General features: G+C 42.6%; 3 protein-coding genes across 4 annotated transcripts; 2 read left to right on the top strand and 1 right to left on the bottom strand.

Moving 5' to 3' along the window:
* The first annotated feature begins 2,545 nt into the window (after positions 1–2,545).
* LOC110499003 (dopamine receptor D5-like) lies at positions 2,546–4,197 on the top strand. Its single transcript, XM_021575786.3, has one exon. The coding sequence runs from the start codon at positions 2,546–2,548 to the stop codon at positions 3,881–3,883; it is 1,338 nt and encodes a 445-aa protein (XP_021431461.3). The 3' UTR covers positions 3,884–4,197.
* Positions 4,198–15,333: 11,136 nt separating this feature from the next.
* Positions 15,334–31,287, bottom strand: LOC110499002 (poly [ADP-ribose] polymerase tankyrase-2). Of its 2 annotated transcripts, XM_021575783.3 has the most exons (26): positions 30,624–31,287; positions 29,815–30,039; positions 29,442–29,537; positions 29,198–29,234; positions 29,016–29,091; positions 28,730–28,824; positions 28,533–28,599; positions 28,182–28,368; positions 27,861–27,982; positions 27,597–27,688; positions 27,358–27,436; positions 26,465–26,636; positions 26,259–26,338; positions 25,976–26,121; positions 25,650–25,815; positions 25,178–25,397; positions 21,439–21,548; positions 20,089–20,277; positions 19,072–19,407; positions 18,766–18,886; positions 18,429–18,517; positions 18,247–18,321; positions 17,491–17,596; positions 17,112–17,298; positions 16,706–16,862; positions 15,334–16,484 (listed from the first exon to the last, which is right to left on the bottom strand). In XM_021575783.3, exons 1-26 carry the CDS (start codon positions 30,907–30,909, stop codon positions 16,422–16,424), a joined length of 3,579 nt encoding a protein of 1,192 aa, XP_021431458.3. In that variant the 5' UTR covers positions 30,910–31,287; the 3' UTR covers positions 15,334–16,421. The 2 variants fall into 2 exon arrangements, with proteins under 2 accessions (XP_021431458.3, XP_021431459.3); XM_021575784.3 differs by lacking the exon at positions 20,089–20,277.
* Positions 31,288–42,085: 10,798 nt separating this feature from the next.
* Positions 42,086–46,123, top strand: LOC110499001 (protein phosphatase 1 regulatory subunit 3C-B). The gene is made up of 2 exons (XM_021575782.3): positions 42,086–42,677; positions 43,533–46,123. Exons 1-2 carry the CDS (start codon positions 42,664–42,666, stop codon positions 44,479–44,481), a joined length of 963 nt encoding a protein of 320 aa, XP_021431457.2. The 5' UTR covers positions 42,086–42,663; the 3' UTR covers positions 44,482–46,123.
* Positions 46,124–56,641: the final 10,518 nt, after the last annotated feature.

Below are 56,641 nucleotides of genomic sequence, written 5' to 3'. Positions count from 1 at the left end.
GTGGGTGAATAATGCCTCCGCAGGCTGTAGGGCTGTAGGGAGACCGGGCAACGGGAGGAGACGGCAGGACTTAGAGAACCGATCCACAATCACCAAAACCGTAGTGTTCCCCTGAGACGGGGGGAGATCGGTCAGGAAATCTACGGATAGGTGAGACCATGGTCGTTGTGGAACGGGGAGGGGTTGTAACTTCCCTCTAGGAAGGTGCCTAGGAGCCTTACTCTGGGTGCACACCGAACAGGAAGAGACATAAACCCTTACGTCCCTAGCCAAGGTGGGCCACCAATACTTCTCCCGGAGGCCCCCCACTGTCCTTGCCACCCAGGGTGACCCGAGGAGGGTAGGATGTGAGCCCACCGAATCAGTTGGTCCCGGACACCAAGCGGCACGTACTTCCGCCCAGCTGGACACTGAGGAGGTGCGGGCTCCGCCCGTAACGCCCGCTCGATGTCCGAGTCCACCTCCCATACCACTGGTGCCATCAGCCTCGAGGCGGGAAGGATGGGAGTAGGCTCGGTGGACCGATCCTCCGTGTCGTAAAGGCGGGACGGTGCGTCAGCCTTTACGTTCTGGGAGCCCGGTCTATATGACAAAGTAAAACGGAATCGGGTGAAGAACATGGCCCATCTTGCCTGACGTAGGTTCAGTCTCCTAGCTGCCCGAATATACTCCAGATTCTGGTGGTCGGTCCAGATGAGAAAGTGGTGCTTAGCCCCCTCAAGTCAGTGTCTCCACACCTTCAGAGCCCTGACCACCTTTAACAACTCCCGGTCCCCCACATCATAGTTACAGTCCGCTGGACTGATCTTCCTCGAAAAAGAAAGCGCAGGGGCGGAGCTTTGGTGGCGTACCCGAGCGCTGTGATAGCACGGCACCCACCCCAGCCTCGGACGCGTCCACCTCCACTATGAATGCTAGAGAGTGGTCCGGGTGCGCCAACACGGGTGCATCCGTGAACAGCGCCTTCAACCTGTTGAAATCTCTGTCCGCCTCTGATGACCACCGCAAACGCACCGGGCCCTCTTCAGCAGTGAGGTAATGGGAGCCGCTACCTGGCCAAAACCCCGGGTAAATATCTTGTAGTAGTTGGCAAAACCCCAACACCGCTGCACCTCCTTTACCGTGGTCGGAGTCGGTCAATTACGCACGGCCCTAATGCGGTCACACTCCATCACCACCCCCGAGGTGGAAATGCGATAACCCAGGAAGGAGACGGCTCGTTTGGAGTACACACACTTCTCAGCCTTGACGTATAGGTCATGCTCCAGCAGTCTACCAAGCACCTTGCGTCCCAGAGACACATGCGCGGCTCGGGTGGCTGAGTAAAGCCCAACTAATAACCAAATTAACAACAGGTGTAACCAATAAACAGACAAGGAGGGGGAGGAAAAAATCAGTGGCAGCTAGTAGGCCGGTGACGACGACCGCCGAGCACCACCCGAACGGGAAGGGGAGCCACCTTAGGAGGAGTAGTGACAAGTGCAGATTATTTCCAAGTTCATACAATAGCTAACTGATTGATTCAAGATTTTCTTTAGATTTTCTACGATCTATAGATGTTTCTCTTATGTCTGATTTCTGAATTTCTCTGTGGCATTGTGTTGTGTGGCAAAACGGCCCTTTTAGAGTGGCCTATTACTGTCCCCAGCACAAGGTGCACTTGTGTAACTTCATGCTGTTTAATCAGCTTCTTTATATGCCCACCTGTCAGGTGGATGGATTATCTTGGCAAAGGAGAAATGCTCACTAACAGGGATGTAAACAAATTTGTGCCCAAAATTTTAGAGAAACACGATCATTGTGCATATGGAACATTTCTAGGATCTTTTATTTCAGCTCATGAAACATGGGATCAACACTTTACATGTTGCATTTATATTTTTCGTCAGTATAAGTACCTTACTGTGATTGTTTTAAATTAAAATGTTCAGAAAGAAAAACAAATATCTTCTTAGTTAGCAACGGGCAATTTCACTACAAGAATTTCGCAAGGACTGTCTGAGTATGGTGTGAGTGAGGAGGGGAAAACTGAAAACTAGCTGTTTTTGGCAGAGAGGTTTGGAGCTCTCTTTCATATTGGTAAATTAATTAATTTACCACCTGCTGATGTAAGCCCCATCCCTGAAATTTCACTAAAAGGACATTATCATCATTTGCACTGGGCCTTTAAGAGGAGGGGTCTTCATTGCCATTGTCAAGCATGAGTAGCTAGCTACCTACTCAACCATTAAGTGAGATCCATTCACTATATAAAAAAGGAGCGATTGTGCAGGATGGGTTATGTGCAGTGCACCTATTCACGACAATGGACAATGTTTTACTGCGCCAGAGTAAGAAAATAACTGAGGTTCTTACAACTGGCCCACGTCCTGTTTTAGTAGTTAATAGTAGTTAATAGGTAGTTATTAAGGTGCGTGAGTACGGAAATCCGCAAGTTGGGTCTCCAAAACGAAGTTGAATGCATAATGAATAAAGGGAGCACTGAACGCTAAGTGTGGAAGACGCTAAAGATTTGATATGCGCAGAAAAGAGGAGAAATTAGTCAATGGAGAAATCTGACAACGAAACCGCAGGTGCTGAAACGGACAGCTCCAAGCACAGCGTCCGTGCTCTCACCGGGTGCGTCTTGTTCATGCTGATCGTCTCCACGCTTTTTGGGAATACGCTTGTGTGCGCCGCTGTGATCAAATTTCGACACCTTAGATCTAAAGTGACTAACTTTTTTGTAATCTCCTTGGCGGTGTCGGATCTATTCGTGGCCATTCTTGTGATGCCGTGGAAGGCTATGTCTGACGTGGCCGGCTACTGGATCTTCGGCAGCTTCTGTGATACCTGGATAGCTTTTGACATCATGTGCTCCACCGCGTCTATTCTCAATCTTTGCATAATAAGTATGGACCGATACTGGGCAATTTCGAGCCCTTTTCGATATGAACGTAAAATGACTCAAAGGTTTGCTTTCGTTATGATCGGAGTGGCATGGACCCTCTCCATTCTTATCTCCTTCATTCCCGTCCAGCTCAATTGGCACAAGTCAGAGGAGGAAATGGAAAGAGTGGACGAGACTAATCAAATCAACCAAATAGAGGACTGCAACGCAAGCTTGAATAGCACGTATGCCATATCTTCCTCATTGATCAGTTTTTACATTCCCGTCGTTATTATGGTTGGCACTTACACCCGGATCTACCGGATTGCGCAAACCCAGATCCGGAGAATATCATCCTTGGAGACTGCCGTGGAACACGCACAGAACAATCAGCAAGCAGCCGAGAAAACAAATTCATTAAAAACAACCTTTAAAAAAGAAACGAAAGTTTTGAAGACACTCTCTATCATTATGGGAGTGTTTGTATTTTGCTGGCTGCCTTTTTTCGTGGTCAACTGCATAGTACCTTTTTGTGACATTAACAATCTTGGTGATCGCCTGTGCGTAAGTAACACCACGTTTAACATGTTTGTGTGGTTTGGATGGGCAAACTCTTCGTTAAACCCAGTCATATACGCTTTTAATGCTGATTTCAGAAAAGCATTCTCCACCATTCTGGGCTGCAAAAGATACTGTTCCAGTTCTGTAGAAGCTGTCCATTTAAGTAACGAGTTGATGTCTTACCGCCACGACACTACGTTCCAGAACGCAACTATCAATGCCTCTACGCATTGTGCGCAACGCCTGCCCATGGTCTCACACGGGGAAGATTTGGACCTACCATTTGACAAAGTCTCCGTTGTCTCTAATACCTCACGTAACCAAAGAAACATTATCCTGCCTGCAATACTGCAGCTTGAATGTGAAGCAGAAATATCATTAGATATGATGCCTTTCCCCTCAATTGGACCCAGTGAGTGTTATGTGATTCCAGGTCAAGTTGAGGATCTGTGAAACAAGTCTACATTTTGCTCACTTTGTGTCTTTTTTTATGTTTGATCTACAAAAGGGCAGTTATTATCCCTATATTCTGATTTGCCGATGGTTTTATAGTGTGCAATATTCGGGCATATCAGTGTACATAAAAGCATTGGTACAAACCCCAAGTAATTGAGTTGAAGATGAAAAAGAAAAAGATTACACTGACCAATAAATGTCTCTTTCTTAATTGTAATTTTTACAACTCATAAGGAAATGTAATTATGCTAATATAATACATTGTGTACTTTAATACCATTCCACTCAAAATAAATAAAAGATGCATCATGTGTGGGCGAGTAAGTCTTTGATATGGTAAGATGCAGGAACCAAGTAGTATAATTACAGATAATTGGCTGTTTAATTGCAGTGGCAATTATGTGGTAGTTATCTTGTGAATGTAGCAGCAGGTTTAACTATGAAAGCATACCCACTCCAGGAGAGGTAGAGAGTGAAGAGTACATGTTTGCAAAACATATAAGTGATATATAAAAGCAAACATACATTGGAGCCAAGGTAGACATTTATGGGCCAGTTTCCCGGACAACAGAGATTGTTTTATAGTCCAAGGCTAGGCTTAATCTGTGTCTGGGGGAGGACAATTTGGCCTGTACTCACAACCATCTCAGAGTAGGAAAATTGGACTAGAATCACTTCTGCCTTGTAAATCATAATGAATTAGAGGGGGTGGGATGTAATCCTAGATAAACACTCCTTCTCTGAAACATTTTGTGAATAAGGGCCCTGGGGCTTCATTTATAACGATGGTGTACATTGACATGTACAAACTTGGCTCACGTCATACATGTATGTTTCCCTTTATAAATCAGACTTGGCGTAAAACGTGTGGAGGACCATCAATGTTTTCTTTTCCAGTGACATTTGACCATTTCTGAAACACAAAAATAATTGCATATTGTTGTGGACCTGAGAACAGATAGTTTGAATTCAATAATGTTTTGCATTTGCTTTCAGAAGAAAATAAAAACTACAGTAGGCCATTTTACACGCTTCAATGCAAAAAAAAATCAACTGTCTGTTGACCTTTTAAATAGTTACTGTATGCTATGAATCATGCTCACTGGATACATAGAGCACAAAGTTGAAATAATACTGACCAAAAATGTAAACGCAACATGCAACAATTTTTTTTTTTTTACTGAGTTAGAGTTCATAAAAGGAAATCAGTCAATTGAAATTAATTCATTAGGCCCTAATCTATGGATTTCACATGACTGGGAATACAGAAATGAATCTGTTGGTCACAGATACCTTAAACGAAAGGTAGAGACTTGGATCAGAAAACCAGTCAGTATCTGGTGTGACCACCATTTGCCTCATGCAGCTAGAGTTGATCAGGCTGTTGATTGTAGCCTGTGGAATGTTGTCCCACTCTTTAATGGCTGTGCGAAGTGCATGGATATTGGCGGGAACTGAAACACGTTGTCATACATGTCAATCCAGAGCATCCCAAACATGCCCAATGGGTGACATATCTGTTGAGTATGCAGGCCATGGAAGAACTGGGACATTTTCACCTTCCAGGAATTGTGTACAGATTCTTGCGACATGGGGCTGTGTATTATCATGCTGAAATATGAGGTGATGGCAGCGGATGAATGGCACGACAATGGGCCTCAGGATCTCGTCACAGTATCTGTGCATTCAAATAGCCATTGATAAAATACAATTGTGTTTGTTGTTCATAGCTTATGCCTAACCATACCATAACCCCACCACCACCATGGGGTACTCTGTTCACAACGTCGACATTGGCAAACCGCTCGCCCACACAACGCCGTATACGTTGTCTGCCATCTGCCTGGTACAGTTGAAAGCGGGATTGATCTGTGAAGAGCACACTTCTCCAGTGTGCCAGTGGCCATCGAAGATGAGCATTTGCCTACTGAAGTCGGTTACGACGCAGAACTGCAGTCAGGTCAAGACCCTGATGAGGACAACGAGCACGCAGATGAGCTTCCCTCATCTGAGATGGTTTCTGACAGTTTGTGCAGAAATTCTTCAGTTGTGCAAACCCACAGTTTCATCAGCTGTCCCCGTGGCTGGTCTCAGATAATCCCGCAGGTGAAGAAGCCGGATGTGTAGGTCCTGGGCTGGCATGGTTACACATGGTCTGCGGTCATGAGGAATGTTGAATGTACTGCCAAATTCTTTAAAATGACATTGGAGGACGCTTATGGTAGAGAAATTAACATTTAATTTTCTGGCAACAGCTCTGGTGGACATTCCTGCAGTCAGCATGCCAATCGCAAGCTCCCTCAAATCTTGAGACATCTGTGGCATTGTGCTGTTGGACAAAACTGCACATTTTACAGTGGCCTTGTATCGCCGCCAGCGCAAGGTGCACCTGTGTAATGATCATGCTGTTTAATCAGCTTTTTGATATGCCACACCTGTCAGGTGGATGGATTATCTTGGCAAAGGAGAAATGCTCCATAACAGGGATGTAAACAAATTTGTGCACCAAATTTGTGAGAAATAAGCTTTTTGTTTGTATGGAACATTTCTGGGATCTTTTATTTCATCTCATGAAACATGGGACCAACACTTAACATGTTGCATTTAAATTTTTGTTCAGTGTAATTTGAGTGTCCCGGATTTACATGTGCTATGTTACATCTACTCTATGAGACTAGGCTGGAGAGTCAAGTCCATTTATATGTGAAAAAGAGCAACACTGTGTGGTGGTCTCTGGTAGAGGTGCTGGTTTAGATTTGTATTTGTATTTATTAAGGATTGCCATTAGCTGCTGCCTCAGGCCTCTACTCTCCTCTACCACATATCTACAGTACAAAATTGATGTGTGCAGAGTGCGTGTGTAGCATGTGTATGCCTGTGTCTGTGTGTGTGTGTCTTCACATACCTCGCTGTTCCATAAGGTGTGTTTATCAGTTTTCTAAATCTGATTCCACTGCTTGCATGAGTTACTTGATGTTGAATAGAGTTCCATGTAGTCATGGCTCTATGTAGCTAATGGGGATCCTTAATAAATACAAATAATGTGTTCTGGACTTGGTTATTGTGAAGAGACCTCTGGTGGCATGTCTTGTGGGGTATGCATGGGTGTCTGAGCTGTGTCCCCATATTAGCTACTGTTTTGACCATGACAGTTTACAATCCAGGGATACTCCAAGCAGTTTAGTCACCTCAACTTGATCAATTTCAATATTTAGTTGAGGTTTAGTGAGTGGTTTGTCCCAAATACAATGCTTTTGAAATATTTAGGACTAACTTATTTACCACCCATTCTGAAACTGACTGCAGCACTTTGTTAAGTGTTGGAGTAATTTCACTCGCTGTAGTAGCTGACGTGTATAGTGTTGAGTCATCTGCATATATAGACACACTGGCTTTACTCAAAGCATGTCATTAGTAAAGATTGAGAAAAGTAAGGGGCCTAGACAGCTGCCCTGGGGAATTCCTTATTCTACCTGGATTATGTTGGAGAGGCTTCCATTAAAGAACACCCTGTGTGTTGAATGTCCTTCCCTATAAGTGTGCTGAAAGTCTTTAGTCAATTTTTCCAGCAGCAGACTATGATAAATAATGTCAAGAGCCACACTGAAGTCTAGCAAAACAGCTCTCACTATCTACTGTTTACAGTAAAATAGCATTGTATCTGGTCAAACACTATTTTTTCCAAAAGTTTACTAAGAGTTGGTGTTACGAATCCCTTTTGGCCCGACAGTCTAGGGGGGATGGTAATGAGACCCGTAACATAACATGTAAATTATAGCTGTGACAAAGTGTGAACGAAATAACCACGACAACTGAAATAATACCGTCAAACTCAGGGTTTATTTATAAACACACGGTAATGGGGGGAGCAGGAAAAGGGGCTGAGCTGGACCCAAGGAAAGAAACAATAAGTACACAAAAACACCCCTAAGCTAGACTAGCCTACTTTAACAACAGCTAACTAACTAACCAAAAATACAGTGGGTGGTCCGCCCAGTTCTAACTAGTGTGTTTAACAAAGTTTACCTACGGGTAGTGTATGCCCATGGGCGACTTGTCTTGGGTTCCCGTTTTCCCACCAGCAAACACCATAAGCAAAAACAATACTCACAGGAGATGACAAAGTGATTTGGAAGTGCTCAAACAAAAGGAGAGGTAAATTAATACACAGAGAGCGAGTCAAACACAGAGGTCTACATACATGGCATTTACAGAGAGAGATTGAGCTACTGAAATCTATTAAGAACAGAGATCTACCAACATGGCATTTACAAAGAGATTGAGCTCCTGAGCAAACAAATGATGGGGTTTTTAAACCATGGGGAAGGACCTGTGATAGGGTAGGAAACAGGAGGAGGTGTGTCTTCTGATTGATGGGTTGATTGTTGACTGATTGGGGAGTGATGATTTTCACCTGTGAGGGAAGAAGGAGAGAAAAGAAACACACAGGATACACACACACACACACAGGATAATGGTATCCGTAACAGTTGGTAACAGGTTGATTGGTTGGCTATTTGAGACAGTAAAGCGGGCTTTACTATTCTTGGGTAGCGGAATGACTTTTGCTTCTATCCAGGCTTGAGATCACACACTTTCTTGTAGGCTTTGATTGAAGATATGGCAAATATGAGTGGCAATATCGTCCGCTATTATCCTCAGTAATTTTCCATCCTAGTTGTCGGACCCTGGTGGCTTGTCATTGTTGATAGACGGAACTCAATATTACAATGCTTGTCTTTCATAATTTGATCAGTGTAGTGTCAATGTTTGTTGCTGGCATGTCAAGCTTTCTAATCTTGCCAATGAAAAAAAGTATTATAGTATTTGGATATATCAGTGGCTTTTGTGATGAATGAGCCAACTGATTCAATGAATGATGGAGCTGAGTTTTCCTTTTTGGCCAACATTTCATTTAAGATGCTCCAAAGAGTTTTTACTATCATTTCATCTTTGTTTCATAGAATAGTTTCTTCTTCTTTTTATTCAGTTTAGTCAAGATTTCGAAATTTGCAGTACGTTTTCCAATCGGTTGTGCAAACAGACTTATTTTCTATTCCTTTGCCTCATCCCTCTCAACCATAAAATGTTCAATTCCTCATTAATCCATGGGGATTTAAGTTTTTACAGTAATTGTCACGCCCTGACCATAGAGAGCCTTTGGGGTTCTTTATGCTGCAATAGGTCAGAGCGTGACTAGGGGGTGTTCTAGTCTTGAATTTCTATGTTGGTGCGAGTATGATTCCCAATTGGAGGCAGCTGATGATCGTTGCCTCTAATTGGAGATCATACTTAGTGTGGTCCTTTTCCCACCTGCGTTTGTGAGATATTGTTTTGTTTTGGTTCAGTGCTACGAACTGCACGTTTGTTTATTCTTTTTTTTTTTTTAGAAGGTTCACTTTAATAAATACACTGCTCAAAAAAATAAAGGGAACACTAAAATAACACATCCTAGATCTGAATGAATGAAATATTTTTATTGAATACGTTTTTCTGTACATAGTTGAATGTGCTGACAACAAAATCACACAACAATTATCAATGGAAATCAAATTTATCAACCCATGGAGGTCTGGATTTGGAGTGACACTCCAAATTAAAGTGGAAAACCACACTACAGGCTGATCCAACTTTGATGTAATGTCCTTAAAACAAGTCAAAATGAGGCTCAGTAGTGTGTGTGGCCTCCACATGCCAGTATGACCTCCCTACAATGCCTGGGCATGCTCCTGATGAGGTGGCGGATGGTCTCCTGAGGGATCTCCTCTCAGACCTGGACTAAAGCATCCGCCAACTCCTGGACAGTCTGTGGTGCAACGTGGCGTTGGTGGATGGAGCGAGACATGATGTCCCAGATGTGCTCAATTGGATTCAGGTCTGGGGAACGGAAGGGCCAGTCCATAGCATCAATGCCTTCCTCTTGCAGGAACTGCTGACACACTCCAGCCACATGAGGTCTAGCATTGTCTTGCATTAGGAGGAACCCAGGGCCAACCGCACCAGCATATGGTCTCACAAGGGGTCTGAGGATCTCATCTCGGTACCTAATGGCAGTCAGGCTACCTCTGGCGAGCACATGGAGGGCTGTGCGGCCCACCAAAGAAATGCCACCCCACACCATGACTGACCCACCGCCAAACCGGTCATGCTGGAGGATGTTGCAGGCAGCAGAACGTTATCCACGGCATCTCCAGACTCTGTCATGTCTGTCACGTGCTCAGTGTGAACCTGCTTTCATCTGTGAAGAGCACAGGGCGCCAGTGGCGAATTTGCCAATCTTGGTGTTCTCTGGCAAATGCCAAACGTTCTGCACGGTGTTGTAAGCACAACTCCCACCTGTGGACGTCGGGCCCTCATACCACCCTCATGGAGTCTGTTTCTGACCGTTTGAGCAGACACATGCACATTTGTGGCCTGCTGGAGGTCATTTTGTGGGGTTCTGGCAGTGCTCCTCCTGCTCCTCCTTGCACAAAGGCGGAGATAGCGGTCCTGCTGCTGGGTTGTTGCCCTCCTACGGCCTCCTCCACATCTCCTGATGTACTGGCCTGTCTCCTGGTAGCACCTCCATGCTCTGGACACTACGCTGACAGACACAGCAAACCTTCTTGCCACAGCTCACATTGATGAGCCAACCTGGATGAGCTGCACTACATGAGCCACTTGTGTGGGTTGTAGACTCCGTCTCATGCTACCACTAGAGTGAAAGCATCGCCAGCATTCAAAAGTGACCAAAACATCAGCCAGGAAGCATAGGAACTGAGAAGTGGTCTGTGGTTACCACCTGCAGAACCACTCCTTTATTGGGGGTGTCTTGCTAATTGCCTATAATTTCCACCTGTTGTCTATTCCATTTGCACAACAGCATGTGAAATTTATTGTCAATCAGTGTTGCTTCCTAAGTGGACAGTTTGATTTCACAGAAGTGTGATTGACTTGGAGTTACATTGTGTTGTTTAAGTGTTCCCTTTATTTTTTTGAGCAGTGTATATGGAACTCTACTCACACTGCGCCTTGATCCGCTCATGTATATGACGAACGTGACAGAATATCCCACCACTACAGGACCAAGCAGCGTACCATGGAGGTAAAGGAGAGCTGGACATGGGAGGAAATAATGGGTGGATGCGAGACCTTTCCTTGGCGGGAGTCACCAAGGAGGACAGCGTGCCGGCTCCACGCACCAGGCCTTAAGCGCGCCTCCCCAGCCCGGTACGTCCTGTGCCGGCTCCCCGCACTCGCCCTGAAGAGCGTGTCATCAGTCCGGTGCCACCTGTGCCGGCTCCATGCACCAGGCCTTCGGTGCGCCTCCCCAGCCCGGTACATTCTGTGCCGGCTCCCCGCACTCGCCCTGAAGAGCGTGTCATCAGTCTGGTGCCACCTGTGCCGGCTCCATGCACCAGGCCTCCTGTGCGCCTCCCCAGCCCGGTACGTCCTGTGCCGGCTCCCCGCACTCGTCCACCAGTGGTGTGTACAGTCCGGAGTCTCCAGCGACGGTTCACAGTCCAGAGCTTCCAGCGACGGTTCACAGTCCAGAGCTTCCAGTGACGGATCAGTCCAAAGCCTCCAGCAACGGTCCACGGGCCGGAGTCTTCCTCTGCGCCGGTGTCCAGTCCGGGCACGGCGTCCAGTCCCAGCGGTCAGATCAGCGGTCTGAGCGGGGGCTATGTCCCACACCGGAGCCGCCACATCGCTAGTTGCCCACCCTAACCCTCCCCATCCAGGTTCAGGTTTTGCGGTCAGAATCCGCCCCTTTGGGGGGGGGGGGGGGGGGGGGGGGGTTCTGTTACGCCCTGACCATAGAGAGCCCTTGGGTTCTCTATGGTGCAATAGATCAGAGCGTGACTAGGGGGTGTTCTAGTCTTGAATTTCTATGTTGGTGTGAGTATGGTTCCCAATTGGAGGCAGCTGATCGTTGCCTCTAATTGGGGATCATACTTAGTGTGGTCCTTTTCTCACCTGCGTTTGTGGGATATTGTTTTGTTCTGCACATTTGTTTATTCTTTGACTCTCCTCACGCTGCGCCTTGGTCCGCTCATTATGTACTGTATACGACGAATGTGACAGTAATTTTCTTAATGGGTACATGCTTATTGGAAACTGGAATAAACAATTTCATAAGTGTCAAGTGCAGCTTCTGGTTGCTCCTCATTACACACCACAGGCTAGCAAATATTCTTTACATCATCAACACAGGAATCACTACAAAACTTATTGTATGACCTCTTATACACCATATTATGCCCAGCCTTCCTACATATGGCTACTATATTGTGATCACTACATCCGATGGATTTACTAATGCATGTTGATGATTTCATTCCTGTTTGCTATTTGTAAATACCCTGGTAGGTTGATTGAACCAGGTTGAAGGCACTGGTTACAGTTTGAAGCTTTTTGCTGAATGGCCAGCTGGATGAAAGACAGTCAATATTTAGTTCACCCAGAAAATATAGCTCTCTGTTAATACCACATACATTGTCAAGCATTTCACACATATTATACAGATACTGACTGTTAGCACATGGTGGTCTATAGCAGCTTCCCACCAGAATGGGCTTTAGGTGAGGCAGATTAACCTGTATCCATATTACTTCAACAGTATTTAACATGAGATCCTCTCTAAGCTTTACATGAATGTGGCCCTGAATATACACCACAACATCACCCCCATTGGCATTTCTGTCTTTTCTGTAGATGTTATAACCATGTATTGCTACCACTGTGTCATCAAAGGTATTATCTAAGTGCGTTTCAGAGAATATGAATGCTATCTCTTACTAGCAAGTTATTGATTTAATGGACCTTGTTTCTTCGGCTACAAATGTTAATGTGGGCTATTTTTAGCCCTTTTCTGCGATGCTTGATTGTTTTTATTGCATTACTTGGAGGCTTATCAGAAGTAGACATGACATTGTTATTTATATATGTAAGCTGATGTGTGCAGGGTGCAGGGTGAGTTGAACACAGTGGACTTACTACTAGGGCACACTGCCTCAGTGCAATGATTACTGTATACAAGGCACATGATTACTGTACACAATAGCTGTAGGATCAACAGAGGCATTCAGCGGAGTTAGAGGGACATACATTAGGTTACTTACATTGTGACTGCCAACACCACTGTGATAATGTAAACTCAGCAAAAAATGAAATGTCCTCTCACTGTCAACTGCGTTAATTTTCAGCAAACTTAACATGAGTAAATATGTGTATGAACATAAGATTCAACAACTGAGACATAAACTGAACAAGTTCCACAGACATGTGGCAAACAGAAATAGAATAATGTGGTGGGGGTCAAAAAAAAAGTAACAGTCAGTATCTGGTGTGGCCACCAGCTGCATTAAGTGCTGCAGTGCATCTAGATGTTTTAAAAGCGTGCATCAGAGGCTTGTATGCAGCTTGTATGCATGGAGACCTGGAGATGCTAAACTCATTTCTGTTAATTAATGGTAAATTACCGTGATACCAGCAGTCTTTTGTATGACAATAACCAGCTGACAAAACCAGCTGACATGACCTCCACAGCCGTAGTGGGGAGTATCAAACATAGAGGAGGAAAAGGGTGGAGCATCACCCTTGGCCAATAATGTGCCGGTGTTTTCAACCCTAGTAGTGTATCCACTGGGCTTGGAAACAACAACCTCTCCCTCAATGTGAGCAAGACAAAGGAGCTGATCGTAGACTACAGGAAAAGGTGGGCCGAACAGGCCCCCATTAACCTCAAAGGGCTGTAGTGGAGAAGAGGCGACTCCGGGATGCTGGACTTCTAGGCAAAGTTCCTTTGTCCAGTGTCTGTGTTCTTTTGCCCATCTTAATCTTTTCTTTTTATTGGCCAATCTGAGACATGGCTTTTTCTTTGCAACTGTCTAGAAGGCCAGAGTCGCCTCTTCACTGTTGACGTCGAGACTGGTGTTTTGCGGGTACTATTTAATGAAGCTGCCAGTTGAGAACTTGTGAGGTGTCTGTTTCTCAAACTAGACACTCTACTGTACTTGTCCTCTTGCTCAGTTGTGGACCGGGGCCTCCCATTCCTCTTTCTATTCTGGTTAGAGCCAGTTTGCGCCGTTCTGTGAAGAGAGTAGTACACAGTGTTGTATGAGATCTTCAGTTTCTTGGCAATTTCTCACATGGAATAGCCTTCATTTCTCAGAACAAGAATAGACTGACAAGTTCCAGAAGAAAGTTCTTTGTTTCTGGCCATTTTGAGCCTGTAATCGAACCCACAAATGCTGATGCTCCAGATACTCAACTAGTCTAAAGAAGGACAATTTCATTGCTTCTTTAATCAGGACAACAGTTTTCAGCTGTGCTACCATAATTGCAAAAGGTTTTTCTAATGATCAATTAGCCTTTTAAAATTATAAACTTGGATTAGCTAAATACAACGTGCCATTGGAACACAGGAGTGATGGTTGCTGATAATGGGCCTCTGTACGCCTATGTAGATATTCCATAAAACATCTGCCATTGCCAGCTACAATAGTCATTTACAACATTAACAATGTCTACACTGTATTTCTGGTCAATTTTCTGTTATTTTAATGGACGGAAAATGTACTTTTCTTTCAAAAACAAGGACATTTCTACGTGACCCCAAACTTTTGAACGGTAGTGCATATGCTGGTTGACCTCCACATTAGGAACGTGTTGACTTCACTAGTTTCTGTGTTATGAGAAGATGGGCGTGTTACTTTCGCCCCGGCTCTCCACTGCCTGGCTAAAAGGTGAGCCACCTTCTTGTCAATGGTTATCCCAAATTGAACTTAGAATTGATCAATAATTCCTCTATTCCACTTTGTAGTGTACATCTCAGTTAAGGTCGGACAAAAGGTTAAACTACATTAAACTGTAACAAGCCCACTCCTACGGCCCAAATGTCTTCTCTTGCATGTCAAAACATCTTGAACTGAAGAGTGCCATTGTCGGACACTCAACGTCTCATGAAAACAATGCGGCAGGAAAGCAGTAGCCTAGGTAGAGAGGAAGACTGTACGTATAATGTCCATACTAGCCTACTAAATAGTGTGCAAAAAACAAAAGTTTATAGTAGGCTGTGACATTTCGAAAATAGTAATTCGAATGCGTCATCTAATGCGTGATTGCTGTGACTCCTGCCATTCGTTCATTTTGGTACAGCGCGTCAATTTATCTGATTATCAGCGGTTGTCAAACTTGAGTCGTAAAAGACCAGTTAATTCTACTAGATCAAACGTCGAAATGAGTATGCAATTAAGTAGTTTAAGTATGTAGTATGCTCGTATGGCTAATCGTACACTACCTTGGGAGACATCATACTGACAAGTGAAACATGTGTAATTAACAATGATAGTTATTCCACTACCTACAAAAACAGACAACGCAACGTTTGGTCCATAAGTAATTACATGCAACTACAATTTGTTTTTTTTTTTTACAGTAGACTACAAACCATTTACAACCAAGGATTCACAAATAGTTCATTTATTTTGATGTGGCTGTTTTGTGTGGAGATTATTCCCACCCAGATCCAGCCATGATGCATCCAATTAGCACTAAGCAAACACTGTTCAAACATGACGTACAACTCTAACGAGAGTTAATCAGACAGGAATATCATGCAAAAGGAACAAAGTGCTGCGAGAACATCACGCAACCACAGCATATTAGTGTAAATTAACTTCACATTATTTCAAATGACAGACACGGTTCTCACAGCGCATCCAAACACTGACCGAGGGAAATTGACAAACTACATGTTTTGTTTTCTCTGCGTAGTCTCGTCACCCTTGTCTGGTGTGTAAAACAAACAGCTTTCAAAGCAAAACAGACTTCGTGGAGGGGCAATTTATGACAATTTAGGAGTCCTCAAATTTGAAGACTTTGCTGCGGCCACCATTACTGAATGAAAGGACACTGATCCTGATCTTTTAACTGTCACTGTAGACCAAACAATACACCTTCTAACAGGATAATGATCTGAAATTGTGTCCTGATTTACAATACTGGATAAATAAGCCATTAGGCAATAGGCACCAATGGAAGAAAACAGACTGAAACAGGGAGTGACCACCTAGGCTTGTCCAATAAACATTAATTTTCCATTCCACAACTTTTGAAACATTTTTTGCTACCATGTGCCCTAATAAATATGACCCAGACATCCCCACAAGGCAGACTTTGAAAACACTGATTTTGACTGCTGGTTGATGGAATACATATTCTATGGGTCATTCATTTACAATAACTTGGGCATAAAAATGTAAATAAATTAACACGCTAGTACCAAAAAATAAATACACAATGTCTCCAGAAAATAACTACTATAACACAGAAGTTTTTTTGAATTACAGTTAGACATTAGCCAGTTGTAGTTGTCCTGCACAGCATTTGTTAGAATGGCTACAGATGGAAATGCTTCAAATGGAGGAAAAAATAAATACATCTGTTTGTGCATGCATTTAGTAAAGCTGTTGCTGCCCTGAACATAACAGAAACAGGCTGAGATGTTCTTCTGTACAATTAACTTGTTGCTCTTCCTTCCTCCGTTCCACTTCTATCCATCCACAGAGGCATCGGGCTTTAATATCTGATAGGTGATCAAATACTCTGGATAGGCCTAGAGTAAATGACACAGGTGTCAGATCAAGTCAATTTGAACAGCTTGGTAGTCATAAGGGCATGCTACCATACAATTAACACATTAGATCCAAGAGGAGCAGTATTAAAAATGTAATGTAAGGCTGATAACAAAGAATGACAATCCTGTGACTTCAGTAGTTAGTGTCAAAATGAAAGTCACACACTAATGCAATATGCCAAAGCCACTAGTTACCGTACCTGCTCTCCTCTGTAGATGACATACTCTGCCAGTGACAGTCCGTTGACACTGGGCCTCCCTGTGACAGAGTGGTGTCCTGGAGGGGAGTGGGCCATCTTCATGGCACTGAACTGCAGGAAGGACTTGCCCAGGGTCACCCTGCAGAACAGCAGGTGCCTGAAGACCCATAGAACCCATCACAGACAATCAGACATCACGCCACATGTGATGCCAGGAAGGAACCTCCATTCAATCAATCCACTTGACACATTTGAGCCATTCTTTCTTAACGTTGTGAAACTCTCATTGGAGTGTTATTAGCGCCCAGCTATGGCTTGGTTCAGTTGTACTGTGGTGACTAAGACCTCAGCTTTGATATGGTTTACTGTGGTAGAGAAACATCAAAGGACTGGGTGGCTGGTTTACCGTTGGCACACGTAGCAGGACCGGTCTTTGTGCAGAGGGCAGCCTGTACCGCCTCCTATCCCGTAGACGTACTGGTTACTCTTAGACGAGTTCTCAGCAAAGTAGATGCCTGCGCCGAACATGCCGCCTTTGTAAGCATGCCTCTCATCAAAACCCTTGTGGAGGATGGCGTTGACAAACGGCGAACCTGTTGGATCAAGAGCGGCATGAATGCTGGACTGAGCACTTGTAAATAGGATTTCTGAGTGTCTAAAACACTTAAGCACGCAAAAAAAGATCAACCACGAACACAACATGACCCAAGTGGTTTCTGGAGTGTCACGGATGATGGGTTCTCATTGGAATGTGGGCGGTGCTATTCTGTATATTATTCTCTTACCGTGAAACAACATCCGTTCATTGGAGTGATTGTGATTCTCCTCTGAGACCTCCTTCCTTCGATGGGTGTACCTCTCCCAAAGCTTCTTGTTGCACACTTTCTGGATCTGCAGATCAAGAGGGGAAAATAGTGAATTAACAATACCTTTCTCTCAAAGCAGGGATAAGAGAATATGGTTAATGGTGGTTAATAAAGTTGTTATAACATCATCTGAATGTGCAGTTGAATAATGACTTCCATTAACTAGACTTCCATTAACTAGATTAAACTGGACGTGCTACCTGTCCCAGACCTGCTGTTTTCAACTCTCTAGAGACAGCAGGAGCGGTAGAGATACTCCTAATGATCGGCTATGAAAAGCCAACTGACATTTACTCCTGAGGTGCTGACTTGCTGCACCCTGTGGTTATTATTATTTGACCCTGCTGGTTATCTATGAACATTTGAACATCTTGGCCATGTTCTGTTACAATCTCCACCCGGCACCGCCAGAAGAGGACTGGCCACCCCTCATAGCCTGGTTCCTCTCTAGGTTTAGGTTTCTTCCTAGGTTTTGGCCTTTCTAGGGAGTTTTTCCTAGCCTCCGTGCTTCTACACCTGCATTGCTTGCTGATTGGGATTTTAGGCTGGGTTTCTGTACACCTCTTTGAGATATCAGCTGATGTAAGAAGGGCTAAATAAATACATTTGATTTGATTTGACAGAATAAAACAGAGCTTTGCCTTCCTAATGTGGATAGAAACCAGCCAACTGTACCTTAACAATGTTGTATCTGTTGAAAACCCCTCCAGCAAGCCCTCCATCTCTGTGCCCTCTGATCGTACTCTGCAACTGTTCAAAAACAAGACTCAAAATTTGAGTCAACATTATCTAATTTACAACAAGATATGATCAATAAGATGTAAGAGTTTGATAGCGAGTCATCTTGTTGGTTGTACCTCCTCCTCCACCAACTGAAACTCCTTGTCGTCCGACGCCAGATCTATTAGGATGGTCCCACTGTTCAACGCAAGGTACGGGTTCAAACCTGCATCACAGGAACGTGAACTTCTTTTTACTATTGCAGTAGTTCAAAACTTCACTCAGGATGTGAACTTCAATCGAAGCACACTGCCCTTTCATACACGAAGATCAAGTCAAAATCTAAATCTTTGATGGTTGCATTCACTAACAGCCCTTGGAAAACACGTCGTTAAATGCTAAACACACTAACATACATTTGAAGTGAACCTGTGTTATGGACAACAGCATGGGTCCTGTAGTGTGTAAACGTACTTTGAGGTCCGCTAGTGAGTCTCTCTACTCCTTTGATAATCTTGTGTCTGTGTCCGTAGGCATTGATACCGATCTCTCTCAGCTCCTTGTGTCCCATCTCTACCAGGACATCCGGTGTGATCTTCAAAAAGAGAAAAGGGTGAACTTTAAAATAATGCCAGATCTCACCTTCAGCATCTTAAGTAATGCTTCATAGGCCTATTGTGGAACATCCGATGCTGAAGACATCCTTGAAGCTTTTTATATAGAAAGAGGTTTATCTAAGTTATCAGACTTAAGCGAGCTGCGTTTTGGGGTTCAGCTTACCTGCTCTCTTTCAAAGATCTCTAGTAGGTGTTCCAGTCCAAGGTTGTTGAGGAACTGTCCGATACTCAGATCCACACCTGGACCCTCCTTCTTGTCCGTGCCCACAGCCCCAGAGGGCCCCAGGAGAGTGGGTAGCTCAGGGAAGGTGGAGGCAGTGGCCTGATTGTCCAGACTGTTGCTGGAGGCCAAGGTGGACAGGGGTGTGGAGCTGGCTGAGAGGCTGGGGGGGACCACCACCCCAACAGGGGCAGACATACGGATTACCTGGGGTTTATAGCAACCGGGCAGGGCTGAAGGTGGCATGGCCGCTGTCAACAAGGCACGAACATCGTCCACCTGTAGAAAGAAAAGATAGAAAGGAGAAAGAGGCATTGTCCCTAATTTACCAAGTCGTGGAGGAGAAATGAAGAATGACACAAAATATTGACGACTCAATCACAGTACAACCATGCAAAGGAACACGATTAGACTGCATTAGCGACCGTTGCCAACACATCAATAACGCATAGAAAGTATGAATAAGGCTACATGCTCCTATGTGAGCAAACCCTTGACATGCATATAGTACATTCAAGTCATTTAGCAATGTGTGATGAGAGAGAGAACTTTCCAGGCATTTCATTGCCAGAGACAGAGACAGGTCCTCTCTTCTATTTAGAAAGAGGTCATGTCACCCAGTAGTTGCTGGTGAAGGTCAGGCCATGTGAGAGTGTAGAAACGAGCATTGAGAGACATTGAATCTCCTCAACAACAGCAAAACTCTGGAAAGAATTCCAAACAAGACTATGTAGGTGATGTTTAACATGCTGTTAACACGAATCACAAGCACAATATACAATGTCAGGGTGTTGTTGTGATTTGAGGGATTTCATGTATCCAAGAGCAGTAGACATGAGAAACAGGTGAGTGTGGTGGCTGTGAGGATGACAGATTATGCTACCCCTTCCCACACAATCCCGTGTTGGGGAGAGGTTGTCAGCTCAAGAGACAGGATAGCAAGTGTGTGTGGACGGATACCGTGACGAGGTCCAGCGGTGATTGGCCTTCCTGGTTGCGGAGGGCAGGGTCGGCCCCATGAGCCAATAGCAGGGCACACAGCTGGGTCCTCCCTTTCTGCGCTGCCTCGTGCAGTGGAGTGAACGCCCACTTATCTGTGGCGTTCACGCATGCGTCGTACTTGATGAGCAAAGCAGCCACATCCACATGCTGCAAATGAGAACACATTGGACTCCACTTGGCTCTTGGTTCGTGTCTTGCAACTTTCTCTCGTTCTTTTGGTCAACTTGCATCTCAGACTCAGATATAGGACTTCTACTAGGCAAGACCTCTACTAGTTAATTCACCCTTTCTCTTCTAAAATCTAGGTTGAGGTGGTAACCCAACCAACACAGGTTTAAGAAACAAAGCAAACAAAAGGGTGAGAAACATCTATAGGGAGAGAAAGGGTTATGAATATTGGTTTAAAGAAAAATCGCAAAACACTATATTAAACAAACAAGATGACACCATTTTCTTGTTTTTTTTATTTACGGAAAACCAGGGGCACACTCCAACACTCAGGCATATTGTTTAGTGAGTCCGCCAGATCAGAGGCAGTAGGTGAATTGGACCATTTTCCTGTCACGCTAGCCATTCAAAATGTAACGAGTACTTTTGAGTGTCATGGGAAATCTATTAAAAGTACATTATTTTCTCCAGGAATGTAGTGAAGTAAAAGTAGCATTTGTCAAAAATATCAATAGTAAACCAAAGTACAGATACCCCCAAAAAACGACTTAAGTAGTACTTTGAAGTATTTACACCAACTGCTTATTTGAGATGACCCAATCTGTGTGTGTAGTTAGAGCAAGCACCAGGCTGTCGGGGAGGACTGTGGTGTGATGAGCTCCTCGTTTCTCAAGGGTCTGATCAAAGCAATCTACTGGCCTTTTGTTTCCAACAGTGTTTTGTGTCATAGAGACATGAGTGCTAATCATTTGGCCAACATACATACTTCACCCCTCACCACTGAAACCAATTCATGATTACATTTTTTTTTTTTTAAAGGAGCTTGTTGTGAAGGCCGCAGAAGATGCCAATTTTTATTCAAAGGTGTGCTTAATCTCTGAAACCAATTCCTGGTTACATTTTTAAAGAAGCCTTTGACAAGGATCTTGGTGAGTGTTTGGTGTGCCGAGTACGAGGCACTGACTCTTTCAACAACCACAGAAAAACCTAGGCACATCAATCAAGTCTCTAGACATCCTGTTTACTTTTGGTGTCTCTGAGAAAATCATACCGTACAGGTAGTAGGAAGACTCAATGGACACCTTTAGAGTGTGATTGTGCTGTGAGTGTGTACAGTAGATTAGGGTAACTGGGACTCACCCCGTAGGAGGCAGCGTTGTGCAGGGGGATGAGTCCTCCCTTGTCCTGGGAGTTGACCTCTGCTCCATGCTGAAGCAGGTACTCTGCTACCTCCAGGTTGTTGTAGCCAGCTGACACAATAGACACATAATTAGTTTAATCAGAAGAGGCAATGATCTGAAAATGCTATTCTCCTAAATCCGTAGTCCCGTCCTGATGGTCTGCCGGCTTTTCAGGCGTTAATGATAAGTTAGTTGAATCAATCAAATTCAGGAGAGAAGACCAGACTTGAAATGCAACATTTAAACTAATTGCCTTGAACACAACTCCCTAGTAACGGAACAAGCACCAGCTGCCAAACAGCCTCCATTCCCGTTGGCAACACTATGGCTACGGTCCAAACACTTAAAAGACACACCCTATCCCCTCAGCCCTCAAATTAAGTGGACACTTCTGATGACGTATCGTGATGTCTGACGAGTATACACTTGCAGGGCAAGGAGCGAGGGAGGAAGGAATGATTTTTTAAATGGACCACCCTTGGCCGGAAATTTGTCACTCGTTCGTCCCGCGATGATTGTGTTTTCAGCCACCGGTAGCTTGTGGGTGCTGTATATGTGCTACAGTCAATTATGAGTGCATGTCTACTTATATTAAATATATCATTTTTAATACACGCCTACTGTATGATAGCTAGCAAATTAATTTGCAAACTAACATTGCCTGCTTAGCTGGAACTTCTGAAGAAGGAAAATGTTTTTCAATAATTTCCCAAAAACATATTTACTTTTTATGAGACGTATTTGTGCCGTCATATGCATTAGTAGCACAATTGTCACGTTCTGACCTTTATTTCCGTTGTTTTGTCATTATTTAGTTTGGTCAGGGTGTGAGTTGGGGTGGGCAGTCTATGTTTATTTTCTATGATTTGGGGATTTCTATGTTTCGGCCTAGTATGGTTCTCAATCAGAGGCAGGTGTCATTAGTTGTCTCTGATTGAGAATCATACTTAGGTAGCCTGGGTTTCACTGTGTGTTTGTGGGTGTTTGTTTCCGTGTCTGTGTTTTTCACCACACGGTACTGTTTTGGGTTTCGTTCGTTCCACGTTTATTGTTTTTGTATTCAGTCGTCTTCATGTTTAGTATTTCTAATTAAAATAACCATGGACACTTACCACGCCGCATACTGGTCCTCCGATCCTTCTCGCCTCTCCTCTTCAGACGAAGAGGAGGAAATCCCTTACAACAATTTCTAACTTACAGTTGAAGTTGGAAGTTTACATACACCTTCGTCAAATACATTCACAATTCCTGACATTGAAATCCTAGTAAAAATTCACTGTCTTAGGTCAGTTAGGATCACTTAAAATAAATTGTTTAACTTTGGGTCAAACGTTTCGGTTAGCCTTCTACAAGCGTCCCACAATAAGTTGGGTGAATTTTGGCCCATTCCTCCTGACAGAGGTGGTGTAACTGAGTCAGGTTTGTAGGCCTCCTTGCTCGCACACACTTTTTCAGTTCTCCCCACAAATGTTCTATATGATTGAGGTCAGGGCTTTGTGATGGCCACTCCAATACCTTGCATTTGTTGTCCTTAAGCCATTTTGCCACAACTTTGGAAGTATGCTTGGGGTCATTGTCCATTTGGAAGACCCATTTGCGACCAAGCTTTAACTGATGTCTTGAGATGTTGCTTCAATATATCCACATAATTTTCCTTCTTCATGATGCCATCTATTTTGTGAAGTGCACCAGTCCCTCCTGCAGCAAAGCACCCCCACAACATGATGCTGCCACCCCTATGCTTCACGGTTGGGATGGTGTTCTTCGGCTTGCAAGCTTCCCCTTTTTCCTCCAAACATAACGATGGTCATTATGGCCAAACCAGAGGACATTTCTCCAAAAAGTATGATCTTTGTCCCCATGTGCAGTTGCAAACCGTAGTCTGGCTTTTTTTGGAGCAGTGGCTTCTTCCCTGCTGAGCGGCCTTTCAGGTTATGTGTATATCGGACTCGTTTTACTATGGATATAGATACTTTTGTACCTGTTTCCTCCAGCATCTTCACAAGGTCCTTTGCTGTTGTTCTGGGATTGATTTGCACTTTTCGCACCAAAGTACGTTCATCTCTAGGAGACAGAACGCGTCTCCTTCCTGAGCGGTATGATGGATGCGTGGTCCCATGGTGTTTATACTTGCGTGCTATTGTTTGTACAGATGAACGTGGTACCTTCAGGCTTTTGGAAATTGATCCCAATGATGAACCATACTTGCGGAGGTCTACAATTTATTTTCTGAGGTCTTGGCCGATTTCGTTTGATTTCCCAATGATGTCAAGCAAAGAGGCACTGAGTTTGAAGGTAGGCCTTGAAATAAATCCACAGGTACACCTCCAATTGATTCAAATGATGTCAATTAGCATATCAGAAGCTTCTAAAGCCATGGAATTTTGCAAGCTCTTCTGAGCAACTGGAATTACAGTGAATTATAAGTGAAATAATCTGTCTGTAAACAATTGTTAGAAAAATGACTTGTGTCATGCACAAAGTAGATGTCCTAACCGATTTGCCAAAACTATAGTTTGTTAACAAGAAATGTGTGGAGTGGTTGAAAAATTAGCTTTAATGATTGTGTTCGTATACTTCCGTCTCCAACTGTATTTGCATTTGTTTTTACTTACGCTTGTATGTTGACTTGTCCATTGATGTTGTTTTTAAGTTTTCGCCGTCTTTTCTTAGCGGATGTACAATCGTCGCAAATCGAGGGTGTGTCTTTTAAGGCTGCGGTTCAAACACTTAAAAGACACACCCTTGTCCTTGCCTTATGCCCTTGGGGGAATCTCCGTCGCCATCTTGGAGGGCGGTCCAAATGATTAGCCAAGCAAGGTAAGTTTGCAACGTAAGCCCCACCCCACTTCCTCGTTTTTAGTCGGCTTTCCGAGTGTACAATTATGTTCACTCCAAGGCCTGAAACTCCCCATAATTCAATTTGCGGCGATTGTACATCCGCTAAGAAAAGTCAGCGAAAACTTAAAAACAACATCATTGGAGTAGTCAACATATAAGTAAGTTAGGTAAGTTAAAATGAACGCAAATAAGTTAGAAATTGTGCTACTAATACACATGACGGCACAAACACGTCTCGTAAAATGGTTTTTGTTTGGTTATCTTTTGGTAATTGTAGAAATAAAACATTTTACTTCTTCAGAAGTTCCAGCTAGGCAGGCTAACGTTAGTTAGCTAATTAATTTGCCAGCTTTCATACAATAGGTGTATGTTAAAAAGTATATGTTTAATATAAGTAGACATGCACTCATAATTGACTGTAGCACATATAAAGCACCCACAAGCTACCGGTGGCTGAAAACACAATAATCTCGGGATGAACGAGTGTAGAATTTCCTGCCAAGGGTGGTCCATTTAAAAATCATTCCTTCCTACCTCGCCCCTTGCCCTGGAAGTGGGCGAGGGAAGAACAACAGCCTAACATCCACGGCCCGATGAGGTCAACCTGGGACTCCAAGCCAAACTCTACCGAGTCCACCCCCCTGGATCCTTCATCTGCAGCCCTCGGCTTCACCCGGTCCATTCCCAACACCCCCCGCGAATCCTCATTCTCACATCCATTACATTTCTCAATAAACATTCTAAACCCTTAAACTTGTGAATGTTGGGTTGGAACAACGGCTTGTACACACTGAAGCTCTCAATGACTAGGGTTCAAGATCACTGTCCTTACAGAAAGCTCCAGCGCGCTGACTGACCTGCCAGGTGTAGCAGTGTAGAGTGCCGTCCATGTGCGTCTCTACAGTTAACATTATCGGGGCTGCAGAGCTTCTCGACCCGGGCCAGACAGCCCTTCTTGGCTGCGTCCAGCAGGGCAGCGTCTCCTCTTAGCAAGTCCTGCATGTCAGTGTCCCCATCCTTCACCAGGTCCAGTGGAGTGCTCCCATCTCGGTTCTTCTTGGTCGGGTCTGCACCGTGCTGGGAAGGGAGTGATAGGGGTGTGTGTTTAGATCATCTGTGCTAGAATCGGAAGGCTCTATAGTATGTGTTCTACTGCACAGGATTAGGATGTGTCTGGTTTCTCGAAATTCAAACGCAATTGTTTTCAGGGTAAGTGATGACTCTAAATCATTCCAATCCAAGTGGCTATGTAGATGATCCAACACAGTTGAAAATAAACTAGCACTAATCTGTAAGAGGGAAACAAACTCTGGGAAACAAACTCCTTACCTGCAGCAGCAGTTTGCAGATCGCGTATTTTCCCTTGGCGGCGGCCTCGTGCAGAGGGGTAAACTTCCACAGGTCAGCTATGTTGACCAGAGCCCCGTGGATGACCAGCAATTCAGCCACCTCATAGTGACCGTAGGAGCAGGCATTGTGTAGGGGGAACAGGCCACTGCAGGAGACAGAGCGCGAGAGAGAGACGGACACACATTACCCTTCTGAGCGACGAGTCTGACACAGGCCCATTGGAGAATAGGTAGAGCCTTGCGTTTTTCCTGACCAAATCACCTGACCGGGAAAAGCTCCTGGCCTAAGTCAGGACCTGTGCTCACCCTTTGTCTTTGGCATGGACGTCAGCCCCATGCAGTAGAAGGTACTCCACCACAGACACACGGTTATACCCCGCCGCAAAGTGGAGCGGGGTGGATTGACGGCCCTCTACATCCCTACAGTTCACATTCTGCATGGTACACAGCTTCTGCAAACATAAATACAGCAGACATGTTACCACGAAGACTACTGTTACCATTTGAAATCAATCATTTGTAACATGAGTATTATAACAACAGAGCATTGATTGGTCAGATTATGCCAAAATGTATTGGAGATAGTTACTTCAACAATCTCCAAATCTCCAGACTTGGAGGCTTCTAGCAACTGCCAGTCCACATCAGAGTTTCCAATCAGAGTTCCCTCTGAAAGACATACATAAGACATTTATTGACACTTGAAACGGGAGCAAATATTTCCACCCAGAATGATCATCCCAAGCCAGGTTCCTGTCTGTTCGTGTAACATACTCCTAGCTGTTTCCAGCCTACCATGCAGTATCTCCTGCACCCTCTCATTGCCCATTTGGGATGGAGAGAAACCCCGTAGAGACATGACGAGGGGGTCGCAGCCTGATTTCAGCAGCAGACGGCAGGTCTGGAGGTGGCCACAGTGGGCCGCACGGTGCAGAGCTGTCTGGCCCAGGTTATCCAGGGCATTGACCTATAGGGAGATAATACTAATTCATTTATTTTATAGGGACAGACACAATCAAATATTGACACTTCGTATTATCAAGAATCACATGCATTGCACCGAGGGCTCTAAAGTGTGACCATTTTGGTTGCATATGCTCCTAGATATATCCTGTGTCGACCTGACATTTTATTTTGGGAGCACCAGTGCGACCAGGAGAAGAAAAAAAATTGCCCAGATAAAAACTGTTGTAAAGATAGGCTTCCGCTGTGCAGTTGTTTCTGAGTGCCTGACCAAAAAGTGACTTTTTAGGGCCTGTTCATAAACCATGTCGCGGGTCGTTCCAAAACCACTCACAGGCATTTGTTTACACCTTGTTCAGTCATGTTACCTCATTAGCTAGCTAGCTAACAGCCAAGTATATTTAAACATTTGGAGGCACAGAAAGAAAGGACAAGGTATAGCTTCTTTAGAAGATCAATGATCGTAGCATGAATGACTGAATGACTGATTGATCTCTTGCTTCATTTCAATCAATACCAAAATATATTCCTAGATATTATTTTGTGCTCCTAACTCTAAAGTTGGGAGCACTAAGGATGCATTTAGAGCCCTGATGCACCATTACCACACACACACACACACACACACACACACACACTTGCTGAATCATAGGCCATTAAGCAAATACTCATGTTGGCTTGATCTTTATACTATTAATAACGCTCTGATAACACCTGAACCTTACCTTTGCCTCATGTTTCACCAACACCTCGATTATGTCGTTGTGTGACTTTTCAGAAGCCAGGTGCAAGGGGGTCAGGAAGCTTGGACAGATTACATCACAAACAAGTTAAAGTGGTTCTAATCTCTTATCAGAGCATTCAGACTCATTTATATCTGTCATATCAACAACGGTAAGAGTAAAGTGACTGGTAATTGCTTGTGGGATAAGGGTCAATGACTGACACACTTTGCACTACTCACTCATTAGTCTTCTCATTCACGTTGGCCCCTTTCCTCAGCAGTAACTCGCACACTTGTTTTCTCTTGGGATAGGGAGATGTCGCTGCACAGTGCTGTTAAAAACATATCTTAGATCTTAAAACACTGCTTAGACGAAAGGCAAGCACAGAGTAACCCAGAAATGTAAAACAATATATGGGATACTAGCACTGCAATTCATTGACTGTATAATCTGCAGCAACACTATCTGCAGTACGTTGGCAACTCAGTAGTGAGGTGTCTTACCAGTGCGGTTTCATGCGTAAGGGGATGCTTGAAGGTCATGGTCTCCAGTGACAGGTGCTTCTTTAGGCGGGGCAGGTCAGCTTCACGTGCTGCCTGGAGCAAGGCATGACCTCTGAACTCATCTGTCACAGACACAAGAGGTCAGAGTGTGTCAGCTATTGCATAGGGAGAACAGGACTCATTATCAAGGTGTTGCCCCTTGCCTAAAATAATTTGTTTCATTCAGTTTTACTAGAATATTGTAGACGACCTCCAAGCAAAAAAACAAGGTTCATAAAGAATAGGAACAATGAAAAAGAGGGAAAAATATACACGGCTTACAGGCCAGGCGTTCTTTGAGCTGCGAAGTGGGAGACAGGTCAATGGCGCTCTGGTTGTGGCAGTTTAGGAAAGTGGGGTCGGCTCCGTAGCTGACGAGCAGGGAGCACACGTCCACCCTATTCTTAGAGGCGGCTTCGTGCAGGGGGGTGAACTGCCACAGGTCCATGGCATTCACACAGGCGCCGTGCTGCATTACCAAGGGAGGAGCGATGGAGAGACAGGGGTCAAACAAGACTTGTACAATGAGCATTTGAATGTTCAATGGGCCTCTGGGTTAAGAAATGTACATTTTATATACAGTGACACAAAAATACATAAGCTAAATACAGGAAGAATGTGTTTCAGACAAACCTTTACTAAAATCTCAGTGACTTCGTAATGTCCATAGGAACAGGAGTTATGAAGGGGCACCAGATCACTGAAACGTCAGAGAGAGTCATCCATCAGAGAACTTGCTGGCACAGTATTGGAAAGACATACAATGCCTTCCCTGCAGCATACGATGCTGATTCAACGAGGATGACGAAAGGACAGAGACCAAGTCGTACCCTTTGTCTTTAGCATGGACGTCAGCCCCATGCTTTAACAGCAGCTGCACTGTCTTCACACGGTTGTAGCCAGCAGCCAGATGCAGAGGGGAGGACTGAAAGATACACCACAAAGGACCATTTGAAAGGGATTTGTTTGTTTGTCCAGACTGACACACTCTTTGTTAGTAACATGTTTTGGGCACGACTATCTGTCTTTTACCTCATTTTAGTGCATTTGGAATTTTAGAGAGGCGATGGAAAATGTTGTCTGTTCATGAATAGTTTAGGAGAGCACGTGAATTACCTTCCGACCGTCACTGGCATGACAGTTCACATTCAATGGTGTTAGCAGGGCCATCAACTTGTCTTCATTCCCACTCCTATGAAAGCATCACATGTATTAGAACATGTAGAGCACAATAATGGTCACAGTTGATTGCAAGGCATCTGAATGGTGGCCATTTAAAAATCTGAGATATACTCCACCTTGCACTTTCTAGCAGGTCATCTTTTCTATATTCACCTGTGATTAGGAAAGTGTGGAAACATATTAGCCCATGTATTCCAAGATAACTCTTGTTCTTCACCATTTTGATTCATTCAACTGCGTGTTCTGTCACTCTTGGTTCCCAGAGGAACAGTTTCAGTCTGTTCCCATGCCCAAAATAGATGCAATCATGCAATTCGGTGCTTCTAAAGTGCTTGTGAGGAACATGTTCCTCCCACTCACCGGTCAGCACTGCTTTAGTGGACTCCTCAGCCAGGTCCAGCGCTGTCCTCCCATCTGTGTTACGAATCGTTGGCTCAGCTCCATGTTGCAGGAGCACTACAACACCAAATTCACCCATATCAGCATTTACAATATATCAACAAATAGCTTATGTTCTACACCAACAATATGGAGAGGGCACACCAAAGTTGCCATACTTGGCTTTTACAAAAGTGGTCCTGAAAGCATGTTACAGACAGACGTATCTATGACGGATTGTTCTGGAGATGAGACCATGATACTCGAAGCCATAAGAGAACAGTCACTGTGCTTAAACAATGCATATTTTCCCCCAAGGGGACAGCCTCACAGGGAGGCCAGAATCCAACTGTACCTATGCAGACGTCGCTCTTCCCCTTTATGGCGGCCTCGTGGAGGGGTGTGTAACTCCAGTTGTCCCTGGAGTTGGCATCGGCCCCATGGTGCAGGAGCAGGTTGACCACCTCAGAATGGCCGAAGGAGCAGGCGTTGTGGAGTGATACGAGGCCTCCCTCATCCCGGGCATGCACGTTGGCTCCGTTTTGTAGTAGGTAGTCCACCACATCCCTGCGGCCAAATCCTGAATAAGAGAGACGGTATGGATTTATAGATGCACCTGGTCCACAGAGAGGCATAAACATACCTACTTAGTGACTATGCATAAACATACCTACTTAGTGACTATGCATAAACATACCTACTTAGTGACTATGCATAAACATACCTACTTAGTGACTATGCATAAACATACCTACTTAGTGACTATGCATAAACATACCTACTTAGTGACTATGCATAAACATACCTACTTAGTTATTATGCTTTTTTTTCTTCATTTTCTTAATTGGAAAATGACTGTTACTGCTTATTAATAAATGCATTGATACATCAATAGCAGGTGTAATATAACATAAGATAATAAAATAGTAAATCCTCGAAATAAGTCCTTTATGAATCAACTTGATATTAGGGAATGTATTGTGGATGCACATTGTACAGCCTTTGTGTCTGGATTATTCTGTTACAATAAACTATTAACTGTACAGCGTGTCTTGTTACATTGTCTGCTATATTAGTTACTATATTTGTTACATTTGCAGTGTGGAACATTGTAGCGAGATGTTTCCTGCGCCTAGCAACATTGTATCTATCAACTGTTCTTACCAGCAGCGAAATGCAGCGGGGTGGATTTTCTGCCGGCGGTGTCTCTACTGTTTACATTCTCCGGTGTGACAAGCCTCCTCACGCTCTCCACATCTCCGTTTCTGCAGGCCTCGAAGATCTCCCTGTTCGGCTCGCCGGACCCGGGTGAATCTACTCCCGGGGAGACACCACCCAAGCCCATTACCCTTGAACACTGTCGGGTGGACATAAGTGGTGTGGTATTTTCGTAAATGTAGAGCTTGGAATTTGTGTTTGCAGACCCCCAAAACCTTGCCACCGAGGCCATGAAAAAGGAAGAGTTTCTGCGAATTTATCGCATATCGTTACAAAACATGAAAATCGCGATGAATGACATCGACAACAAATATGACTGTCAGAGTCAAATCCTTCCTGGCAACGAGAACATCAGTGCGCTGTCAAATAAGCATCCCATACCCAGTCCACATTAAAATCAGCCTGTAGGCTGCGGCTTGGAGCTTCTATCATGTTGCAGATACGTCATCTACCAAAATATCGATTCATACCGAACCCCATTATAATTGCACAAAGCAATTCATTAATTATGTAATATTGAAAGCCTCACAAAGGGTGGTTGTACGCCCCAAATAACAGGACTGCTATTCTGCTTGCAGCACTGACGATGACGTCACTTTCCTATGGTAATGAGGAACCTTCAAAATGAAATCCTGCATTTCAAAACATTGCAAGGTGGACAACTAATTCAAAATATATTACATTTTAATCAATGACGATTTTTTTTGTGTGCTTATAAACAAATGCAAGAATGAATTTATGGAGAATTAAAAATCAAATCGAAAGTTGTTAACATTATTTTAAGACCATATTGAAAAATATAATGTTCAGAGTGATATGTTGACAATAGTGGGCTTAAATTGAAAAAAGTATAATTTGTGCCAATGTAAAAGTGGGGTTGGGAGTACTCAGTGGGGTCTGTAGAATCTATTTTTGGTGTACTTTTATGGGGCACTAAATGATAAGGAGTGTTGCAGTTCTAATTACATTGGTAACAAGTTTATAATAGTAATAAGGCACCTCAGGGGGTTGTGGTATATGGACAATATACCATGGCTAAAGGCTGTATCCAGGCACTCCGCATTGCGTTGTGCGAAGAACAGCACTTAGCCGTGGTATTCTGGCCATATACCGCACCCCCTCATGCATTATTGCATAATTATACTATGGGATTTTAAAAAAATACTTGTTTCTGATTGGCTTGAAGGGCATTCTAGAGCGTGCATTACTTCTCTATAATGCACTGTATTTGCACGGCACAATTCAATGGATATAGTTCATGTTCTATGTTTGAGCTGCTTTTGAAAGCAAAAGTTGAATTGAAAACATTATTGGCATTGTTGAATTCGATTTTCATCATGGCAAGCTAGGGCTGATGGTTTTGTTAGCTGTTTGTTTGGTTACCACGGCAACTACTGTAGCTATCTCGTAAACTTGCTATAGCTAGCTACTTCAGTGGACGTTGAACACATTTCTACATAAGAGATAATCAACGAGGGGCTATGAGTTCTATGGGAAATAATGAACGAGTGGAAGGTGGGGGACCCCACTCTCGTGGAGTGTACTGTAACTGACCTTTCAAGGAGCTGCATTATTTTCCAGAGAACACTGAGTTGATTATTCCTTTTATACCATGGCAATAACTTAACACATTTGCCAATTGAATGCCAATTGGTTAAAATAAATTACAAACTTTGTTATGCACATGCGCTGTATTAGCCTTAACCTGTACATTTCCACTGTCTGTTTCTGTCAAGTAAGGAGAAAACATTGTTTTTCCTCTTTTGTTTCTGAGTAACTTAGTCACACGGCCAAAAGACAAAGGGCCATCTGAGAGTGACCAGTTTTTGGTCCATACCGTTCTTCTCCTATCTTTCAAGGACACAGCTGTGTAAAGATATGAAGAGAGCAGAGGCTGGCTTGAGCAGCAGCGACAATTCTATTAGCAGAAAGGAGTAACAAAACTGCCGTTATCACTTGTTTGTGCGCTATCTTCCCACCATGATCTCACACACCTGCTAATCTGCCAAGTAGACAAAGGTTATAAAAGCTGAGACCGAACTCTTGTTCATTGGGCTCTTAACGCTGCACTTTGGAGTGGATTGTTAACTGCTCCAGATTTGCAAATCGGACAATAAAATGTTTTGAAGAATCTGCAGAATCTCTTCCTTTTGATTATAATTATTTTTTATTAAAACCTCCAGGTACTTAGTCAAACATGGATACTAAGTCATTCTTGCATATTATCATCCATTATAGGGGGAAAGGGGAGTTCCTGGAGAGACAGCAAGTTATCAGTATAAGCTTCTTTAGTAGCATTGAACATGATAGCCTTGATGGCCTTACAACAAGAAAGCAAAATGATCAAAAACATTAAACAAGTACTTCCTTGGACAAGTACCCCCTTGACCAGCCAATAAGTAGTCAAGTGCCTCCCTGTTTTGCAGAGTGCTTTTACTTCTTCATTCAAAGCAACCAATGCTTCTCTAGTAGCATTTCCCATTTTTTTCAGAACCCTCAACCTCAATTCTCTTTCAGTGTTTCCAAGTACTCTCATGGCTGGCACCACCAACCCCAACAGTACACATCCATCCCCAATTAGGTGGTAAACTCCTTTTAGTGTGATATACTTATTGTTGACAGAAATTGTATAACTCACATTTACTGGTGCTTGTAGTACAGAATCATGTACTACAAGAGGGCAGTTATTGCTACCATTAACCAACATAGTACAGTTACAAACATTTTCACACAAATGGTTACTTCCATTTCCTCTAATACACTAGGGGGCTACCAGGGATCCTACTATAGGGATGGGTGGGTCACTGCAATTGTTTGTCTAGGATTTACAAGGCTGACAGTAACATTGTATATCGCAAAATAAGTCATGGGGTCAAGATTCTTTGGGGGGGAATTGGCCAATGACAGTATTGAAGACAGTTGAATAGTAAAGTTCACCCCCAAGGGAATCCCTATATATGGGAGACCATTACCTACTCCCACAGGACCCAACCCACATACCCAACAAGATGTCTTATATGAGATGCCATTTGTCACCATTCCAGCTGGAGAGAGGAACAGACTCTCTCCCTCATCTTGACCTACTTCTCTTTTCCGTTGGCTGACTTCTCTTTCTGGACCACTACTCTGGGTCTGCGGTGGTCCCTTTGGCTCAGGACTTTCAGCTTCACTTGAACGGTCACCCACAGGAGGGCAACTAACTGTTCCAATCAACACATTGGTGCAGATCCAAACAGGCAGGCCACACAGCCTAAAGGATGGGACTCCCGCCATCCTCCTCAGTGGCAGGAATTTGTCTGCAGTGCGAGACGTGAATCCAGGTGTCCCTCTCAGTTACCTTTACCGCAGTCGGGTTGGTCAGCAAAATCTGATATGGTCCTCTCCAATGAGGATCCTTCCAGCTCTTCCTTCTGTAGCCTTTTACCCCCAAAAACTCTCCAGGGCGCAGACAATGCTCAGTTCCTCCTGATTGGTTGGGCAGAGAAGCCTTCACCCGTGGGACGAGAGTCTTAAGAACGTTGTTAAGTGAGACACAGTATGCTACCATGTCTTCTTCCATTCCCTGCAACGTCAACCTGTTTTGAGGAAATGGCATGTGTCACGTCCTGACCTTAGATCCTTTTTTATGTCTCTATTTTAGTTTGGTCAGGGCGTGAGTTGGGGTGGGCATTCTATGTTTTGTTCTAGGTTTTGTATTTCTGGTTTTGGCCTGGTATGGTTCCCAATCAGAGGCAGCTGTCAATCGTTGTCTCTGATTGAGAACCATACTTAGGCAGCCTGTTTTCCCACTATGGGTTGTGGGTAGTTGTTTTCTATTTTGTGTTGCTGCACCTTACAGGACTGTTTCGTCTTCGTTTCACTCTATTTGTTATTTTGTTTAGTGTTTCTGTTCTAATCAATTTAACATGAACACTTACCATGCTGCGCATTGGTCCGATCCTTCCTACTCCTCCTCAGAAGAGGAGGAAAACCATTACAGCATGTTAGGTCGCCCTGTCAGCACCTCAATTGGAGAGATCAGTCACTTTGTGGGATTTCTGTCAGAATAGCCTTTTCCACAGCTGCTGCTGTAGCTCTTCTTCAAGGAAAAGCTTCAATCCATGTTGAAAATATTTCAACAATCACCAAACAATGATTGTGCCCCTCATAAGGGGTCAACTCAATGAAGTCCATCATCAAGTGCTCAAAGGGGCCCTCTGGCCTGGGATGGGACGCGGGGGATACTGAAATGCAGTGTCCAACATTATTAGTCATACAGATCACACATTTCCTACAAAAGATTTCAGCAAACACAGTAAATCCTACAGTACTCAAATATGTATTTACAAGATACACCATCCCTCCTTTTGAAACATGGTCTTGACTGGGTGGCCTGGGAGGAGGATGGGAAGCGGTTTTCATCAACAGCAACCTTTTGTGCCCCTTTCTGGGTTACTACTCAAACAATACCAAAGAAAGAACCTATTCCTACCGAAAGTATATAAAGAATCCTTTATGTTTCCCCACCATAGGGGGGGGGGGGGTGGGCACCGTCAGTTATAATAGGTAATCGGTTTTCAATAATCGCCACCTCACGCCTCTTAATGATCTGTGAAGGCTTTTGTTACATCTTCTCCTTTAGTAGTACCATGCATGGGTTTGAGACAAAGCAGCTCCTCACGTACCTGCTGTGAGTCACAGTATCTTGCAACAACTGCCAGACGTGGAATGTCATTCCCATCCACACTCTCATCAAGAGCCACACGTTAAACACTACAGTTTGCTGCTCCTTTACATTGTCAATCATCCTAACGCACCTTTCAACAGTTCTGGCAGACACAGGCATATCTTTTGTCTTTGAAATGATTGTCTTAGTGTACCCGATGTGAAATGGCTAGCTAGTTAGCAGTGGTGCGCGCTAATAGCGTTTCACTCGGTGACATCACTTGCTCTGAGACCTTAAAGTAGTGGTTCCCCTTGCTCTGCAAGGGCCACGGCTTTTGTGGAGCGATGGGTAACGATGCTTCGTGGGTGTCAGTTGTCTATGTGTGCAGAGAGTCCCTGGTTCGAGCCCGGCGAGGGGACGGACTAAAGTTATACTGCCACATTGATGCTGTTGACCCGGATCACTGGTTGCTGCGGAAAAGGAGGAGGTCAAAAGGGGGGTGAGTGTAACCGATGTGAACTGGTTAGCGGTGGTGCACGCTAATAGCGTTTCAATCGGTGATGTCACTTGCTCTGAGACCTTGAAGTAGTGGTTACCCTTGCTCTGCAAGAGCCGCGGCTTTTGTGGAGCGATGGGTAACGATGCTTCGTGGGTGTCAGTTGTCTATGTGTGGTTCGAGCCCGGCGAGGGGACGGACTAAAGTTATACTGTTACATTTGTTAGGCAATCCTTCAAATACAGCCTGCGAACTTCTGAGGAAAGACTCCTTGTGTAAGGCGTCTAGGTGTAGCAGGTAAGGTGGAGTCAGGCGCAGGACACAGAGATGAGTGATAAACATAACTTTACTCAAAACAACAAATATATTCCAAGAAGGAAAATAATCAAGCTCACAAATGAGACCAACTTACAATAAACAAACACGCACAAAACCATGGGGGAAACAGGGGGTTAAATAAGGAAAATATAATTATGGGAATGGAAACCAGGTGTGTACAATGAAGACAAAACAAATGGAAATGAAAAGTGGATCGGTGTTGGCTAGTGACGTCGACTGCCGCCCGAACAAGGAGAGGGACCAACTTCGGCGGAAGTCGTGACACCTTGATATTTTCCATGTTTAGCAATGCACTGTGCGACTTGTAGCTCCCCTCTGTAGCTTGATTTTTGACTGCATGTTGATTTGTAAACACACTGATTTGCTTTTGATATCGGGACGCAGCCCTCTTGATTCCTTCAGCCTTGTCCTCCCCATGCTTGAAGTTTTTGTCATGTCTTCTTTCAAAATAATTCAGTACACTTCATGTCCGACAAACAACAGTTTTACAACAGAAAGTGCAAACAGACTGGTCCTTCAGTAAAACGAATCAATACTCCTTTGTCCAAGAGGCAATAAATTAGTGAATATCTGCCTTATTTTTCTTTGCTGATTACATTTTGTGTCCTTAACTTTTTTAAATAACAAAAGAAGTCTTGTCTGCTGCTAGCCATGTAAAAACAAATCTCTCATCTTCAGTGCTGCCTTGGTTTTGAAGGGAGAGGTGGGTCGTCTTGTGCTGAACTAATAATTTGCAAAGTAATTACGCAAAAGTGGCTTGCAAAGTCACAGAACATCCTAACACAATAATCAGGTTACAACAGCTAGTAACTAGTAGGAACGCATTTGCAGAGACACAGAGGACACAAACATGTCCACTACAACTCCCCAAATACAGTTTTGCCAAGCTTGTAGCGTCCCCCCCAAGAAGACTCGAGGCTGTAATCGCTGCCAAATGTAATTTTTTAATTAATGTGCAAAAATGTCTAAAAACTTGTTTTTGCTTTGTCGTTATGAGGTAATGTGTGTAGATTGATGAGGGGGGGAAAAAAACATTTTAGAATAAGACTGTAATGTAACAAAAATTTGGAAAAAGTGAAGAGGGTCTGAATACTTTCCGAATGCACTGTATATGCATTACATATTGGCTTATAGATTTTTAAAAAATATATATATTATTTGTGCCGATGTAAGAGTGGTGTTGGGAGTACTCAGTAGGGTCTTCATGGGGCACAGTTTTTTCTATTGTTGCCAATGTAATGGGCGGAGGAAAAGGCCAGCAACACTCTGTATTATTCTGTGCCCCGTGAAATGACACCCTATATAGATTCTACATACCCTACTGAGTACTCCCAATGCCACTTTTACATTTGCACATGGAGTTGTTTTTATAAAAATCAATATGTAATGTATAGGTCTACAGTCTTTTGCATTGGGACCACTGGAATGGGTGGACTAAAAAGTGCTGCTGGATACGTAGAACTCAGTCCCCCAAGAAATAACACCATATATACACAACTTCACCGCATCAAAGGGACGATGGACGGGGCCATGTACAGTCAAATCTTGGGCGAGAACCTCCTTCCATCAGCCAGGGCATTGAAAATGGGTCGTGGATGGGTATTCCAGCATGACAATGACCCAAAACACACGGCCAAGGCAACAATGGAGTGGCTCAAGAAGAAGCACATTAAGGTCCTGGAGTGGCCTAGCCAGTCTCCAGACCCTAATCCCATAGAAAGTCTGTGGAGGGAGCTGAAGGTTTGAGTTGCCAAACGTCAGCCTCGCAACCTTAATGACTTGGAGAAGATCTGCAAAGAGGAGTGGGACAAAATCCCTCCTGAGATGTGTGCAAACCTGGTGGCCAACTATAAGAAATGTCTGACCTCTGGGATTGCCAACAAGGGTTTTGCCACCAAGTACTAAGTCATGTTTTGCAGAGGGGTCAAATACTTATTTCCCTCATTAAAATGCAAATCAATTTATAACATTTTTGACATGTGTTTTTCTGGATTTTTTTGTTGTTATTCTGTCTCTCACTGTTCAAATAAACCTACCATTAAAATTATAGACGGATCATTTCTTTGTTAGTGGGCAAACGTACAAAATCAGCAGGGGATCAAATACTATTTTCCCTCACTGTAGGTTCAACAGACCCTACTGACTAATCCCAATCCCACGTTTACATCTGCACAAATAATAGTTTTTTTTATTTTTATATAAACCCATATTTAATTCATGTGCAGTGTATTGCATTGCAGTGCATGGAGTGGGTGGAGTAAGGAGTCACCAGCACACTGCATTACACCCGTTGCCCAGCACAATAGAGAAATTGACGTTTTTTTAGACTTTATTGAGTAATTCCAATTACACATATTGTATTTTATTAGAACTGTATTTCTTTACCCTACACAATAGCTTTCAACATTCCAGTATTGGTGTAAACTTTCGCAAGAAATGCTGGTATAAATAATACAATATTAAAAAGTATGTCATATCATCCTTTTTTTTAAGGCAGTTGCAATGCTGTGAAAAACAATTGTACAGAACGAGAGTTTAAAAATAATCGGTGTTTCCAAATTCTTTCATGTCTTTGTAGGGGGACTCTTAATTGGATAATAAAATAAATCAGCGATCGTGCTGCTAGCATAATGCTGCCAGGAGAACGGTTATTTTAAAAAACTAGGAATTTTCACCCATCACGTGATGAGATGCTTAAAATCCAGTCGTGCTGCTGTGCCAAGCATCGCCTCTGGTTGTGACTCCTTTTTGTAATGAAACCACTTCTGAAGCATTATGCACTGACTGGAAATCGATTTCTCTATGAAATAAAGGTCACACTTACTTAAAAAAATATAATTTCATTATTATGAGGAAGAATATGATCATCTAATTGTCTCTCCACTGCAGTCTGGTCTTCTTAATTTGCCACTGGATAGTGCTTATTGTCACATTTTTACAGCAGCAAACCTACATGCCTGTTATATTCATACCACCTATACAACCATAAAGAAAATGCTAAAAAATGGTTTATACTTCAGAAGGAAAATAATATGGGAAAGAATTTGATGCAATATTATTATCAAGTTATTATCCCATACTGTCTAATTAATATAATATATGTCTATGCTAGTTTCATGGTATGCTGGGCCTGCTCTTGCCATATATCTCACCTCATGTATCTGTCCAATGGCTTACCACCAGTTTTCACAATTCACATTTTTTTTAAGTGAGTTTGACCTTGAATTTTCGGTGTAAATCTGGTGTATTGGCTCCACTTCAAGTGGTCTGGACAACTGAGCAGTGTCCCGATTTATCACAGATCAGATAGCCAGTTGTGCCATCCCAAAACCTGCACATGAAATGAATCATGTGTTCTCTATGATAAATATTTAAGAAGGATAATTCAACCCTTCAACCAAAGAGCCATATACTGTACGTGCTATTTTCATTTTATGATTACTATTTTGTATCTTGTTGTAAATTCACTGAGATAGAAATGTATTGTACTGTTGTCGATTTATAGTCTGTATATAATATCAAGACTCTGGACTGTTCATATTGACTATACAACTAGAAATATACCATATCACCAACATTTTCCAAAATGGAAATATATACAGTACCAGTCAAAAGTTAGGACACACCTACTCATTCAAGGGTTTTTCTTTATTTTTTTACTATTTTCTACATTGTAGAATAACAGTGAAGACATCTAAACTATGAAATGTCATATGGAATCACGTAGTGAACAAAAATACCAAGATTGTGTAAAGCTGTCATCGAGGCATAAAGGGTGGATACTTTGAAGAATCTCAAATTTCTGAGGATTTTTTTGAACAGTTGACTGGTACTGTAGTTCTTCGGTAGAAGGGTTCCATTTTCAACACAAAAAACCTAATGAACTTGAGGATATGAAGTTACTTCTATTGCCAATGACCTTTGTAACTACAGTCTGGTGAGGACAAGGCAAACGCATCTGAACTTGGTGTGCTAAAAATACTTCTCAGTAGCTGCCTGGCCCCTGTTTCAGGCCCTCTATTCATATCAGCATCAGCACCCCCTATAGGCTGTTGGGAGAGTACTTAAATGTGGGAAGACTCCATGTTCTATGATGTCATTTCATATGGTAGTGTGAATCCTCTGTTTATTGGTTGATACGGTATATGAACCAAATAAGCCACATTCAAAAAGATACCCACAAATAGCTCAGTAGACTATACTTATCAAAAGTTGTGGTACATTTCTACAAAGGACCAATCACCTAGTTTGTTGGCTCTATAAAGAATGGATTATATCATGATATTTTTTTAAAGGGACGAGTATGCATTTTGGCTGCATTTCAAAAATATGTCCCTACTCCCTAAGAATCATTTTGGTCTTTTTCCACTGAATGTCTCTAAGTCTGAAACAATGTATTTTTCTACTCAGTTGGGTTGTTAGGCAGACTGCCAGATTAAACACTGTAGAGTGAATCCTTCAGGTAGGCCTACCATCTGACCTAACCAATCCAGAATTCATAACAATTCATTGTTGTGATATGGGTACTCTACTACTTGCAGGGATATCAGCCAGGAAAGCATTTTGACCTAAATAAAGTTTTAACTACGTATCTTGGTCAATCATTCAAACCACATCCAAATGCTAGAAGAAATATCCAACACAAGAATAGAAAAGATTTTGTTACAAATAGAAATAACCGCCTAATAGCATAACTATAACAGAAGTTTGCAGTGTTTTCTTGGGCCAGTGCCTCAAGTATAAGGAACTATAAAGATTTGGATCTGAAGGCATTCCCACACAGTATTGTTCGTTTTGCCTCAGGAAACTAATAATGCTGACTCATTTGAAATTCCACCGACAGTATGGTGGAAGAAAAAGCAGGTGAAGTGTGCAGTTTTAAAGGATATTGAATCATGTGAAACTAAGCCTCAATGGTTCCTGATATCAAGAAAGCAACAGGCACACTATTATGACTATTTTCGGCTGCTGCTGCAATTTCAACCTTACTTAGATACTGTATTTAGAGAGTCATTTACACTATCTCGGTGTGTCACTGGTATGTTTTTCAGTTGCTCCGGAAGTTACTGTATAACAGTGAGCATGCATTCCGCAGATATGCAGACTGTCATTAAACGTAACTTCCTGTTATGTAAAAACCAACGAATGTGTAAGAACTCCTGACCGTGACCGCTCGGGAAGCGCACACAGTACTTGGCTTCAAGCCAAATGGTTGCTATGAGGAAATAGGTTGCAATCAGAAACGTTTTTAGACAGACTACTGTGTGAGAAACTTTTTTGTATAAACCCTATCTAGATTGGATTGTTTTAGTCATTTGCTTTTACATTCGGGGATATTACACATCATATTGTGAAAGTAGATCATCCATTTACACAGTTATAACTCAAGTCAGTTATGGAACGGAAATTCTTTCAAAATTCCTACTGCAATGATGTAAGAGTCATGTATAGCACCTTATCTCCCAATAGAGACAAGAGCAGAATCTCAGTCACGTCTGAGTAATAAGGCTTCTGATGCTGGACATTTCACTTGACACCCTTTCACACACTACCCTCTCCATGGCCTCTCTTCTGTCTACCACGTTCATGATAGCGGTGAGAACACTCCTCCAGCCCTTCACAAGCTAAAAAGAGCTACGATAATCTGCACTGCTCTAAAGCCAGCAGAGACAAATATAAACAGTTTCCCTAGGACGCTTCAGGGCAGAAGTTGTCCTCGCTAGCATGGCACCTAGCAGATGTTCATACCCCTATGATGAACTGATACTCAGACAAGTTCAACTAGATTTGCTGTGTCAGGGTGGAGGTATTTCAAAGCCTACAGCTGCCTGAGATCTCAAAGAAATGTCTCCCAACCCAGGCTCCCACTTTTGCATAGTTATATTTAGATTATGATCGCCTAATTTTCCGATCCAACTAGAATTAGTTAGACCTGGAATTTCACAAATAGGCTAATGGTGTGTACAAAATGCCTCAGGTCTATCTTCAAACTATGAGATATGGTATTATAGATGTATATAACGTATAGACTACAAACTATTATTATTGTTATTGACATGCACATATTTAGTTGCTAAACATAAAAACAACCAGTAGAGGTCTATTATGACTCAAAATCTAAATCTTCTCCTCCACTCCCCATCCTGCAACGTAACCCGAACCGACTAGACATTTCAGCACCTCGGGTAGGACGGTAGACGCGCAACGCTGAGCTGGTCGCTGATTGCTCGAGCGCTCGGCGTTTGGCTTTACCATTGGCTATCATCCGGGGTTAATTTGAAGCAGTATGCGAATCGTCTGGATGTACAGATGGAGACTGGAGAGCGCCTAAGCCATTGTCAGTACAGCTGGACTGCAGAGGTGAAGTGGGCGTGCCACGCAGCATTCAGGATCCTCAACCTTCATTGGAATGGCAAAATAAATAATAACACAATTCTGTTCTTATGAAGTTAGTCCGTTTATTCATCAGCAACATTTAAGGTTTTTGACTGTTTCAACGCTTTCCAATGAATTGCACAAGGTAAGCTCACAGTGCGTCAAATGTGAAGCGCTTCGATGGAACTACTGTCATTGGATGGGGCATGAATTTTGAACTGCGCAATTAATAAAAACGAAAAGTTTCTTAAATATAATAGTTTTTCAATCCCAGGTGAGATTACATCTGTCGATGAAATATCATAAATTGAATCACTGACCAGTTTTCTTATGCCTGTGATACTTTTTTATTACATTTTCATTGACTGGCCAGTATTGTTGCATAGAGCTAGATAAAAGGTCACCTATTTATACTCAAGCCTACTGCCCCCATGATCTACATGAAAACGAATAACCTATAGTCTATGTGGCACAGCTATTATCGTGTGAGCAAGGACTTGAAAGTTGGATAGCTGTTTATCTTCTGGACTTTTGTAAGCTATTGCTGAATATTGTCTGGATAATAATTAGGCCTATTTGAACTGTAAAAGTATGCAATATAGCTCCCTACATACGATTATTATAGCCTGCTATAAACTATTTTGAGCATTATTATCAGTGTAGATTTTCAAACTGTTCCAGGAACAAATATATTGAATACTTTTACAAATCTGTGTTGGATTAATTTTGATGACAGGTCTCTTTCAATTAATGAACTACATCAATCCCCCCAAAATAATGACAGCATTTCTGTATACAATATTACTACGGAAGTGTGGTTTGAGTATGCCTAAAATACTGTTACCTCTGACACAGCCTGTGTACAGACTTCTGACATGAGTTCTATTACTTTCTTTGACCACATCCTGTATGGGCTTGACTCTGTTCAGTTTCAACTGAACATATAACAGTTTCACCTAGAACCCCGTTGTCCTCTTGGTGCGGTCTTCTTTTTCAACAGGGTCCTACACATGTTGGACACCAGGCCGATGCCAGGTCCTATCATGCCAGTAGATGTAGCCATGAGGATCTGCCTGGCAAGCTCTCCGCCCCTCCGCAGCTTCTTCAGCACGTACGAGGACTGCCGATCGCGAAACCTGGCCAACTGCTACAAACCACTGAGGCCGTGCATCAGCTCCAAGCAGGAGGCAGAGGCCTCCAGCCTGGGATGGAAGAGTCCCAAGGCCAGCGGGAAGAAGCGGGTGGTCTTTGCCGATTCAAAAGGCATGTCCCTAACGGCCATCCATGTCTTCAAGGAGTTTGAGGAGGACCCACTGTCTGACCTGCAATTTGACCTGTCTGACCTGGCCAATGCCACCACCGGCCTGAAGGTCTCCATAGAGAAAAGTTTCACTCTGGACTTCCCTCAGCCTGCTGCAGATTATCTTGACTTTAGGAACCGGCTTAAGAAGAACCAAGTGTGTCTGGAGAACTGCACGCTCCAGGAACGGTCACTCACTGGCACTGTGAAAGTGAGGAATGTAAGCTTTGAGAAACTGGTTTCCATACGGATAACGTTTGACTCATGGGAAACACACACGGACGTTGCATGTACGTACCTGAACAATGTGTACGGTTGTTTGGACACGGACACCTTCGCTTTCACCGTCGACCTGCCAAGTTCTGTGCCCTCGCAGGAGCGTGTAGAGTTCTGCATATGCTTCACTACCCAGGATCAGACGTACTGGGACAACAACGATGAGAAGAACTACAAGTTGCTCCACAACGACACAGACGCTGACCAGACCAGCAATCCCATCATCCAGACCACCGCACCAGTTGAGTTCAAGAGAGACGGCAAGACGCCGGAGATGGAGTTTGACCAGTTCGGGAGCCCGAGAACGTCCAGTGGATTCTTCCCTGAATGGCAGAGCCGGGGACGCATAGAGACCACGGCCCCATACTGGTGAAGCAACAACAGGGCCTTTATGAGAAATCCACAAGATGCTCTCATAACATCAACTCCATTTGAGCGATAGCAGAACATTTAACTGTGTGTTCATATGAGAGTGCCGGCTGACCCCCCCTCAACAATGAAGATATAACCACAATCTGAACCGTTAAGATGACTCGAGCATCAACAGTTGCGGTCATTGTGGGGCCCTAAGAATGGACATCTTTGTTTTTGTCACTGCAGTGGAAAGGTTCAGAATGTGCTGTCTCTTCATGTTTTGTGGGTATATGTGAAGAAACAGAAATCTATAAACAACCATTTGATCCTGTTGTTGTCATCCAGTTAACCCCCTAATCATTGTGTACCTGTACACAACATAAAGCATTGTGGTAATATGCCATCATAGCCACACAAATATTATGATTTCAATTGCCTAGAATTAATTGCAAAGGGCATTAAAGGCTCAGATATAATAGTGTACTCAATTTATGCAGTGAACTAAAGCATTTTATAGATTTGGAAATGTGTTAAATTATGATTTGTCGTAACATAGATGCCTTCCTCTGTGATGTTACTTTGATTGTCCGATAAGCAGTTTGTAATACAAGGGCGTTACTTCACCACCTGTATACACAATGAGTAAAGCTGTTTTCAAAAACAGAAAGACCACTCCAAATTTGGGAGCCTGCACTTTAATTCATATTTTTAGCATTTAGGTTTAGCATTTTGTACATGGAGTGCTGTTTTGGTGAGTTTACAGTATATCAACATAATTAGCTTTACTTGCCCTATAATAGCTGAAACTATTCCTTGGTGTTAGATGTACGGCAAGCCACCAGAATATCAGTACAATGTAAAGTAAGTCACGCGAATGTTGCCAGACATTGTTGCCAGAGCACACAACTTTGCACTGACCGGATTATGGTATGCCTTTAACATGTGAAAGAATAAGAAGTTGAAAGTGGAATCATTTGGTACAACATAAAGTACTTCATATTGAAGTTGTCTAAAATGCCATGGTACCATTTGATTGAAGACTTTCAGGTGAAAAAAATGAAAAGCAATACAGGTAAATATGCATGACGATACCCCAGCATATTATCAATTAGGTGTAGGCCTAAATGGAGCACCTCCCTTTTTTCACTTAGCATTTTTCCTACCTCCATGGTATTTGTGAAAATCCTTCACATGCAAACACATTCAATGTGCTCTTCCTAACCTGCTCTTCAAACTGTTTGCTGCTACTGTAAGAATGTGCTGTTCTATCTTCAATGTGTTTCGTGGACCCATGCTATGTGAATTGTCTCCTATGGGTAAAACAAGGGGGAAGAGAGTGAGGGCAGTGGGGATGTTATTTAAGGAATGTATGAGTAAGTAAGGGAAGTGCTTAAAAGGGAAATGAATGGAAAATAGGTCAGTGTTCGAGGGCTGTGCTTGGGACTGAGGCTTCAGTGTTTACCAGACATTGGTGAACACTGTTAGCTACTTTGTTTCTGAAATGGAAATACGGCCGAATGTAAAGGGCTATGACACAAGCCGCGGTGTCTAACCACCAGCATGGTTTTTTCTACTGCAAGCAAAGGTCTCTGTGTGTGAGAAATGGTTTACTGTTTTCTGTGTTCCTTTCAGAAATAAAGACAAATCTAATGTTTATAGGGTGAAAGACTCCTGACTTTTCAATCTGGATTTTATGTATGAGATGATTATGTTGTCTAAGCAGTATTATCCAGCTGGGATCACTGTATGTGCAAAATACCATTGTCTAAAGCTCAAGTACAACATTCTTGATGACATTGTGTGACTAAACAGGGTGCACAAATTATAAAAGTGGTGTGACTCTTATTACAAAAGTATATTTATACAGGGGTGACCCGTTCAAACAATCAAGCAATTGAGAGCAGACACAAACAGTCATCTGGTCATCTATGAACATTTGAACATCCTGGCCATGTTCTGTTATAATCTCCACCCGGCACATCCAGAACCAGGCCAACCCCTCACAGCCTGGTTCCACTCTAGGTTTCTTCCTAGGTTCTAGCCTTTCTAGGGAGTTTTTCCTAGCCACCGTGCTTCTACACCTTTATTGCTTGCTGTTTGGGGGTTTTAGGCTGGGTTTCTGTACAGCACTTTGTGGCATCAGCTGATGTAATAAGGCCTTTATAAATACATTTGATTGATTGATTGATTGATTGATTGATATTAGGTCAGGGTCTGGTCCATTGTTGGTCCATATGTTTCCAGTGTCGCATGTGACGCACGTCTCTCAGAAAGAGCAGAGAGCCTCACTTAAGAATGCTGAAGAGACAAATAGCCACACAGGCAATGTTAACAGACGGACGTAGAGCACTGGGCAGACAGAGAGCATGTCTCATTGGCCAAGATTGATGAGCTGCCAGATGTATGAGCATAGACCAGACAGGTCGCTGCTATTATTAGAGACAGAGAGCAGAGCAGACGATAACACAGACTGTGTGAGCATAACGATCGCTCTGCCTGCTTACCAGCACGTACAGCCATTTGCTGCAAAAGCTGTTTAGAAATGCAGTTTTCTTCAGGACCCGGAAGAACTTGGCATGTTTGACTTTGCATTCAATCAGAGTGTAGAAGAGAGAGAATGACACAGAGACGAAGGAAAATAAAACTTCTCCCGGACAGGTCGAGTGGGGAGACGTCTGTGTTTACTGTTTGAACGTCAGAGTTGAATTGAGCGAGTCAGTGACTATCAGGTTTAGATTGGTTAAAGCAAGGAGATAGATCCGATTAAGTAACTAAGAAGCATCGTCTTGATAGCATTCAGTGGTCTGTACCCTAGCTGAGGCTTATCGCTTGTTTTTGGACTCATCTTGCTCTGCTTCTACTTGCCTGTCTGATACAGGGACAGATGGTCAGCGATTGAGCGTCAACGCACTCGTCCCATGCATGAATCGATCAGCACGTGAGCAGCTGAACCAATATCACAAACCGAATAATACTATTTTCAGCTAGTTCAAATAAATTGTATCAATAGAGTACAAAAACATTGTTGGAATTGGCATAGCCTACCCTGCAAATAATGGGACCCTGAAATGATATAATCTCCTTGTTAATGACGCAGGACACTTCAATAATATCATTTGGATACATAGCATTTCACACATAAACTTACCAAGGCTATCACAAGTAAGATGGACGAAGCCAGGTTTTGTGATTACTCCGACATGATCCATCTCTAGGTAGTCCGTCAACTTTCTCACAACTTGCTTACAATAAAATCTACTATAAGTAGAAGTGGTGAAGATTTGCGGCCATCAAGCCATGTGTCCTTGTGCGTTGGTCAGGAGCTCACCACCTTTTCGAAGTCAAAAAGGTCAAGCACAGTACCTCGGGTAGGAACTCTGGGCGCTACTAACTGTCCAGTCACTCTACGACCTAGACATGTCATATTACTCACTCATTCACACCTGCCCTTTACACTGCCAATGCCTTACTCTAGCCAGCATCCCAAAAATGGATCCTTTGCTATTAACACCTTGTGAATGAGCCCAACGGCCTGCCTGATGTGTGTTTACTTTGGTTACTCATCAGATAGAGTTGAATGAGTAGTTAGGGAACATAATGTTTCCAAAGATGTTATGGGGTTATAATGACAAATGCATTTTCATTCCATTAAAACTCCAAAGAATTCCAGACACATGTCCCTTAAAGCTGGATACAGTATATGGGGTTGTCAGTGGTTCACCAATGATAGAGAATCCACTACAGGTCAACTCAGTATTGACACGGTATCCGCTTGAACATTGAAGCCAAAGTAAAGATCAGTGTTTGTAATCAGGTTATTGGGAAACAGGATGTTTCATCATTGTTTACTGACAGAGTTGAGTTATTTTCATGTTGCTGGTCACAGTGAAAATGATGTTATTTTGGCAAGGACAATATAATGGCCTGTCTCAATTAATTGTTACAGGATCAGCACATAAGACTGGATTCAGACTTGAAACATTAGTTTTGTCTTTCCATGTACTGTACACGGATAAAAAATCCCGTTGTTTTTAAGGTAACAGTAATCCTAACATTAACCTTACAGTAATGTCCTGTTAAACCAAAGTTTCTTTGGTATTTACAGTAACATACTTTATTTTATTTGACAGTAACTTACAAGTAACCGGCTGCCAGAAAGTTACTGTAAAACAACAGGATTTTTTTTAACAGTGTATGTATGTCCTTCATCTTTGGACATGTTTTTTTTTTAAATGGACAAACCAATGACTGGACTCAACTAACGTTAATGCATACTATTTCTGGTAGAGGTCAGAGAGGTCAAATGAAATAATCCATCTCTATGAACTTGAACTTCATCTCATGTCCATGGAACTATAGTGATTAGTCAAATGTCAATCTTGTGTAAACATATGATGTCTTTACAAGGGTAGGGTTCTCTGTTCTTTCACTTGGAAAGAAACATAAAACACTTGCCCTCTCCCATGCTCTCTCTCCTTAATATTTTGATTTACTTTGGAATTATTTCATGTTGTTTTGATACATGCTACTCTGATGTGAAAGCATTGTAGCTGTGATTTTCTAACGAGACATGGCATATTGGCAGACAAAGACATTATTGAAATTACGCCCATTATTCATTCATTATCAACTTGTCTACTGCAGAACGTTTGTAGAGTTGACACGTGTCTCTTCATTTGATACAGAGTTCTGATTTCCAAAAATAGGTTGAAAATACCTTGATGTGGTCATTTTGGTCTTTGGTTTGTTGGTCAATGCTAAACCCAGACAACATCCGACCCTGATGGACTACTCTTCTACCTAGAGAAACTAGGGACATGAGTGGCTTGTTTAGAAGTACATCTAAAGCTTGAATATACCTATAGGGCACAAAATAATGAGAGTGACTGACTGTTTTATATGTCAGACAGAATTCACTTGGGGAAACAACATCTAAAGAAGTCTTGCTAAACTCCAAGCAACCCCAAAATACCAGACACTACCCCATAGAGGCAAAACATGGCATCTATAGTGAATTCTAGTAACTCCTGATCAATCCTCAAGTGTGTGTGTGTGTGTGTGTGTGTGTGTGTGTGTGTGCGTGTGCGTGCGTGCGTGCGTGCGTGTGTGATTGTAATGTCTATTACTTAATGGACGAACTTTGTTACTAGTGGGTGACATTGGGCAGGTCAGTGGGCCCCAACATCTCCAAGGTGTCTCTGTACTGTACATCATCGGAAGAGGTGGAAACTGAATATGTAACACATTCTTTGTCCTAAAGTCACATGCTGTGACCAGATCATGTTAAAGTCCTCCTCTTATATGTTGTCCTGTCAAGCCCTCACATAGAATGTAATGACATCATAGGGGGCAAGAGCTGACATCACTAGTGACTCATAGAGCACAGCACACAAATAATGAACGTGCACTTTTTTACCACACTTTCTTCCTAGTCTCCATTCCTTCCTTGCAAACTGACACTATTCTTGGCGCATGCCTCAGCTGCCTGGTATGGTGGCAGAATAATCAAAATGTCAACCTTCACTCACACTAGCCACGGTCCTGGACTGCAGAGTACGTGACTGCTCATAGTTGAACAGAGACACATTGTTATACAAAAGCAAAAGGGTGAAGATACACTTTACATGCAGAGTTGGATATTATTTGTTATTTGCTGAAGGTAGCCCGTTTCAACAATGAATGGGACTACAGTGCCGTCAAAGTATTCATACCCCTTGACTTTTTACACATTTTGTTGTGTTGCAGCCTGAATTTGAAATGGATTAACTGTAGATTTTTTTTTGTCACTGGCTTACACACAATACCCACATAATATCAAAGTAAAATTTTGTAAAATTTTGTTTTGTTTTCTTGTTGGTACAAATGAATAAAAAATAAAAAATTAAACAGTAAACAGTAAAATAACAATAACAAGGCTATATACAGGGTGTGCCGGTACCGAGTCAATATGCAGGGTACAGGTTAGTTGAGGTAATTGAGTTAAATGGTTGTCTAGCATTGATTAAAAAACAATTTGACAGAGCTTGAACATTTTTGAAAATAATAATGGGCAAATGATGTGCAATCTAGGTGAGGCTCTTAGAGACTTACCCAGAAATGTAATGTAATCGCTGCCAAAAGGTGATTCTAACATGTATTGATTGACTAGGGGGTTTGAGTACTTATCAAATCAAGAAATATTAGTTTAGGTTTCATTTTATTTTGTATCTTTTTTTTACTTACTTTAAAACACAGCAAAATGTGGAAAAAGTTAAGGGGTGTGAATAATTTCTGAAAGTACTGTATAGATGGAAGTAGTTTAGTGCAATATAAAGGAGTTAAATATGGGTACAAAAATGATAATAATAGTCATAATTTCCAGATCTTTCTTATATAGGATATAAGACAGACAGACACTTCAAAACAAACATATTTTTAATGTATTTTTTGACTATCTGTCCTTCCATGTATGGATCTGTTACTCAGTGCGTTTCTATGTGGTAATAGATGTAAAGCCAAATTCAATGTTTTATCAAATCATTTTTGTATATATTTTGTTGTGATAACAAAAGAAGTCCTAAAATTCCAAATCAAATAGCTAAATGATCCTTGGTATGACTATTATAAAAACAATTCCATATGTTAGTTTAGTAGAACCTCCCGCCCACGCCCAATAGGCTGTCCTGCCCAATAGGCTGTCCTGCCCAATAGACCAGACAAAGGAGATGAAAAGGAATGAGTGTCAAACTGCTTAGTCCACAGCGACTTCTGATATAATTCGTTCTCACAGTGAGCCTGAGGTGTCTACTGTACTGCACGTACCTGTTGCTTTCAGTTGGACATGACTGCACTTCCTCATGTTCAATGAACAAGGAAATACTTAGAAAATAGAATTACGCCTGCATCTCAGGGCTGTTGTAGATGAGCACGGTAGGCATATGACTTCCCCAAAATAGCATTGTTGAGTAACACCTTGAGCTCTTCATCATACATTTTTTTTAAACACTCTTCTGTGGCTACGGCAATGCCCCATATCTTCCCTTTCACATGGACATTTTGTTGTTTGTGCCTTGGAACTGATGGACTGGCACAGGGATTAGTGTGTGCTGAATATCCCTTGGCTGTGACGTGCTTCAGAGAGCGTGTCGTTCGCCGCAAAATCCACATCAGAGCGGGCGGTGAGGACCGGCGGAGAGAGAGAAAGCACGGGGGAACAGGGAAATTACATCGTCCAACAGGGACACCATTCTTCCCTCAATTTAAAGTGTGCTTATCACACTGACCATCGTTGTCTTGTCCAGGCACAGACCGGGAAACTCCAGGACCACGCGCAGGGGTTGTGATTTCTCATGACTGACCTGATGTGAACAGGGACAACTCGGAACCGTCGTTACTACTAACTATAACTATGCTAAGTTATGAAAAGTGAAGTTTAGTAGCTAAGGCCCGGTCTTCTGAATTGTATCAATTTGACTGGATCATATTCTCCAAAATGTGAAAGGGTGTGAAAAACTCTAGTTTATGTAACTCTCTTTCCAATATCAGATTCACAGCCATGTCATTACATTGAAAATCACAAGGCTCCATCTGTCATAAACTTGGTTTAAATAAAGCCATCAGTCTTTATGTATATAGCAATATGTCAACCTAGACGAAAGCCTTCTATATTTCATTTCAGCCTGTGACATAGACCTACTGTATTTGCTCTGAATATTACTATAAACCTATAGCCTGTTCAAACAAAGATTGGATTCCTCAGCTGATCATCTACAAAATGAAACTAAGCTAACATATGTTAGCCTGTTTCCATGAAAATGCTGCTCATACCCTATTTATATTGGGATTATACAAAGCCTTAAGACCCTCAACAGCGTATAGTGGATTTGTCTTGTTTGATATACAGTACACTCTAATATGACCCGGTTCAAGAGGTCAAACTTTCATTGCAGAGGCGATCATAAGAGAGCTACAGTACTTCCATATTGATAGCAAGGTATGTCTGAATAGCCTCTGGTCAGAGCCTTGAGCGTTGACATAGAGATGACAGGGTATCCTATCAAATAAGGGGAAATTGAAAACTTATTTTCAAAGACCTCACTTGTTTCGCCTCAGCGTAACGGCACGCTCCACTAAATTCTTTCCAAATCCTCCCAGGATTTTCCATTAATGAAAACACCAGGGCATAATAATCCCACCCCATCCCCCGTCCATCTATACCTCCATCCCGCCATCCTTAAATCTGGTTGACCAGGGGCTCAGCCACTATTGTTCACCAAATAACATTCTTCATCCTCTAAAATGCTTTCCTTTATACATTTATATATTTACCCTAAGGGATGGATGGTCAGTTTGAAAGCTACTGTAAGAGATGAAGATACCGTATTTTACAAGAATTGATCATCCAAATCTGTTGTATTCTTTGTTGTGTGTCTTTCCTGATCTTGAGCCGATGTGCGATGAGGGAAACTGTCCTTAGGGTCGTCCTGACCCTAGGTTACCTAAAGGCCAGTGAGGTAATATGTAGCCTTTTTTTCAATTAGAGTTGCTCACCTCCTTTGTCCTCTTTCTGCTCCTTTTGAAAAAGGTCAAAGTTAATCGAGGAGAGTCGGCGAGGAGAGTGAACGTGGATGGAAATGCACTTATTTGAAATGAGACGGTCGTTCTCCACTCACACATCATTAGGCATAGGACGCTTACAGGGGTGGATCCCAAAATAAATGTGTAAAGTGATCAAAACGAATTAAGTTAGTGGTGCAATATGTTTCATAGATAATAAGTAGCGTATTGTTTTTAAACGTGTGCGTTTTTTTCTCCTCTGCCAAAACAAAAGCTGACTCAAAAGGGGTGTGGCAGATTTTCTCTCTCTTCTGCGGTAGAATACATGAGTATCCTCAATGAAAGGTGGCTAATCGAGGAGGGAAGGACACTACCATTTGCCTACTAATGAATTGAGACACTCCGCGTCCACTCAACCACTTACCAGTTTTCTGGGGTCACGGAGAAGAGAGGAGGGAGGAGAGAGTATTTTGCCCAAACGAGAAAACCCCTGTGTCCTTGCCCAAGGTAGTAGGGGATTGGATAAAGCTGCCTGCCCTGGAACATTTTGAATCATGAGGGTAAAATCTCTCTCGGAAGAGTAGCATTGACACTTTAGAAGTTTAGATGGTGCTAGGCTGTTTATCTTTGATTGGGCATGATTCCAAACATGCAACTGTCACCCTGATCTGACGTCTGATTACAGACCAGAGAATGGAATGCATCATGCGGGAAGTACTGGTGTTATGTACCTTGTGTGGCATACAACATGTCATGATATCCTGGACTGTATACTGAGTTTACCCAGTCACAGCCTATAGGTCAAACATGAAGACAAAGGGAGAGGGTGGGTCCCAACGGTCACCCTTATTTAAAGGGGCATTCCGGAGTTGAAACAATAACAAAGTGGCCACTATGTATTTTGGTAAAAAGCTGAGGGATGGGCCTGAAGAAATGTAACCACTTTTAAATTCATAGACATAGCTATTGATGCAAGGACTGACCATTCAAAATATCCAATTCATAGTTTGAAAGCATATTTTGAAGGTATACAGTGTTTGTTAAGCTGCAATTTACAGTGTTAACAAACATTGGAGTAAAACAAGCTTATGTTTTGGGTTCTGATGGGGTACGACAGTTGAACTAACTCATGGGGCATTTCCAAGTTATATTCTTCAAGAATCAATGAGTACATTTCAATAATTTATAATGGATGTAGCAACTACGGATTGCCACTTTAAGAATGATTGCCTTTTTATGATATTTTATTGAGATATTGCTGGTTTCAAACAGTCCCCATTTGTTGAATAGATAGCAAACCAAAAGCCAAAGACAGCCTGTTAAATTTAGTGGCTTTCATTTATATTCAAAGAGTTCTTTTAGATTCCACCAATGTTTTTAAGAGCACTTCCAAGCCCCATGTAGGTCAAGTAGGAAGAGAAGGTTATGTAAGGAAAGAGTGTTGTTTTACTGCTGTGTCTACTTGGATCTATGTTTTTTCCCCTTTATTTTTATTAACAGAATTTTCTGTTCCACATACAGTGAAGACACACAGTACCAGTCAAAAGGTTGGACACACCAACTCATTCAATTTTTTCCTTTATTTTTTACTATTTTCTGCATTGTAGAATAATAGTGAAGACATCAAAACTATGAAATAACGACATTTGTTATTTCATAGTTTAGACGTCTTCTACAATGTAGAAAACAGTAAAAATAAAGAAAAAACATTGAATGACTTGGTGTCCAACCTTTTGACTGGTACTGTGTGTCATCACTGTATGTGGAAAAGAAAATATTGTTAATAAAAATAAAGGGGAAAAAAACAGAATATGGAATCATGTAGTAACCAAAAAAGTGTTAATCAAATCAAAATGTATGTTATATTTTAGATTGTTCTAAGTAGCCACCCTTTGAGGGCTCCCCAGTGGCGCAGTGGTCTAAAGCACTGCATCTCAGTGCTAGAGGTGTCACTACAGACTCTGGTTTGATTCCAGGCAGTATTACAACTGGCCGTGATTGGGAGTTCTATAGGGTGGGGCACAATTGGCCCAGCGTCGTCGGGGTTAGGGTTTGGCCCGGGTAGGCTGTCATTGTAAATAGGAATTTGTTCTTAACTGACCTGCCTAGTTAATTAAATATTAATACAATTTGCCTTGATGACAGCTCTGCACACTCTTGGCATTCTCTCAACCAGCTTCATCTGGAATGCTTTTCCAACAGTCTCAAGACTGGAGTTCCCACATATGCTGAGCACTTGTTGGCTGCTTTTCCTTCACTCCCTGGTCCAACTCATCCCAAACCATCTCAATTGGGTTGAGGTCGGGTGATTGTGGAGGCCAGGTCATCTGATGCAGCACTCCTTCACTCTCCTTCTTGGTCAAATAGCCCTTACACAGCCTGGTGTTGTGTTGGGTCATTGCCCTGTTGAAAAACAAATGATAATCCAACTAAGTGCAAACCAGATGGGATGGCGTATCGCTGCAGAATGCTGTGGTAGCCATGCTGGTTAAGTGTGCCTTGAATTCTAAATAAATCACTGACAGTGTCACCAACAAAGCACCCCCCACACCTCCTCCTCCATGCTGCACGTTAGGAACCACACATGCAGAGATCATCCGTTCACCTACTCTGCGTCTCAAAGGCAAGGCGGTTGGAACCAGAAATCTTAAATTTGGACTTGTCAGACAGATTTCCACCGGTCTAATATCCATTGCTCGTGTTTCTTGGCCCAAGCAAGTCTCTTCTTATTATTGGTGTCCTTTAGTAGTGGTTTCTTTGTAGCAATTCAACCATAAAGGCCTGATTCATGCAGTCTCCTCAGAACAGTTGATGTTGAGATGTGTCTGTTACTTGAACTCTGTGAAGCATTTATTTAAGCTGCAATCTGAGGTGCAGTTAACTCTAATGAATTTATCCCCTGCAGCAGAGGTAACTCTGGGACTTCCTTTTCTGTGGCGGTCCTCATGAGAGCCAGTTTCATCATAGCAATTAATGGTTTTTGCGACTATACTTGAAGAAACTTTCAAAGTTCCTGAAATTTTCTGGACTGACTGGCCTTCATGGCTTAAAGTAATGATGGACAGGCATTTCTCTTTGCTTATTTGAGCTGTTCTTGCCATAAGATGGACTTTTACCAAATATGGCTATGTTCTGTATACCACCCCTACCTTGTCACAACACAACTGATTGGCTCAAACGAATTAAGATGGAACGAAATTCCAGAAATGAACTTTTAACAAAGTACACCTGTTAATTGAAATGCATTCCAGCACCAGTACCTCATGGTTAAGAGAATGTCAAGAGTGTGCAAAGCTGTCATCAAGTCAAAGGGTGGCTACTTTGAGGAATCTAAAATATAAAGTATATTTTGATTTGTTTAACACTTTTTTGGTTAGTACATGATTCCATATGTGTTAATTCATAGTGTTGATGTCTTCACTATTATTCTACAATGTAGAAAATAGTCAAAATCCCTTATGTTGATGATTTTTTCCCCCAATCCAATCAGTTTTCCACATTGAATTTTTTGGTTGAAATGACATGGAAACAATGTTGATTCAACCAGTTTTTGCCCAGTGGGATAAGCTCTCTTTTGACATGACTTGTAATGATAAACAATAAACTGTAACATGTGTTCTGGGTATAAATAACAGCCTACAGAG

Source organism: Oncorhynchus mykiss, chromosome 20 (assembly GCF_057628025.1).
Source record: "Oncorhynchus mykiss isolate SJ-2025 chromosome 20, ASM5762802v1, whole genome shotgun sequence".
NCBI classification, from domain to species: Eukaryota; Metazoa; Chordata; class Actinopteri; order Salmoniformes; family Salmonidae; genus Oncorhynchus; species Oncorhynchus mykiss.
The sequence above is the reverse complement of the archived record's forward strand: the minus strand, read 5'-3'. Positions and strand labels throughout refer to the sequence as shown.

Excerpts from the sequence above, each read along its gene's own strand:
- LOC110499003 (XM_021575786.3), top strand. The coding sequence starts at position 2,546 with ATGGAGAAATCTGACAACGAAACCGCAGGTGCTGAAACGGACAGCTCC.
- LOC110499002 (XM_021575783.3), bottom strand. The coding sequence starts at position 30,909 with ATGGCCTCGGTGGCAAGGTTTTGGGGGTCTGCAAACACAAATTCCAAG. Across the intron at positions 28,600-28,729 it reads GTCCATGCTAAAGACAAAGG|TGATCTGGTGCCCCTTCATA; the intron begins GTACGACTTGGT and ends CTGACGTTTCAG. Across the intron at positions 26,637-27,357 it reads TGGTGAAACATGAGGCAAAG|GTCAATGCCCTGGATAACCT; the intron begins GTAAGGTTCAGG and ends ATCTCCCTATAG.